General features: G+C 38.5%; 1 protein-coding gene across 2 annotated transcripts; it reads left to right on the top strand.

Annotated features, from left to right (window-relative positions):
• The first annotated feature begins 36,236 nt into the window (after positions 1–36,236).
• Znf507 (zinc finger protein 507) lies at positions 36,237–71,673 on the top strand. Of its 2 annotated transcripts, XM_026391237.2 has the most exons (7): positions 36,237–36,378; positions 37,793–37,886; positions 43,318–45,455; positions 46,875–46,992; positions 50,666–50,780; positions 67,601–67,735; positions 67,855–71,673. In XM_026391237.2, the coding sequence occupies exons 3-7, from the start codon at positions 43,320–43,322 to the stop codon at positions 68,219–68,221; spliced, it is 2,871 nt and encodes a 956-aa protein (XP_026247022.1). In that variant the 5' UTR covers positions 36,237–36,378; positions 37,793–37,886; positions 43,318–43,319; the 3' UTR covers positions 68,222–71,673. The 2 variants fall into 2 exon arrangements, with proteins under 2 accessions (XP_026247022.1, XP_026247023.1); XM_026391238.2 differs by lacking the exon at positions 37,793–37,886.
• The last annotated feature ends 416 nt before the right edge of the window (positions 71,674–72,089 follow it).

Here is a 72,089-nt window from a genome sequence, read left to right as displayed (position 1 = left end):
AGGCCTACACAAGGTAATGTAGTCAATTCTGTCCTGAAGGTCAACGGGAGTGACGGATTTAGGCTCCGACCAGAGAGAAAAGAAGTTTCCTGAACAGCACTCCAGCAACGCCAGTCAAGGTGATTCTGATCTATTATAAGGAAGCCGTGGATTATGTTTTCTTGCTGGTTGAGTATACTAGGTTTGATTGAAGGTCCATCTACTAAATGCCTCATCCTGGGTTATATGATAAATGTTAGGAGATGGCATTCCCAAGCCTTTCCCGAGTTAAGCAGAACCCAAATATCATCGAAAATTAGAAACCCTAACTCAAAAACTCATGCCAAGGAAATCAGGGGACTTTGGGTTGATGTAAAATATTACAGATTCATTAAGTCATTCAAAAAAATATCATTAGAGTCAGAGTTGCTTCTCATGTGGTAGAACACATGCTTAGCATGCAAAAGGCCCCCGCTTCAATCCCCACACTCAAAAAAAATTTTAGAAATAAAAAATAGATCTATATGAAAATTATCCAAGATTCCATGACACTAGAATCCAAGGTGTGGGCTTGGGGAGCATCCAATACAAGAATGATCTAAACTGCCCAATTCACCTGCTTATCCAGAAAGAAGGCTGGAAGAAGAAAGTTCTGTTGATTCAACCACTGGTCTCCAGAATTGCTCTTAGTATTGTTCCAGAACTCCATGTTTAGTTTGGATCTTAACTCTTTCTAGGTCCTAGTTTTTAGGTCCAAATCTGCCTCTGATTCTGAGTTGGACCCCTAGTGCAACCCTTCCAAGCAGGATTTTGGTCTACCTGCAGTCCTCTGACCATTTCCTGGGTCAAAGGCAAACAGAACAAAACAGGGTGAGATGAGGAAAGGGCATACAGAGTCTCTGTCGCCAAGCCAGGAATGTCAGTTCTCTAAGCCTGGTTTTTCTTAATTTCTCTCTTACTGCAAAACAAAGAACCCATCCCACCCAGTCTTTGCATGAGTCAGGAGCTATGGGCTGGAATCTAGATCTGCGAGTGAAGGAATTGATGTGGTCACCTCTAATTTGCTCTTGTCCTATGCCTACCTTGCTGATTACATCCAGCAATGCTGTTAGACACATGGGCTCTGGGCCAGGCACTTGGAGATTGGAGAGGCAAAAGTCTTAGACACCAGCCTGACAATGAGGAGGCTGTCAGGGGCTCTGGCTAGGAACTTGCCTTGTGAGGGATGCATAAATAAACAACCAAACCAAGTCCACAGGCAACCCTGGATGCACAGGGCAGGAGGGCTGGCTTCTGTTGCTAAGGAGGACAGTGGAGTAGGCATATTAAAAAGGGCCCCAATCAAACAGGGAAGAAGGAAGGTATCTGAGGGCAAGGGAAGTTTGTGGGCAAGGACAGGAATGTCCAGGGCATGTTGAGGAGCAATAGCAGGAAGCTCATTTTAAACACCCTCCTGGAAACCCTCTTGGACCTCCCTGTTTCACGGATTTAATTTCCTCCTTCAGTGTCTTTCCTCACTTGGTCAATCATCGTCTGACAGCAGTAAGTGCAGAAGGTTCCCCCTTGCATCCGGCCTGCAGGATGCTCTCTCTGGGTCTCCTGTAGCATCCCATCCCCTCTGCAAGGGCTGACACCGCTTTTCTCAGAGGCAGTCCCTCTGGGACGGAAGGGGTGTGATTTCATTTTTCTTCTTGGTGTAACAAACCACCCCCAGATATTTTTCCTTCCACTCCTCATGAACGAGTCCAAAAGGTCCAAAGACAGATGCTTCACCCACCCACGTGAAAAGGAAGAAGTCCCACAATTGAACAGTCATTGCAAGTGGCTGCAGCTTGGAGATTGTGAAACTGATGAGGGAAAATACCAATGCCTGTTTTCTTAAAGTTTTTCATGCAAACACAACAATGAACTCTCAGGCTAGAAGGGGGCCCTAGACACCCACACAGGAGCCCAGAGGACACTCACGCTGAGGCTGTCCAGGGTCAGATGCTGCAATGTGCCTGTGAACACTTCCTTAAGTCTGATCTTCTTGGAGGAGACACAATTTTGTTCGTGCCCAGCTAATGCCTGCTTTAAGAAGATGGCTCTCCAATTAGGGATCTTTAGAAACATCAAGCAACTGCCCTGTGCCAGGCACACAGAAATCCCACCACCTACTAGCTACTTTTCCCCCCCAACTTTATTGAGGTATGATTGACAAAGAAAAAATTGCATCTATTTAAGGTATGCAACATAATGATTTGATATGCATATATCAAAGTGGCATAGTATTTGAAGATAATCTATGCACATCCTCTTGTATACTTTAAACCATCTCTCATAATACCTAATACACAGGAAATAGTTGCTAGACTGTATTGTTTAGGGAATGAAAAGAAAAAAAAATCTACACATGTTAGGTACAAATACATTTTTTTCTATTCTTTGTTGGTTGAATCCAAGGACATAGAAACCACGATTACAGGGGCTGACTGTATATCATAAAATGATTATCACAACCAAGTTAATTAATATATCTGGTACCTTACCTAGTATAGTTACCGGTGCATGTGTGTGTGATGAGAACACTTAAGATTGTAGCAAATTTCAAGTCTATGAGACATTATTACTGACTATAATCACAATGTCATACATTAGATCTCCAGAATTTAACTCCTCCTGCATAAATTAAACTTTGTACCCTTTGGCCAACATCTCCTTATTACTCCCACCACCCAGCACCTAATAGTACTAATCTACTCTCTGTTTCTATGTGATTAATGTTTTAAATGCTACGTATAAGTGAGACCATGCAATATTTGTCTTTGTGTGTCTGGCTTATTTCATTTAGCATACTGTCCTCTAGATTCATCCATATTGTGGTAAATGGAAGGATCACTTTTTTAAGGCTGAATAATATTCCTCTGTGTGTGTGTGTGTGTGTGTGTGTGTGTGTCCTTCCCTGATGATTAGTGACGTGAGGCACCTTTTCATATGACTAGTAGCCATTTTTAATTTTTCTTTGGAGAAATGTCTACTCGGGTTGTTTGCCCATTTTTCAATCAGGTTATGTGCTTTTCTACTATAGAGTTGTTGTGTGAGTTCTTTATATATTTTGGATATTAACTCCTTATTAGATATATGGTTTGCCAATATTTTCTCCCAAGGCATAGGCTACCTTTTCATGTTGTCATTTCCTTTACTGTGCAGAACTTTTTATATAGTCACAATTATTTTGTCATATCCTAAAATAATAATTACAAGGATCAACACCTAAGAGATTTTCCCCTATGTTTTTTTTCCAGGAGTTTTCAGGTTTCAGGTCTCAAGTTTTTCGTACATTTTTCTTTTTTGCTTTTACTTTTACTTTTGCAAGAATCCATTATCATTCTTTCACATGCAGATGTCCAGTTTTCCTATACCAATTGAAGAGATTATCCTATTGTGTATTCTTGTCACCTTTGTCAAAGATTAATTAATTAAAGTACATTTGTGCTTTTATTTCTGGACTCTATTCTCTTCCAATGGTTTATGTTTATGTTTTTATGCCACTACCATTCTGTTTTGATTACTACAGGTTTTTAAATATAATTTGAAATTAGAAAGTGTGATACTTCCAACTCTACTCTTCTTTCTCAAGATGGCTTTAGCTATCTGGGGTCTTTTGTGATTCCTACAAGTTTTAGGATTACTTTTTCTATTTCAATTTTTAAAAAGCCATTTAAATTTTGATAGGGATTGCATTGAAACTGTATATCACTTTGAATAGTATGACGGCTTTAACAATACTAATTCTCCCAATCCATGAACGTAAGATAACTTTCCATTTATTGGTATCTTCAGTTTCTTCCATCAGTGCTTTATAATTTTCAGGGTATAAACCTTTGGCCTCAATGGTTAAATTATTTCTAAGTATTTTATTCACTCTGATGCTACTGAAAATGGGATTGTTCTCTTAATTTCTTTTTTGGATAATTTGTTGATAGAGGATAGAAATACAACTGATATTTGTATGTTGATATTTTTTTATCCTTCAGCTGTACTGAATTTATTAGTTCTGATATATTTTTTTTGGTGGAGTCCTTAGGCTGGTCTATTTTTTAAAAATCATGTTATCTGCAAACAGCGACAATTTTACTTCTCCCTTTCTGATTTGAATGTCTTTTATATCTTTTCATTGCCTAATTTCTCTATCCAGGACTCCAGTATTGTGCTGAATAGAAGTGGCTAGAGTACTCACCTTGTCTTCACCTTATCTTAGAGGAAAAGCTTCATTTTTTGTTATTGAATATGATCTTAGCTGTGGGTTTGTCACATATGACCTTTATTGCATTGAGGGACATTCCTTATATTCCTAACTTGTTGAGAGTTTTACCATGAAAACAATGCTGAATTTTGTCAACCACTCCTTCTTCATCTACTGAGATGAACTTTTTTATCCTTCATTCTGTTAAAGTTAAAATCTCTTTTATTTATCTGCCTATATTGAGCCATTCTGGAATCCCAGGGATAAATCCCATTATTTTAATGTGCTGTTGAATTCAGTTTGCTAGTATTTTGTGGAGAATTTTGTCATCTATGTCCATCATGGATATTGGCCAGCAATTTTTTTTTTCTTACAGTGTCTTTGGCTTCTGTATCATTGTCTGGCTTTCATATCAGGGTAATGCTGACCTTAAAAAATGAATTTGGGAAAGTGTTCCCTCCTCTTCTATTTTTTTTTCTAAAAATTTGAGAATGATTGATATAATTTTTCTTTAAATGTTTGGTAGAATTCACCAGTGAAACCCTGTGGTCCTAAGCTTTTCCTTGTTGGAGGATTTTCAATGACCAATTCAATGTATGTATTCATTGTCGGTCAGTTCAGGTTATCTATTTCTTCTCAGTCTTGGTACATTGTATCTTAGGAAATTATCTGTTTCTAGATTATCCAACTTTTTGCACATAATTGTTCACAGCAGTCTCTCATGATCCTTTGTATTTCTATACTTATTTTTCCAATGTCTCGTCTTTCATTTCTGATTTTGAGTCCTCTCTCTTTTTTCCCCCAGTCCAGGTAAAAGTTGTCTATGTCATTTACCTTTTCAAAAACAATTAGTTGTCAATTTCATTGATCTTTTCTAGTCACTAAATCATTTATTTCTGCTCTGACCTTTATTGCTTTTTCTGTTTGTTCTTCTTTTGTCTAGTTCTTTGAGATAAAAAGCTAGGTTGTCTGAGATCTTTCTTTTTTTCTTAATGTAAGTATGTCAATATAAATTTCTCTATTAAGCTGTTTCTCCTAGATCCCATAAAGTTTTGATATATTCAGTTTCCACTTTTATCCATAACAAATAATTTTTTAAATTCCCTTGTGATTTCTTCTGTGCCCGATTTGTTGTTGCTACAGTCTGAATGTTTGTCACCCCCTTGACGTCCTGACTCTTAATTCCTAACACCTTAACACCTAGGGTAATGCTGTCAGACCTTTGGAAAGTGATTAGGTCATGAGGGTACAGTCCACATGACTGGGACTAATGCCCTTATAAGAATACAGAGCAAGCTATCCCCTTCCTCCACGTGAGGTTACTGTGAGAAGACATCAGTCTACAAAGAAATGAAGGCCCTCACCAGACACCCAAACTGTCAGTGCCTTGATCTTGAACTTGTCAACCTCCAGAACTCTGAGAAATAAATGTTTATTGTTTATAAACTTCCCAGTTAATGCTATTTTCCTATAAAAGCCTGAATCGTCTAAGACAGTTGTTCAGGAATGTGTTGTTTCCTTTCTGCATATTTGCAGTTTTTCCAGTTTTCCTTCTGTTATTGATTTCTAGTTTCATACTATTGCTGCCAGAAAAGTTACTTGATATGATTTCAATTTTTTTAAATATATTGATTTGTTTTGTGGCCTAATTAATCCTAGAGAATGTCCCACATGTGCTTGAGAAGAATGTATATTCAGTTGCTGTTGAGCAGAATGTCTTGTATATGCCTGTTAGATTCATTTGGTCTAAAGGATGGATGGTTTATTTACTTATTTATTTGTTTGTTTTTACTTTTTAAAATTTTTTTAAAAATAAATGACAGCAGAATGCATTTCAATTCTTGTTACATGTATACAGCACAATTTTTCATCTCTCTGGTTGTATATAAAGTATGTTGACACCAATTCATGTCTTCATACAGTACTTTGGATGATGATGTCTATTATTGATCCTCTACCTGGATAATCTACCAATTGTTGAAATGGGGTACTAAAGTACTCTATTACTATCATGTTAGTGTCTATTTCTCCCTTAAAATTTGTTAATATCTGCTTTTATATATTTAGGTGCTCCAACATTGGGTGCATACATATTTACGACTTGATAAATTGACTCCTTAATTATCGTATATTATTTTCTTTGTTTCTTGTGACAGTTTTGACTTAAATTCTATTTGATCTGATACATATATAAGCACCCCTGCTCTCTTTTGGTTACTATTTTCCTGGAATATCTTTTTCCTTCTTTTAACTTTCAGTCTGTTCTTTAAACTAAAAAGACTCTCCATAAGCGGCATATATCAGGGATTGTTTTTCTTTGTTTCATATTCAATTTACATTGAGCAGCTCAATGTCTTTTTTTTGGGGGGGGGCGAGGTACCAGGGATTGAACTCAGGAGCACTTGACCACTGAGCCACATCCCCAGCCCTATTTTTGTATTTTATTTAGAGACAGGGTCTCACTGAGTTGCTTAGCACTTCCCTGTTGCTGAAGCTGGCTTTCAATTTGTGATCCTCCTATCTCAGCCTCCTGAGCCATTGGGATTAGAGGTGTGAGCCACCGCACCTGGTTCAATGTCTTTTGATTGTAGAATTTGATTCATTTACATTAAACCTGTTACTGGTAAATAAGGACTTACTATTGCCATTTGTCCACTGTATTATGATTTTGAAGTTCTTCTGTTCTTTTCTTCCTTGATTTTTATTGCTTTGCAGTTTGAAGATTTTTCATAGTGGTATGGAATCTACTGTAGGTCTTTGCTTTGCAGTTGCCATGGGGCTTATATAAAACATCTTACAGTTATGACCATCTATTTTAAGGGTAAGTAACAACTTATCTTTGATCACATACAAAGAGTTCGTGTTTTTACTTCTCCTACCACCATATTTTATGCTTTTAATGTCACAATTTATTTTTATATTGTATATCCATTAACAAATAATTGTAGCTATAGCTATTTTAATTCTTACTTTTAACCTATATAAAGTTAAACCTATATAACCTATATGAAATTAAAATTAATTTACATACCACTATTACAGTAATAGAGTATTCTGAATTGGGCTATGTACTTACTTTACCATTCAGTTTCATTATTTTATATATTATAACTGGATATCATATATCTCCCAATATCGGGACATTTTCAATCATTATATTTTTAGATATGTTTTCATTTCTTTTCTTTTCTCTGAGAGGTGTACACTATTTCTCTTTGTGACGTTTCATAAATTCTATGATTTTTTTCTCATTCCTTTTTATTCTTTTTTCCCCTCTTTCTCTCTGTCCCTCTCTCTTTTTTTCTCCCTCCTCTAACTGGATAATTTCAAAATACCTGTCTTTAAATTCACAGATTCTTTAGTCTGCATGATCAAGTCAGCTGTCGAAACTCTTTATTGCATTTTTCATTTCATTCATTGTTTTATTCAGCTTCAGAATTTCTATTTGGCTTTTTTTAAAATGATTTCTGTCTCCATTGAACTTTTCATTTTGTTCATGCATTCTTTCCTGATATCATTGAGTTGTCCTTCTGAAATCTCTTGAGGCTACCTGAGCTTCTTTAAAACAATGATTTTGAATACTTTGTCAAACAATTTTCATACTTCTCTACTTCTTTGAGATCAATTACTAGAAAATAGTTATGTTCCTTTGGAGATTTTTTTTCCTATTCATATGCCTTGAAGTCTTGCATTACTATCTTCACATTTAAATAAACAGTCATTTCCTCCAGCATTCACTGATTAGCTTTAGGAGAGAAAGACTTTTACTAGCCTCCCTTGTTTGGGATTCTGAGCCCCTCTCAGACCACTTATTTGGAAAGGCCTGTTCTACCCCATCTTGTTCTATTTTAGGGGGAAATTTTTAAGTGTACATACCCTCTCTTAATTCTACAAAGCCAGACCAGGTGATGAGAACCTCCCTTTTGTTTTCCCTAGGGGTGGTATCCTGACAGGATCAAGTTTGTGTGCCCTTTCTCAATACTGGAAAAAGTATTAGGACTATTGGCTGACTAGGCATGCTTTTTAGCCATCTGAAAAGGTTCACACTCACTGTCCAAAGCACACATAAGGAACTGGCCGTAAGGAAGGAGAGGTGAGGTGCAAAGAGCACTGAATCAGATGGGAGTATCCCCCAAAATGAGGCATCCTGAGCCTCTGATGGGAATGCCTCCTGGTGGAGTCCAAAAACTCAATTAATAGGATTTCAGTACTTTGTTGAGTTCTGAACCCTGAATCCTTTGAATCCTCACCTCCCTTCTGTGCTTCCAGCCTCTCCCAGCTACTCCACTGTGGTGATACCCTCAGTATTCTAAGTGTGCAAGGAAAAGGTGGGCCTCTTGGATAGCATTCACACAGCTGCAGAAGCCAGACACCCTCACTTCCCCCCATGGGAGGAATGGCATGCTGAAGGAGTATCTCCTAGCACTGAACTGTGACCTATCAAGGAAGGAGAATGTGAGTAAAGCAAAACTGTTTTTACCCTCTGTAATGAATCTATTCCCAGGTTTTATGATTCTATTCTATGCTGGAACTTCACCAGACTCCTTAATTCCCATAGAGTTACTCTGATCCAAATCAGTATGCTATGGGGGAGATGATGATAGAAAGGTCTTATTCTGCCATTTTGCTGATATCATTCTCCTCCATTTCCTTTTCTTTCTAAAATTTTCTATGTCCTCCCAGGTGACATTCAAGGTCACCTACCCCATGCCATCAGTGCCTTCTCCGAACTTGCCACAATTGAGGGGTTTCCTTAGGTTCACCCATAAAATAATATTGTAACCCAGTCCCCTGAATGAATAAATGAATGAACTATTGCATGAGATCATTTTGTTTCCCTAGGATAGTGTTTGTGCTCTCAGAGCAGAAGAGCTACATGAATAATATAAATATAAAATTTAAGCCCAGGATTTGGGACCTCTTTAGTAGCTTTCAGATCTTCCAGTTTAAGAAAGCTAATTATTCACACCCACTCTACCATGAAACAGCAACAAAAAGAAGTGTTGCTGCTCAAAAAGAAGTGAGCAGCTCATCTCCAAAGATGTGTAAGCAGAAACAGGAACTATCTTGTAGAACCAGGGATATTCCAGTCTTGTGCTACTACCAATATGGTCCATGGACCACCTGCATTTTCCTCACCTGGGACACATTAGAATTGCAGAATCTTGTTAGAAATGTTCTGCCCCAGAACTACTGAATTATAATCTGTACTTTATCAAGATCCCTAAATAATTTATGGCCAACATGATTTCCATTCTAGTCACATATGGAATCACCTGGACAATTTTAGCTTTTAATTACTAATTCTCAGGCCCCATACACAATCAAGTGAATCAGAACTTCTGCTAGTAAGACCCAGACATCTTTATTTTAAATGTGCCCAGCAATTCTAATGCAGTATGAGTGAGAACTTCCCTTGAAGGTTCCTATACTTCAGACCCAGCCAGATTTGAGAAATTTTCCTTCTTTTCCTTATTGTTGTTTGTTCCCATAGTTAATTGTATTAGTCAGCTTTTCAGAACTGTGACAAAATACCTAGGAAAATCAACTTAAAAGAGGAAAGATTTATTTCAGCTTACCATCCATGGCCACTTGGCTCTGTTGCTTTGGGCCTAAGGCAAGAAACATCATGGTAGGGGGTGCCTTATAGAGAAAAGCTGCTCAAATCATGGAGACAGAGGGAGAGAGAAAGAAGCCAAAGACAAGACAGAGCACGACTAGACCTTATTTCCTGTTACAGTTTAACTTCCCCAGAAGTTCATGTGTGAGACAATGCAAGACAGTTTAGAGGTGAAATGATTGGGTTGTGAGAGCCTTCATCTAATCAGTGCATTATCCTCTGATTGGGATGAATGAGTGGCAATGTAGGTAGGTAGGCTGCCGCTGGAGGAGACAAGTCCCTGGGCGTATGCCTTTGGGCATTTATTTTGTAAACTGAGCTTAGTCTCTTTCTGCTTCCTGATGCCAAGTCCTGATCTGCTTTCTCTGTCACATACTTCCACCAAGATGTTCTGCCTCACCTCAGGCCCCAAGGAATGGAGCTGGCTGTCTATCAACTGAGACTTCTGAAACCATGAGCCCCACATACACTTTTCCTCCTAAAAATTGTCCTTGTCAGGTTTTTGGTGATAGTGAAAAAAAAGCTGACCAAAACATCTCCTGATTTTCACCAGCAGCCCCTTCAATTATGAAATGATCAGTGGATTAATTCATTAATGAGGTTTTAGAACCCTCATGATCCAATCACCTTCCATGTCCTACCCCTGAATACTGCTGCATTGGGAACCAAGTCTTCAACACCTAAGTTTGGGGAAACATTTCAGATCAAACCATAACAGGAATGCATGAATATCACTTTTAAAAGTCAAAAGATATAAACTAATGTACACTGAGAAGCAAGTTTCCCTCATTCTTAACCTTCAATATCCCAATCCCTCTCCAAAGGCAAGAAATGTTAATTGTTTTTATATCTTTCCAGAGCTTTTACATACATGGTCAAACACACCCTGCATATACACCATTCTTCTTTATATTTGCCTATACATGCTATTCTTCATCTTGCTATTTCACTTAACAGTATACCTTGGACATTGCTCCATTGCAGAAATCATAATTCTGCCTCATTTTGTGACAGCTGCATACTCATATTCTATTGTACAAATGTAACATAATTTATGAACCAGTTTCCAAAAGGTTGTTTCCAATTTTTTGCTCCTACAAACTATCCACAATGGATGATGATACATAAAATAGAAGACACTTCAGTCATTCTTTCCCTTTTTTCCTGGATTTTTAAGTAGCATTTATTACTAACTCCAGGTGACTGCATTGTTATCATGCAGATTAGGATATTTCTAAGAACAGAAGGGGGCTCTAACAGTTATTTGAGGACATAAATATGACTACATAAGGCAACTGGGACACAGGCCATCCTATCTGACATATTGTGTATTCCTTGTGTGTTTATCATCTACCTCCCTACAATGTAATCTCCTAGAGGGCAAGAACTATTCTGTTTTGTTCACTGCTGTTTCTCCCGTACCCTGAGTGATAGCAGGAATATGGCAGAATCTCATTAAATATTTGATGAATGAATAACTTAACTTAAATTGAATTAAAATTAATGTATCTGAATATCATCACTGGCACATATATGAAAATATCTTTAGGATAAATTCTTAGAAGTCAAAGGGCATCCAAGTGTACATACGTTTTATAATTTGGTAGATATGGCTATATCATATTCCTTAGGATGTGTACTTATTAACATTCCCACCAACAAGGAGAGTGGGACTTCATTGCCTGTGTGTGTGCATGAGTGCACAGACATCCATACTCAATATGTTACACGCAGAGACCTTGCTGCCACAGCACTACCCAGAGTGAGCATTGAAGTTTATGACTTCCAGAGGCACACATTTTGTTACCTGAGGAGGTAAGGAGAGAACCTCCCCATACCCACTGATGAGGGTGTTTGGTGCATCCTTTCTTCTCCCAGTACTCCTTGCAGGCAAGGTCAACATTTGCAAATTACCTTCCAGAGCCCTGACTATCAGACACAGCGAGGCAGCACCTAGTACAGGCCTGGCTCAATAAATGTTTAATTAATTAATCAATCAAGTCAAATCAAAGATTAGGTTGATTATCTAGATTTTTTTTATCTATATAGCACTAGGCAACTTGTTAATTGCTTTTTCTTTTCTTTTAAAGTTTTGTACTGAAATGATAATATGTTTTGGATTTATGTAGATATAGCCTCAGAGGTCAAAAATCTGATAAGTATGAAATATTACCAGGGTGTCCTCCAGAGCAGATTGCTGCAAAAGCAATAGTCATTATCCTAGAAGTCAATGCCTTAATGTTACCATAATGCTGAGGTACAAAATACTTTAGCTTATGATGAGATAACTGAAATCCACAAATATGGTTCTGCAAAAATAGAAAGCCAAACTCAGAGAACCTCCATCAGCACTATTTTCTCCCCACTGTGGATGTCCACTCTGAGGCTGATCATAAGGACAAAGGAATGTGTTTTTGCATAATATTCTTAACTGTAACCCTCCCAGTGGGATTCCATTGGAATCTAAGCATGCCATAGCTGTGTAAGAAAATATTATGTTGGGTAATATGTAGGAAAGTGAAAAACCTGATAATCAAATAATCACAGTGAAGAGAAATGCTATATGATTCCTGTGCTTAATAAACTTCCCATAGATAATGGGGATCTCTAGGAAATCCTACCCAATAACCTCAAGGAGCGCCATGTTGGTTTTATAAGTGTCTTCACATATTAACGTAAGAGTCATGAATTATTTTTCTTAGTTTCATTTACATATCACAATAGGCTGAGATTTTTGTGCTATTTATTCCTAGCTATATGTACTAGACTTGACCTTAATTAATCTGGTTGTAATGGTGCTCTTGGTACAATTGGGACAGTAATGGCATCCTTAGGGCCTTCTCTGAGCAAGCCACAAGCAGGCCTCCAAGAGTAGATACATCCAGAACCTGCCACGGTTCTGAGACTGGCAGAAGCTCTGCCCACACAGGCCCTGGACTTCAGGAAGGTGCAGTATAGAGAGCAGGAAACCCTAACAGGTTCAATCCAATTGGAAATTTCCAGTAGCTTCCAGAAGCTGAAAAAAAAAATTCACAAAAGCATTTGCCCCTTACTTTCTAAAGATTTGCCTTTGATTTTTAAAAAGCTCTTTTGGGTTGAGTTAGAGCACTCACTCACACATTCGTCTGGGAGGCGGTGATCTGGCAGCAGCCCATGGCTCAGAGACTGCCAGGAGGACTCCAGCAACTCAACGAGGCCTCAGATTCCTCGCAGTCTGAGCCTGAGCACAGCGACGCGTGATCCCGACCATAAGCGCTGCCTTCACAGGCTGTCGGGGAGTGTGAACCCGGGACAGCAGAGCTGGCTGGCAGCCGTGCACTAGCCACTTCCTCCTCTACCCGCAGCGATGCAAACACTCAGAAAGATCAATGCTGTTGCTTCAGAATTTCCCTCTTTCCAACATTGTCAACACACGTTCAGCCACACATAGTGTGTATATAAGTCCACAAATACACATGCCAACACACACATTTATCACATGTCGATCTTCATGGTCAACTCCTCTAAGTGGTGCTACACCCTCCAAACGAGTGGCCAACTCAGGCCTGGCTGAGGACTGCTTCCCACTGGCTCTCAAGAGATCTGTAATTTAATCAAGGTCAAAGAGGCCTTGGAGACTGTAATCTGGGGGCCTTGCAGCCATACAGGGACATTTGTGCCTTCTTCAAGCCTGGACATGCCTCCAGGACCTGAAAAAATACATCATTAATCAGAAAGTACACCAGTAGTGTCCCAAAGGGGCAGAGACTTGAAGTATGGACCCAGAGCTGGCGTTGGTTCTCCTGGGAGAAGCATTTCACCCATGATTCGTCTTCCATCAAGTGTCATGTTATGACCTCTTAACAGATGGAGGCTCTGGAACAACTAGGTTCCAAATCACCTGTGTCTGTTGTAAAAAGAAGAAATGACACTGTCTTTTCCAGGGACTCTCATCAAAGCCACCCAAGTGCTATGGAAAGAACACAACTTTGGTAATAGGTAGACTTGGGTTCAACTCTAGATCTTCCATAAATAGCTGAGTGACCTTTGACAGCTTTCAGAACCTTGATTTCTTATACTTTAAAATGGAGCAACAGTATTCACTCCCTCAGTTTGTTGTATGAGGCATAAAAGATAATGTGTCTTAAACAGCACCCCAAAGAAGTGTGACACGAGAAGAGAGAGAAGGAGCTCAATAGTTAACCCACTGAGAAGAAAAAAAAAAAAAAACAACTCAGCCTCCCTGTGGTCTTTCTTCCAAGAATAGGGAAACCCTTGGAAGCAGAGATCAGACCAATGTGCTTCTGTAAAAAGATCAGAGCTTTGGAATTGACCACAGAAAAGGAGAGTGAGTTGGGGACACTTGGAGTGAGTCTAGGTGATAGAGTGGTATGTGAAGAGGAAGCAGAGAAGGTGTGGATTGAGAACAAGAGGAAAACCCTGTGCTGACTGTGTCCTTCCCACACTTCCACCTGGAAGAGAGAGAAATTGAGGGAGGGTACTGAGGCACGTAGAAGCCTGACAAGTCAGTGTCCTCAACAGCAGATCTCCATGCCTCTGATCTTCATGTCCACTTTGTTGACCTTCAGGAGCAGATTCCTCTACACACACACACACACACACACACACACACACACACACCAATCCACTAGGAAGCTGAAGACTGGTCCTGTGCAGGTCCCCAGTTAGCTCCCCTGAAATAACTCCCTACAGTATCTTCTAAGGCTATAGTCAAGCCAGTGGGGATCCCTGGAGACCTAGTAAGGTCATGGTGAAGAGCTTCATCCATGCATAGAGATGAACCAAGAGGACTTGGCACTCCTAGCTGGAGGGATTACATCCATCCCATAGACAGTTGAGGATGTCACCTATGTTATCACTGCTCTAGCCCAGGAGGTCAGCTTTGAACACATAAGAGGGAAGCAGTCAAGCAGTTCCCGTAAGAAGAAAAGCAGAGATTGGAAAATGCCCCTGGGCAGCTAATTTAGGGAATCTACATAATGTGACAGGAATGGGGCAAGAGGGAGAAATTTCATTTCAGACTTCTTCCTGGAGAAAAACCATGTCTGTTTAGAGAAAGTGCTTCAATAATCTGTGCGGGGTATGGGGTACAAGAGCATGTTCAAGTACTAAAGATGGCAAAGAAACTTCCCACTTAAGAGCATCCTTCAACTGGAGGGTGCTTTGTTTCATGTGTTTGGCTTTGTGAGTTTGAGCATAGGGCTAAGGAGGCACTGAAATTTTGTCATGGAGAAGACAAAATCTTTGTACCCTGACATAATGAAGAGCCAGATGGCTGGTTGGGCAGCTTCTAGAAAGCAGCTGGGAATGACCAACAGTGGTCGTTGGTAGCCAGCAATTTCTATTGAGGATGCCATGAGGTCTTTGAGCTATGACCCTAAAAGGAAATTCTTTTCTGTACTCACATATCTGACACTAATGTGTGGGTTTTCCACACCACACAGTTTTCTCTGCAGACACCAACTGGGTATCCAATGATTCAACTCCGTTCTGACACTAACCATCCAGAAACTTCAGCAGACACCACATCAGAACACCAATTGCAAATAGGACCCAAGGTTACCCACACTCCTATCCAACTCGGCTAAAATTAGGGGTTCTCAGGTGCAATAATTTTCCATATTGACTCACAGCAGGGGGATGATTTGCTTACTATCAATGACTTAATTAATAATATCAATGAGCAATTAATGGTACCAATGAGGAGCCAGATGACAAAATACATAGGATGAGGTCTAGAAGGGCCAGGAGTCCTGAAGGAGCCTCTGTCCCCACGGAATTTGGTGTGCCACCCTTCTGGCATGTGGATATGTTCACCAATCCAACAACTTATCAAATCTCATTGTTTAAGAGTTTTTAGAGCTTAATCTCCTGTTCCCCTCATCTTCCAGAGGTCATTGCATGCAGCTGAAAGTTCCAAACCTCTAATCACTTGCTCCTTCTAGTGAACAGCATTCTAAGCGCCCCAACCTAAGTCACTCATCAGCATACACTCAGGTATGCCTAAAGGGGGCTGATTCTAAATAACACAGGATGCTCCTCTCACTCAGGAAATTCAAAGGTATTTTAAAGTTCTGTGCCAAGAACTGAGGACTAAGAATGAATATATTTCTTATTATATCACAGACCCTCTCTACCATTTCAGTGATCAGTAATGGTTTGTGGATAAGGATTTTAGAGGGTACCAGAGCAACATCTAGATTGACATGTGATCAAAACACATACATCAAGCCTAGACACAGGAGTCAGGAAACGAGGGCATGCACTGGAAAAAGAACACAAAATAGCAGACAGAGACTTAGATGCAGACCCACTCTGTGGCTAATGATTTCTGCGAGTCTGGAAAAATTCCTTCCGCTGTCTAGGTTTTGTTACTTAAACCTAAAGTAGACTCATGGCCTCAGATTCTAGGACTCTAGTTATAGTGCAGCACTCTCCACTGTGCAGCTTGAAGTGGTGGTGGCAATTAGCAGAGCATTTGTGCATTTATATGGAGTGTGCTTGCTGCCCCAATATAATGGATTTTCTCACAAATTACAAGTGCAAAGAACTGCTCAGGTTGAACTTTAAGATCACTTCAGATGCACTATTGATTTTCATTATTTTAGTTTTCTCCATCCCTGAGTTCCTTGCAATGATCCCCCAATTTGATTTTATCCAGCAGAATAATCTCTGCCTTCTCCTTCTGGGAATCAGTTCATAAAACCTCAGAACTTGGAAATCTATGGAAGTAGGCTGGTTTGAATACAATGTTTATTCTTCCAAAGGAATGATAGTTTCTGACCTTCTGAAACCAGTAGAGACTTCTCTGGTGTCCTTCAATGGCAATGTGGATAACTAGTCATGCATGTACACACTACTCTTATACAGTAAAGCAAGCAACTTTTATAATGAGAAAAATATCCCTCCAATGCAAAAATTCTTTATGCTCCTACTGTGGCTGCCCATTAGAGAACACTGAGCAGCTCTTCTGCATGGGGGCTCTTCCAGTGCCCATGTTCCCACCTCTTTTGCCCTTCTCACCCTGTTTCCTTGCAGTGCTGGGCCATACAGCTTTCAGGCAGAACCAATTCCCCAAAGGAGAAAGTAAGTAGAATTAAGCCCTTTCCTACCCTTTTTAGATAAGAAATACAATTTTGGCAGAGAAAGGATGTTTACACTCATGCCAACATTTGCTTCTAACCTCTGCTTGGCATTTGTTTTCCTGGAGAAGTAGGTTAAGCACCATCATATGCAAACAAAGCTAAAATATTTCTGAGGTTATAGAATTGAGCACCAACCATCACTTATATTTCTAAAGAATTGACTCCTAAGCTCCAAAAAAAGGAGGGGTGTGGGGGTTGTTAGGGATCCAGACTTACAATTTAACCCAGTGGATCTTGAAGCTAACTTAATAGGGAACAGAGTGTCCTTGATTAGAATTCGAGTGTGTTTGATGGAGGTAAGTGGCAAAAAAGCAAACTGAGGGTGCAAAGCAGGGATGAGATTTTAGAAGAGGAGAATATTGAGGAAGAGAAACTGCAAACAGTTTAGTGAGGATCAATTGGCTGCTTAGCAGCAAATATCACTTGTGTGCTTCCTTTATGGAATCACACAACTATTTCCAAGTGTTTTTGATTGCTGTATGCATGGTCTCAATACGGCACAGTTTCTAGCCAATTGGATTTCACGTTCCTCTGTGCCAGCTTGGTGATGCTTCGCATTAAACTCTTCAGCCTGTTAACCTCCTGGGTAACTATTCTGGGTGGGCAATCAGACTCCCTCATAGCACTTTACCTTTTTCTCTTTAAGAGAGAAAGTTGTTGTTGGTTGTGTTGTTGGTGGTAGTGGTAACAGTGGTGGTGGTGATGATGAATAAGAGAAAGAGTCCAGTCAGGTCCCCATCTTGAAAATTGAACTCATCCATTTAAAAGAACCCAGATAATGGGCCTTTTAAAAAATCTTTTCTGGATCATTACTAGAAAGAGCTTAGTCCTCAGCCTCTCTCTCTCTCTCTCTCTCTCTCTCTCTCTCTCTCTCTCTCTCTCTCTTTCTCTCTCTCTCTTTCCCCTGCTCTTTGGGGGAGGACCAGGCCTCTTCATATTTGTTCTTTTAGAATCAAGATAACTTAGAGCCCTGATGTGAGCAGGACACTTAAGAAGTTTGGTCCTGGACAAACAGAACCTGGGGGAGAAGGACTAAGAATTTAGAAACAATGGAATCAGACTTCATTAATCTCAATAGTAAATATGTAAATCCTCCTGTGTCTAACACCAGCAGAAAATATTTTCTTCTTCAGGGGACATAGAAAGAATCCTCCCAGCAGAAGACATTTGCCCGTGGACTCTCTTGTTGGTCCAAATGAACTTAAAACCTTGGGTAGAGCCAAGAATTGAATCCCTGAGCATGCTCACTGGAACTCCAATACAGCCTTTCATTTACCTTGAAAAATCTACAGTCCCTCTCCCCATGTTCCTCCTACCTCTTTCCAGAAAAGGAAAGGAGCACATTAGCTTTGACACTAGGAAGCATTCAATATTGTGTCACTGCTCCTTCCATAATGGGACACTTGTTGGGTAAGAATGGCTCACTTTCAAATCTCCTTCCCATAAAGTCAAGGCAAGGCACAGGTGAACTATCTCTGTGGACTGTCTGGTTTACTGAGTTTCAGCTGTAACTTCTACTTCAATGAGAGATGCACAGAGCTCATCAGTACCAATGGGCTACTGGAATAAGGTGATGAAAGCCATATTCCACCAACATATAAAATTTCAGTGACAATAATAAAGGGTTTGGGTGGCAATTATAACAAATGCCTTTGACTTACAATGAAATAGAAAGACCTCTCAGCTTAGAGAAATCAAGAACAAATGTGTTTGTGGGTGTTGTGTGCATCAATGTACATAAGTGCATGTGTGCCTTTCAAAGTACCAGAAGCAAAACTGTCCACTGATTTTCTGACAACTTGAATGGAGGCCCTTTCAAATACCAAAAACAGAAAGATGACCATGAGCAGATGAATACTGTTAGGAAATTCAGGAAGAGAACACAAGGAAGTCTTGAATACTTGCTATGACTCAGCATTGGCAATTGATCCCAGTGAAGCATCTGCACCAAGCATGCTCATGACAATCCTTCAGGCACTGTAGACCCTGAGGTCAAGCCCAGAAGTTGCTGGGCTCATTGGTTTTACACCCACATGTGCTGACTGAGAAGTGATACCCTGGAGAGCTATGAATTGTTTTATGTATTTTGTCATCTAACGCTCTTTAAAAATTTCAGGCAAATACAATCAATTTCCAAAAGAGGATATTTCCCCTTATGCCTTTTTCAATGAACCCAGTATTAGAAAGTCACTTGGGTCTTATTTTTTGTTCAGTGATGCCTCTATGAGATAGTTCCATAACTCAGAAAATAACTTTATCAAGGCAATGTGTGGTTTTGTAAATATTAACAGGAAAATAAGAGCTGCTAGAGAGTCCAGTACAGTCAGAGAAGTGGGTCATGGCCAGACTCCAAGCTCCAAAAAGGTGATACAATCAGCACACCAAGGAGAAGCCAGAGACAGGTCAATTCTGAAATATATAAATACATGCTGTTGTTAGTACAATTCAAAGAGCCTGTCTTGTTAGACCATTTTATACAGATATTTCCAAATGTATTCAATCAGCTCCCTCAAATTGACACTGTCACCAAAATTAAATCAATACTTTGTGAGAGAAGAATAAGTATTTTATCTAATAATCAATTTATTTGAGATGTGCAATGGTGGTTGCTAGTAGCAAAGGCACTTCTCAATTATATACATTTAACTCTACTTTGATCTTTGTATCTGTTGCATTCAGATAAGATGTGAGCTTCTAATTTAATTTTGTTTTTGATTTCCATGACATATCTATTTATGCCAATTGTCCAGGAAGAGAAGGCCATCAGTAATAATAAGAGTTATAGAAAACACTTATAAAGCACTTTTAATATGACAGGCTCTAGGCCTGAGCTATTGCTGGGCAAGTGTATGAGGAAGACACAAATTGGTGTCCCCTTTTATGGATGATGAACTAGAGTTGAGACGTTGTCTTATCCCTGAGATTTGACCCAGGCAGCCTGACTCTAGAACCCTGCTCCCAATTACCGCCTGGTTCCACTTCTCAGTGGCATAAGTAACTACCAAAGGAAATTTTTGAAGATTATTTCCCACTTTTGAGTCAGCAAATAACTCAAAACCATGAGAATTAGTTCTAGCATGTACCTAACAGGTGGCCCCATCCATGAATAAAGTCAAAGTCACTTCTGTTTACTGTTCTCTGTGCTTCCTTTGGTTTCTTTCTATCTAAGATGTTTTTCCCTTTCATTAGAAGCATCATATAAGAGATGGAACAGCAGTCAAGTACATCCTTCATGCAAGGTGTTTTGTTTTGTTTTGTTTTTGCAGAACTGGGTATTGAACCCAGGCCTTCATGCATGCTTGGCAGGCACTTTGCCACTGAGTATATCCCCAGCCCCAGGCAAGGGGTATTTTCTGCTATAGAATTTTAAAAAAATGATCAAACAATGTTATATGCATGCAAAATTATGTCAAAATGAATCCCACTATTATATATAACTATAATACACTAATAAAGCATGTTTTAAAAAGAATGAAAGAGAAAGAGAGGAATGTGTGGATATGGTTTGGCATGAAACCAAGAATGTCTGTGTAAAAATCTCAGTTTGTCATCTATTAACTTTGTGTTCCTGAGTAAGGATAAATCCTCTATATCTCAGTTTCTTCATCCGTATTATGGGGGTGCAACATGGGGTCAGGGAGAGTGTTGTAAGAAACAGCTCCTGGAAAGCTCTTACCAATTGCCAGGTACAGGGAAAATGCTCAGTTCTCAGTTATATGAGTCCTGATCACCCACCGGGATCCCTCTAGCACCACACCCTGTGTGATGCCTGCTATGGGGCTTTGTTTCTTCCTTCCCTACCCCACTGTCAACCACTCCCAGGCCTGGGTTCTGCCTCATTTCATCTCAGGATCTTCAGCCTCTAACACAGTTCCTTACCCATAGTTGGCATTCATGAACATCTGCTGATTGAATGATCACATACATCATTCAAGATTATAGATAAAGAGTAGTTCTATATAAAGATTATATCAAGGCTATATACTTCCATCCCAGACACTGTGCAGATGAGGTAATTGAAGCTAAAAGAGGCCAAGTCTTTAACAGAGGCCACAGAACTGTATGGTAGCAGAGCTGGAAGGGGTATCTAAGCCACTGACTTCCAGTCCAGTGTATGCATATCACCACAGAATGCCTCAAGTTTGCATTTTCTTAAAAATATTTTGCCAAAGGCCAAGAGTGATAACATCATTAATATTAGCAAACTAGGACACATTCAGAATCTATTTTTCCAACTTCTTGTAACTTACATGTCAGCAATCCATCACTTAAAATTAAAAAAAAAAAACTTGCAAAAATACGGACCTAAACAATTTTAGTGTCGTCTTGCATCTTAAGTAATTACACAGTAATACCATGATAATCTAATAGCAATTGACAAGATAAAAATGCATAGTAATCATGTATTATACCTGATATAAGCAATATTACATTACCTAATACTCTGCCTTTTACACAACTATTTCATTACTTGGAAGCTCCCTGGTAATGAATATGCTATTAAGCAGGGTTTTTTTAATTTGCATGTTTCTCTCATAGTGATTCTTCAATAAATTTTTCTGACTTCCTTCATAAATAAGTTTCATTATTCCTCATTATTAAAAAAAACATTCTCCTTTCCTGAAAGAATGTCATATATTAGATGACCTTCCTATATGAAATCATAAATGAAAAAGGGCCAGACAATAAGAAAATAAGTAATCAGACAATAGGGTACTAAATACAGTTGGGCAGACATAAGGCAGTATGGTATAGTTAAACGTCTGAAAAAAGAATATTTTACAACACAAAAAACAAAAGGGAATTTAATTTTGCCTACAGCGTGAGACAAGTCCCAGCTTTTGTACAATTTATCACTGATTTCTTCATTTTGTTGTTTTAAACGTGCTTTTAAGACATACTGGATAACTAGTAAAAATTGTATACAATTCAAATGACATTTCAGATAAGTTTTATTGACTTAATGCTCTGATAATAAAATTATAACAATCAGTATTATTCTGATTTATTGCAATTTTTACTTTCACTTTGTAATGGACTTGGTGCATCACAGAATTGAACGTAATGTTGCTGCCACCTCAAGGTCACTCACTGGAAATGAGATGGCTCACTTCAGTCTAATGCACTAAAGCAAGTAAATAACTGAGGGCTTTATGGATGAAAATACCACTTTGTGGTCACGTCACAGTAAATCTAAACTTTTATTTGCAATGAAACAATGGGTTTTATATGCAATTTCCAATGAAAACATTCTCTGGTGATGCTGGGTAAGGCTGGTATGGCATTGTGAGTATTAGGTCTGCAAGAAAAGAGCCTTTTATATCACAGTCCAGGGGAAGAAATGTCAATTCATCAAACCAAAGAACCATCTGTGCATAACTAGAATATTGGCATGGCATAATCCAGATACAGTGGTTCCTTAAATTTAAATTAAAAAATTGTCCTTGAGTTTATTTTTCTTCCATAAAACTTACCTGGCTCTTTTCCTCTCTCTCTTCCAATCTTTTCCAGTTGGTGACCTCGATGAACCTGACCCTCTTCCGTCTGGATTTATCAAAATTACCCTTAATGTGAACAAACAGTTCCCAGGAAATACCAATGAGCCGAATCACTCAAGGAGATCGATGTTTTGCCTAACAGATTGTCAAAGATCAACTTTTCATAACACTGGTTTGGCAAGGTAGAACTGTAAATCAGAAAAGAGGAAAACGTGTCGATATTTTTCAAATTTTAAAATTCATATACCTTCTGACCAGAATCTCATTTCTAAAAATTTATTTTTCAAGAATAGCCACACATGGGCACAAAAATGTGTGTGTGCAAGGAAATTAATAACAGCAAAAGGTTGGAAACGAACTAAATGTCCATCAACAGAAGACTTGTAAATTATGGCGAATCCATAAAATGGAATATGATGCAGTCTCCGGAATCAACAAGGCAGCCCTATACATATCAATATGGCACAATTTCCTCGATCATATGGTTATGTGGGGGAAAAAAAAGCAATGTGCAAAACAGTGTGTATAGTATGCTTAGTGTGTATGTATTTGCATAGAATCTCTTTGGAAAAAATACAATAAACCATTAGCAACGGTTCCTTTGTAGAGGAACTGGGGGCTGATAACAGGGATGGGGGAACCTGATTTTCACTGTATGCCCATTTTTTCTTAATTTCTATACTGTACAAATGTATTAACAGCTTGAAATGTATAAATCATAAAAAAAATTTGAAAAACTGCTTTGGTTTGTAATTCAGAGACAAAGTCAATAACTATGAGGGCAAAAAGACACAACAGGACTGGAGGGGAGGAGGGAACAAGAGAGAGACACGGCGAGGGAGGTAAAGGCCAGGCTGCCACTGGGGGCTTGCTGGAGGCCCTGCCTTCCTCTTGAGGGTTCCTCTGCTCTAATCCAGCCTGAACCCACATCTCTCCTCTGGGCTTCTCGTTTTCTCTCTTCTCTGACTTTGCATTCATTCTTCTTTCATTTCTATCCATTCTCCTCCTAGTCATCAATTCTCATTTCAATTTCTCTGATCCCTTGTATTCTGCCTGCCTCTAAGTCCCCTACATGAGGAGGCCCAGAGCCAGCCCTCCAGTTCCTGGTGCCAGTATGTGGCCGGGCTTGCCAGGTACGTGCACGCTGTGTGCACCCCGGATGTACAGAGTGTGAAGAAGCAGCATTGCGGTTAACAGCCCCATCTGCCATCCGCCCTCTACTAGAACTCAGAGGATTCGTCAGAATTGTCTGTGTTTTGCTTCTTTTTTAAGCCCAAATACCACAATGATGAACAAATTATCTGCCCATGGAACAGCACTGGCCAGCATGCAGAAGAAATGAGGTTTAAAAATCTGGAGATATGCCTTGAATTAGGAAGAAGGCAATGGGTGGGGAGTCCACCAAAAATCTCTCAGAAATGGAACCAGGGTCAGGCAGAAGAAATTGGATATCTGTGTCGAATATCGCCCAGAGGAGATGAGGAGCATCAGACACAGAGGAGGAGGCTGGGCATGGTGGAACACGACTATAATCCCAGCAACTCCGGAGGCTGAGGCAGGAGGATCGCAGGTTCAAACCTAGCCTCAGCAACTTCTTGAGGTTCTAAGCAACCTAGTGAGATCCTATCTCAAAATAGAAAATAAGAAAAGGGCTGGGGATGTGGCCCAGTGGTTAAGTACCCTTGGATTCAATCCCTAGTACCACCACCACCACTACCACCAACAACAACAACCACAAAAAAAAAAAAAAAAAAACCAACCGTGGAAAGGAGAGGGAGGCTAAGAAAAGAAGTGAGTATACCTATTGCTTGGCTTAATGTGTTTGTTAGGTTTAATTTGCCTTTCCCATTTTTCTTTTATTAAAACAAATCTCTTGCTATTTTTACAACTCCTTTCAATGACACATCTTTAACAGTGAAGCCCAAATTCTATTTGACAAAGCTTAAGAACCTAAATTCTGTCAAACATCTTTCAAAATACTTTTACAAGTCACCAATGTGCAGTATTTTATAAGCATACACATTTCCCCTCTCCAAACCTCTCCCAGACGGGTTGGTTTTCTCTTGGTATTATTTTGAAATGCTACAGTTCAGAAGATTAGGAGTATTCCCACACCAAGTCAGGGAGTTTATAAACTTTGTCCACTTTGAAAATAGACCCATCATTTTGATCATCTGTAGAGGTTATTGAAAAGGTTAAAAATAAACCCACAAACAGTTTATTTGGTCTTAAAAGATGCCTTGGCAGATTTCTGGGATGTAGAAATCTTTCTCCGCTTTTCTTTCAGAGACTCTCAAAGAAAAGGCAAAACTGCTAAGCTCTGCCACCACCTGTGAGAGACATTTCCAGAAAAGAAGGTGATACAGAAACTGGGCCTCCCATCGCCAAGCTCAAGCCTCTTCTCTGTGCAGGGGACCCCAGCCGCACCTCCTCACTGCTCGGCCCATCTCTGAGAACCTTACAACTCTAAAATCCTACTACACTAATTCTGAGATAAACCATAAACGAACAGGAAAGCAAACATGAAGGACAATAAAAAGAAGAGTTCAGAAAGCTTAAGTCAAGCTGGGGCCCAGTCGGAGACAGAAAATGATCACCCTCTCCCTTTTTTTTTTTTTTTTTTTAGGGATTTTACATAGGTAGGAATTAAGAGAGACCTGCCTCAGGTCCCTTCTTCCACCTTCTGTGTTAATCACCTGCAATCATCTCCCACATATAAATAGACACATTTAAAAAATACCCCCACCTCATCAGATGCTTCAAACTCTGTTTTGAGATGGCATTCTGGAAATCTGAGAGCACCTGAGATGAGAAAGGGGGAAAGGGAGCAGATGAGGTCCCTAAATCATGACTGCAGCTGCAAGGAATTGACCCCAGAAGCCAACAACAAGCATGGTGGCTGCAGAATGATGGCCCATGGGACAGCCAAAAGGTGGGACTAAAGAGACAGAAGAGTTCCTTCGGACAGTACTTGTGGGTCAGGGAAGGAATTCTCTAGAAGGTAAGAATCGAAGAAAACAACTTTTTGATGAGGCATTGGCCTCCTCAGCCTAGACTCAGAGATGAGGCCTGCAGTGATTAACACCCGCAGTGGCCAATCCTAGGTGAGTGCCCCCTGTTGACTACATCCCAGCAGGCTACAAAGGTGGGTTGGGCTGAATTACTACAACCATGGAGGCTACTGGGTTTTCAAAGATTTTTATTCCACATTTAAGAGATTTACAGGAAATCTCCAGGCAGTTAAGCTGAGGGGCTGAGCTTGTCTTTCAGCTGGCTGAAAGCCAATCACGTGGAGGGTAGCTTTAATTCCTGGGATATGGAGTCATACAGTCAGGAAGCAGCCCTGACCCCAGTAAGGTCAGTGTCATGGCCAACTACCCTGTGCTCAATTTAGAGACATAACTATGGCAACGACTGTGCCCAATCGGTTATTAGAGGAGATTTATTGACGGATATGCTTGAATAGCAGAGCCATTAATTGCAATTACCAGACAGGACACTTTGTTCATCTCGGGGAACTGAATGCCAAAATGCCCTAACAACTTTAAAATCCCATTTGCTCTTGGGCTTTCTGCTGGCCTCACTGCACCTGCTTCAGCTTCCCAGTCCTGGGAGGGAGAGGAGAAGGGGCTGAGCTTGACATGGCACCAGCTGGAGAAAACAGTAAGGGCTGGGCACTGGGGCACAAGTTATAGGAACCCCCTGCAACTCCCAGAAGACCCCTCACAAAGGCAAGGGAGACACAAGCAGTCCCAATCCCCCCTGCCCTTTCGGTGGGTTCCATCAACAGAGTAGCAAAACACCTCCTGCCTTCAATCTGCCAGTTTACGCTGGTAACTTTCTCCAAGACGTTCTGGGTCCCCACTTAGCCATCCTGTGCTGGATGTTGCTCACTGCAGATTCTGTTCACTTTATGGTCCCACAAGCCCAGCAAAATCATCCCTGAATTTCGTCCTCCTGGTCTTTCTCAGGGCACATTCCCCTGATCACCCCATTTCTTTAAAACAGAAATTCCCATTTCTTCCCTGCACCTTCGATTCCCTCACTCTGTTCTTCCTAGGAGAGGAATTGCACCATGTATGGTCGGTCTGTTTACCTGCTTCTCTCTCTCTCTCTCTCTCTCTCTCTCTCTCTCTCTCTCTCTCTCTCTCTCTCTCTCACTAAATTCTGAGGTCCACAAGAGCCAATTTGGCCTGCCCTTTCTCCCAGTGTATTCCTAGTGCCTGGTATAGCACCCAGCACACAGTAAGTACTCAAGAAATATTTGTGGAATGAATGAGTGACTTCAGTTCACTCTTCAGTTATTGCTTACCCAAAACTAACTCATAAATGTCCCCAAAGCAGAGATTCTTCAGACGCTTGTTTTTATCATCAGCACTACACATACGATATGTGTTTTAAGACTTAAACAAGAGAATGAGAAAGATCATGAACTGAAAACCTATTGATACTTCTGAATAAGTAAAAGGACACATCCCACGACTTTTCAAGGAATAGTAATACCTAACTCTTCAATTTTGGTTTCTATAGGGGCACTGAACACATGCTCTCCAGGGTATTCATTCCTAAAACTGACATGACACCCCATGAGATGGGGGATGTTATTCTCTGTAAGTTAGAGGTGAGCATTTTGGGTTACACAGCTAGAAGTGATAGCGACAGAGCCACAAAACACAACCAGGCAGTCCAGACCCAGAATCTGTGCCTCTGTGCTATGCTATTGCTCTTCACTTTGAAAACTAGGATAACTATAAAAACAATTAGCTACCCCAAAGAGAGTACTTTGAGTATTATGCTCCCTTGAGTTTACTTTTTTAAAAATATTTTGTTGTTGTTGTAGATGGACACAATATATTTATTTATTTATTTATTTACTTGGTGCTGAGGATTGAACCCAGTGCCTCACACATGCTGGGCAAGCGCTCTACCACTGAGTCACAACCCCAGCCCCTTGAGTTTACTTTTTATCTTTTCATTTAAAGTAGATACAAATTACAAATCTTTGACCCAAATTAAGAAGAGCTGAGTACCTGGTGTACAATAATAACAATAGTAATCCCAGTTACTCAGGAAGCTGAGGCAGGAAGATCACAAGTTTAAAATCAGCCTGGGCAATATAGCAAGATCCTATCTCCAAATATATAATTTCAGTGTTAATAGGCAGGAAGACTTTTGATTAATGACCTAACTCAAGTAACTGAAAATTTTCATACACAACACTAATGCCCACTTGTGTTAAGTATTAAAATTTAAGGAACAATTTCCTCAGTGGGTCCTAAAACCCACATAAATATAACCCATATTGCCTACCATTGGTTCTATAATTTACACAATTAAATGGAGTGATTTTGCCAGGCACAGTGATGCATGCCTGTAATTCTAGAGGTTCAGGAAGTGGAGACAGGAGGATCTCAACTTCAAGACCAGCCTCAGCAACTTAGGAAGGTCCTAAGCAACTTAGTGAGGCCCTGTCTCAAAATAAAAAAAACAAAAGGGCCAAGAAGTAGTTCAGTCATAAAGCACCCAGAATTAAATCTCTAGAACCAAAAAACAAAAAGATTGATTTGGCATTGGGTTGATTACTCTGAAGCACTGCAAGAATCTCAGTCACTTATGACAAATTTTATTATAGTGTCATTTATCCATTCATTACTGTTTGTTTATTGATCGGCATCTATTAGTTCTAGACACTATGGTGGCAAAATATAGTGTATGACCTCCCAAAATTCACAGTTGCAGTGCAGGGAGGAGGTTGACCTTGATCCAATAAGAATAAAGATAAACTACAAAGGGCAAAGGCATTAGGAGGTAAAGGGATTTAACCTGGCCACAGAGGTCAGGGAAGGCTATCCTGAGAAAACAGTTAAGACCTGAAGAAAGATAAAGAAATGACCATGTGAAGGGGAGTGGGAAGAGGTGGCGTTTAGTGCAGCTGCAAAACCAAAATACACTTTAGGGAAGATGGGCAGGTGTGATGGGGATGAGGCTGGAGCAGCAGCCCAGGACATCAGGATGATCTTGAAGGATGGATAAAGGATGGTCTCTTTTAGAAGCCATTGGAAGATTTTTAGGCTCCTTCACAAAAGGAAAGCTTCAAAGACTATTGCTGTGGTTGGGATAAGTGCCCCCTAAATGGCCCATGTGTTAAAGGCTTGGTCACCCTATGACACTCTGGGGAGGTGGTGGAACCTTCACAAGGTGGGGCCCAGAGGAAGATAGTCATGTCTTTCGGGTGTGGCCTTGACGGTAATATTGAGACTCCAGTCCCTACTGTCTCTCCCCGCTTCTTGGTTAACCATGGAGTGAACAAGCCTCCTCCAGCACACCTCTGCCACCACAGGGACAAAGCAATAGGGCAGAGCAATCGTAGACTGAACCTCTGAGACACTAAGCCCAGATTCACCTTTCCTCTTTTCCAAGCTAATCTCATATGTCCCTGATAATAACAGAAAGCAAAAAGCACAGGGGTCTAACACAACTATTTAGCAGGTGAAATTAGCAGCCTTGTATATTTCAGTTCTGTGCGCTCTACTTGCCTTAGCAGGAAACTGGAAAAATGAACTAAAGAGAGAAAGGGAGGTCAACAGCAGGGGTTGAAATGCAAAGGATTTCCCAGCCCATCTTAAGATAATCAGAAATTTAGATGACAAGAGTGTGCATCCTGCAAGCCATACAGTCAGGCCAGGCTTCACTACCCTCAGCTAACTCTGCACAGTTCTGCAAATGGCCCGAAAACAAACCTCTGAGTTTAATAGCACCAAGGGTCAACTCACAGCCACCTACGGAGATGGGTTCTATTTTACATTGCCTTTACTAAAACAGTTAAAAAAAAAACTATAAGGTAGCTATTATTCTTGTGCTGACACCAACATTATTATGCATCAGTATAGCAGGGTACTAATTTTAATCTGCACAAAAATCACAGAATTTTCATGCTGAGAGGAAACCTTAAACATCATCTGAATATTTGTGCATTTTTTGCAGTATGTTCATAGATGCTTTCATGAATAGTTTATTTCTCGTTAATATGCATGTTGGGGAAGCTCTAAATAAACTGTGTGTTTTTCATGGGCTACACCCACGTGCATTATCTTTCAAGTCCTCATTATTACCACCGAAACCCCAGCAGGAAGGACACACACACACACACACAAAAAAAAAAAAAAAAAAACTGTACCCAGATGATGCTAAGTCAATGCTATCACTTGATTGACTTTCAGACAGTAGATAACAACTGCCTCTGAGTATGATGGTCAGAACCATAAAGCTGAGAGATTGATTTCATGGAATGTGCTAAAAACATAGGGTAAAGATGAAGTACAATGCCAAAATTTAGAGCACTGATCCCCAAAAGAATTGTGGGGAATGAAAACCAGAAGGAGGGCTGGAGATACATCTCAGTTAGAAGAGTGCTTGTCTCAATGCACAAGGCTCTGGGTTCAATCACCAGCACCACACACTAAAAAAAAGAAAAAAAATGTAAGGAGCTAGAACCTGATACTGAGCCCATCTGCATGCTGGCAAGGCAGACCTGGCATCCAGGGGCCAAAAGAACTAGGGTCAAATGGGAAAGTCAAGAAGGATATCACATAGTTGGCTGAAAGGTCAGGAGAAAAATGAGTGGATTAAGCAAACTGCAAGGTGTTGCCATGTCAGAAGGAAAGTAAAAGATGACAGCTAGAGCCACTTCCAGCTCCTTCCTTCCTTTGATCCATCAGTGTTGCCCTGGCCACCCACCAAGTTCACATGGTCCAAACAGACATTCTGGAATGCATCAGCCTGTTAGCACTCTTATTTCTCAAAATGCGGAGGATATATATCTAAGATTAAACCTGTAGAAACCAACCCCTAGATGTCATTGTTGCTGCTGAAATATCAAATCTTGAGTCTTTGAATTTTTAAATCTGAAGAGATAGCAGTGTTAATCTGAATAAGCCATTTAAATAATGCAAATTTGATTCACTTTCAATGTTTCATAGCCAAGTCCAAAGTCTTCTGGACTTCTTAACCAAAATGTAACTAAATCTTAGGGTGTTAGCATACATTCAGTTGCCAACAAAATCCGCATTTAAGAAAAATAGGCTGAAAACCCACGTAGTCATATGTGACATTACTAACCAGCTCACATCAAATTCCACGACTTCTAAGCTGATTATAGAGTAGCTTCGTAATGCTGTCCCTCTTCTCCTTTTCTGTGTGTCCTCTGACTTCTGTGCTGGCCTCTGTCAATGGTGCATTGATGTCTGGAGCCTTGCAAATGACAGCTTCAGTCAAGGGCGTGCTGAATGAGCCGAGGTGCTTACTGGCCCTCGACGTCACACCCTATTTCCAAATGCTCCATATTCTTTGTTCCAGTCTCCCTCATCTCCATCTTTTCCTTCTACTCCACATCACACCTGTCTCAATCTTTGCAAATATAATAGTGTTGCAATATATATAATCACATTGTATACTCTGAGTCAGGTACCTCAGTGCTTCATGTACATGGCATCCTTTAAACTTTCAACAGCCTGCAAGAGTATCACTATTCCCATTTTACAGATGAAGTGAGGCACAGAAAGGTTAAGTAACTAAGTCGCACAGCTAGTGAGTGCTAATAGATTTTGAAGTTCAGAGTGAACCAGTCAACAGGCTGGATTCTTGGGCCCTCTCTCAGGCCAACTCCCTGGTCCCTTACTGGCTGTCATTTTTTATTCTTTTTCCCAAGCCCCCAGGCCTCCATGTGATACGCTATCTTTCCAAAAGACTGCTCTTGAGTAGATTCCCCAATTAAATACCTACCTGGGAGCTTGTCTGCTAAATGAAATCACTTTTTCATTCACTCACCAAGTATTTACTGAATGTAGCTGCATTCTGGACCCTGTTCTAGGCCAAGGGGAATATCAATGAGTAAGACTGACAAGCTCCCTGGGCCTACTGGGAAGATGTTAATGCAGTGATTGCACTGGTAATTAATGACAGCAGAGCTAAGTGCACCAAGATGTGTGAAATAATGCACGTAGGGCCCCTAGCACAGGGCCCTCCACGGAGCTCACTGCCTGTCTCTGCCTGGTCCAGTCACAGCTCCAACATACCACTCCAAGCCTTCCAGAAGGGTCTCCACTATGAAGATAGATGCCCTATGTCCACTCTCACTTCACACCTTCATTCTTATTGGTCCGTTTTCTTCCAAGCTGACCCATTCTTGAGCATTTCTCAGGCTTCTTCCTACCACTGGCTGACCATACGTGTCTCCCTGCATGTGACCCAAAGGCGTGAGATGAAAGAGAAGGGTACAAGTGGGGTAGATGACACAGGAGCCTAATCACCTGCCCATAAAGGTTCCTTGCGCCCCACAGCCCTACTCATACCTGACACTGAAATGCCACTTCCAGCAGGGTCCTCTGGCCTTGTAGCTTGATGGAGCTTATAATGAGGTCCCAAAGGGCATGAATATTGCAGTGAGGACTTTCTGTAGGTACTACATGCATCTCACCTTCTTTTTCTCTTTCTCATTCATGTTTCTTTATCAGTAAAAAAAAAAAAAAAAAAAGAATCCCAAGAGGTCAAGAACTATACAATGTTCCCTGTGCTCGGTCTCCCATGGTATCTGAGAAACTCAAAGATGGAAGACCATAGAAGGTCCTCTACCTTCCAAGAGTATTTGCTATCTCTTGTTATCTATCCATTTCCTGATACCTTTAAAAGCAAGAAGTGGTACTCTAGTCCCACTGACGATGATTTAAGTGGCTCCTCCTAGTCTATCACCTAAAGACGAGATGTCAAAATAACAAATGACATATTTTTAAGCCACGTGGTTACCCTTTAGGTAGGCTCTCTGGGTTTGATTAGCAGTTACTTCTGCTCTTAGTGTCTTTCTTCATCATCTTCTTCTTCTTTTCATTTTCTTCCTTGGACCTTCTCATCAATAAAGGTCACTGCTTTAAGGAAACTGCTTCTTCTCTGGGGAGAATTTAACAGTATCCTATTACAATCAGATTGTCTTTTTCAGAAGCAGGGGGTATTACCTGTCAACAGGGTTTGGGGCATAGCAAATAGCTACCACCCATCTCAGCTGAGCTACTACCTGGATCCTGGGCAGATAAAGTGGCAAAAGAAGAGAGCCCTTTGGAGGCCTCCGAATCTCATTTTCATTCCCCTTGCAGAGAAGAGACTGGTTTTATTGACAAAGACGACTGAAAATTGCCTGAGCGTTCCAATAACCAGTCTGCGTTGAAGCAGAGAGACAGTCTGGCGGAGGCAAGCTCCCTGCTCCATCGCGCAGCTCCGCTGAGCCACGCTTGCTGCAGCACAAGTCTGTGGCATATGCAGACTAGACTGAAAGGAGCCTCCTGTCGTCCCCAAAAGCAGCCCTTCTCCACCTCCACTCCCAGCCTGCTGCTGCATTTCCTGGATCTCAACCATAAATCAACATGCATTCAGGGAATCTCTGCCAGAAACCAAACTCAGACTGATTCAGGGACCTCGGGGTCACGCCTGGGTTAGCTGGACAAGGCAAATGTCCCACTTCCCACTGGAATGCTTGCGGTTTGACTGCACATTCCAGATATGCCACTAGATGTCACCACCGTTGATTCTTGTCCTCATGCCCAGGTCCTGAGCATAAGGCAGAGCCCCAAGGCTAGGAGAATTTCAGACTGAATTCCACCCGTGACCTTGATTGCAGGGCTGTCCAAGCTCCTTTGTGGGCTTTTTCCAAACCAGTTAGTATCTCAGACCCAAAACAACAGGGCTGAAATTTACACAAGCTGATATCTGTTCGAGCAAACCCCAATTCTCACAATCGAGTTTTATGCTCTTTATCCTCTTATTCCTTGTCCTAGAGGGTTGGTGTGTTGCTGTGTATTCTTCTGGTTTATCCGGGCCTTCAATAAGAAATAAATTTGTATGTGTGCCTCGTAGCACTAGAGATTTTAGATGTCAATATGCTGCTAGGTCTGTGGCTTTTAGCAGGGAATGAATGACAGATGGATAATTTATGATGATTCTTGAGACCTGAACTATAATTATGAAGTATTTCTAGGTGTATATTCAGGATGCAAAGTGTACAGAATCCAGAGTTAATGTTAATTTATTGCTGACAGCTGTATATATAATAATATATCATGTCTTTTAATCTTACATTCCTTCTGACTTATATCAAGCAATCTTTTCATTCATTAATAAAATCAGGTCTTGCTATTATTTTTAATAACTAAGTCCCATTTTGAATCCAGAGAACTCCTATAATTAAACTCTGTACTTCTGTATACAAGATAGTTGATGCTTTTAAAAAAAAAGGATAAATGGTACTTCTTGTTTTACAAGCAAGGTGAAAACATCAGAAAGATGGAATCCACCTGCTCACAGTCCCCACGGGAGCTAAATAGCAAAGTCTGGAATAATTTTTGAGTTTATTTTTGCAGCTCACACTACTATGTCCTTTTCTCTTTTAGCAGCCTACCTGTCTCCTCTAACCCTTCCTCCATCTTTCCTTTTTTTTTTTTAAGGCAGTATATTTTTTAAAGGTCATGATAAAAATTACTGCTAAAAGAAATACAGGCTACATGTCTCATCCAATTTTCTGTGCTATGCCAAAGACTTACATGATTAATCTCTTCAAAGGAATCTCATCTAATCTTCTTACACTGAAGACAAGGTGTCCTTCATAAGTATGAGGGCTGGAAACAGGTAGCTCTCCCTTAAGTTTCAACTGGTTTAGTGACCCATTCGGTTTATGGCCAGTTATCACCTTGCAACTTACTGTGCTGTCCTTCGTGTTCCCAAAATTTAAACAGAGCTCTGGTTTAAGTTGTAAAGCAATATGTATTATCAGACTGTCTGGCTACTTTAGGAGATACAGACCCATGATACTTGTAGAAGAAGTGAAACCTTTAACCTTATCAACTAATTAATGGCCCCAAAGTAGAATAATGAGGTGTGTGGAGACAGGGATTCAGTTATCTGGGTCATCTCTGATCTGGAAACAGAATCAGATTCCACTGAATAGGTAATAGATAACCAAGTAAGCAAGTTTCCTATCTGTAACATTAAATCTTACTATGATTGGTTAATTAAATCATGATAAATAACGTCCTGTGGCAGATGGAAGAGTTTAGATGAGACGTCCACAAGTTCAATTGAACTACACCTGAATGTCTCTTCATTCCTCTGACTTAAAAAATGTTTACGGTGATTTTTTTTTTTTTGGGGGGGGAGAGTTCTTTTGCCGGAAAAAAAACATACTGAGGCTTTTAAAAATTGTCCAGGTTTTTCTATCAGATTCTGCTTCTTATACCTTGTCTCCTAATTCTTCTGTTAACATTCCTTTCTGCCTGTAATGCTCTGCCTTTTCCAGTTACTTCCCTGGAGTGGAGAATGCTAGCAATAGCTGTGCCATGCTGCTGTAACAAACAGTGACTTGCTTACCCAAGGTAGCTTATCATTGATCAGCTGGGAGTTCAGCTCATCACCATCATTCTAAGAAAGTCTGACAGAGTGACACTGTCAATTTCCAAACCAGATAGAAAGGAGTACACCAATTAAAAAAAAAAAAAAAAGCTCCAGTATGGGGGTGATGCCCCTCACTTCCACATACAGTTCATTAGCCCATACCAGTCACAGGTCACACCCTCAAAATACAAGAGGAACAGAAAGTTCAACTCGGCACGTACAGAAAGAGAAACAAAGGAAAACAGCCGGTGTATACCAGAAATGATCCCTGGAACTTCAGACAAAGACATATTTACTTTCTTTCATTTGTGGGTTTCCCAACACCCAAATTCAGGTGTATTTGTATCCCGAGATTCAGTAAGTTAAATTATTGACCTATGTAAACAATGACTGTAAATTTTATTATTTTGTGTATTTGGGGTCTTCTCCCTATGTACTCACTTGACAGCCCATCCTGCTCATAAAGGCCTCTAAATATATCAGGAAGTATTCAAAAGACATCTCAACAAACAAGTCCAGTCCATTGCTGTGAGCAGAACCTTCAGTTGACTCCCCTCCCTGTGTCTGTGACCCAAGAATTCAGCCTGTGTAACTCCTAATCCACCAAAACCGCCCAGTACCCTTGGTGAAGTTGGGTGGAATGCTTCTCTCTTGTTATCATGTGAGCAGGGGACCCCAACAACACTGTTTACACCATGGTTTTTCTTGAAACAGATCCAAATGACAAACGCTATCATGCCCTCAGAAAGCTAAGGTTGTGTTACCAGGTCAGAGATTATCAATTCCGATCCTACAACCCTGGAACATTCTCTGAAGCAAATAGATTTCCCCGGGCTTGTCCCTCAGCAGGCACACCTGAATTAAAGTCTCAGACCTAGCCAGGACCTCTATATTTTAGCCAAGAACATCTCAATAAGTACAGCCCAACCAGAAGAAACAACACAAATCCACGGTCACAGGGGTGAAAAGAATGTCAATGCCCAGGGTTGAATGCGAATTAAGGGGAGGGTGGGGTGATAAAGTTAGCCCACAGTAGATCTAGGCCACGTGGGAAGGCTCCGAAGTGTATAGGCATCGACTTCTAGACCTAGAGAGCTTCAGATAGAGGAGGGCAGGGGGCCGGAGAACAGGACAACGCCGGCGGAACCCGCCGCGGTTCCGGAGGCAGCAGAGAACCAGGCGGATACCTTCTTTGCGCTCGGATAACCTGGTTGGCCCTTGCGGCCCTGGGCGGCAGAGGGCGGGGCCTGGCCGTTGCCCCGCCCCTTCGCCCGCCACTCGGGTCACCTGACCTGCCCGCGGCTCACGTGATCTGGCTTCAGCGCCGCCATCTTGGAGCTCCGGATGAGGAGGGGGAAAGTGGGGGAAAAGAGGGAAAAGAGCCGGGAGAGAGGTGGGCGAGGACGCGGGCAAGGGCACGGCAGGGCCCTGGCCGGCCAAAAGAGGCTCGCGGAAGCAGCAGCCGCCGCCCGACCGCAGGTACGGCGCCCCGGGGCCGCCCCTCCGCTCGCTGTTAGCACCGCCGCTGGCCATGTGCATCCTCCCCTCAGGCCTCTACCGGCGTCCGCTTCCTCCTCAGCCGGCTGACACCCTCCCGGTGCTTGCCACATGGCTCAAGTTCCATGTCCCCTTTCTGTCCTCTGTGCCGTCCACAGGAAGGCCTGCGGAGACCCCGGCCTTGCTCTGCAGCTGGGGGTGGGGGAACCTGCCGCTGCCCGCATACTGTCTCCAGCTTGGCGCCCCCAGGCAGGCCTATCTGAGGCGTTGCTTCCTTCCCTGTGCAAATGTAATATCGCCTAAGCCAGCCAGGATGGAGCTAACTACTGTTCTTGCCGCATCTCTTGATTACTTTTCTCAGCCCCAATCGCCTCAGCCCTTTGGGCACTGCATGGTGTAATAACAGCCTAGTACAGAAACAGCAGTTCTGGCCTTTCGCACTTATCATCTCCAGATCATTGGGGAAAGTGTCCACCTTTTTAAGACCTGGGGGCTTCGGAGTGCATGGTTTGTGTGGAAGGCCTGGACGATTAATTGGGCAGAGTGGACCCTCCCAACCCGAAGGCTGTCTTTTTAGTTCCTGCTGTGCGCTGTAAATTCGCTATTCATCTACAATGCTCTTATCAGGCAATTACCAGATTTATCACCTCCTTGAGTTTGTACTTTCTTAAGTACTCCACTCTGACTCAGTGAATGGGTTGTGTTTGATTAAAGGAGAAAGTCTGGCCCTTCATTTTTTTATCATAGTAACTCGTTAAAAATTAACTTCAGAGGAGGCCTGAAAACATGTTTTCTCCCCAGCAGTGAACTATTTTATTTAAGTATAATCAATAAATTAGTCGCTTTTTAGATGAAACCCAAAATCATTCTTTGACCCTTAGGTTCATACCAGCTAGCATAAGAAACAATAGCAAAGAAATGTAGGACCAGGGCAGGAAATGACATTAGAAAGACCTATATAGGTCAAGCCGTTGTGTCATATCTTTTCATGCTGCCATTCTGCCCTCTGTGCTTGTAAAATTTGCGTACTCATCCTTTAGATTGTATTTTTTGGTTAAGGTTAAAATAGCAATATGAAACTTATTATCCCATATTGATGTCAGTAAGACCAGCAGTGTGTTGAAGTCAATTACATACAGTCTGAGGTAAAAGGAAATATATAATTAATTGGGAGAAGTTTCCAGAGCTATTTTTTTTCAAACTTCTGAAAAATCCTCAAGTCTACTTGTTGAATTATGTAAATTTGCATCACATAATCAGATTGCATGAATATTATTCTAAATTTCTTTTTTGACATGGAGTATTGGAAAATTTTTCACTGCCCAAATTAATCATTACTTTGTTTCACCAAAAAAGAGAAATGTTTGATACTGTATACTTTCATTCTTGGCCACAGCTGGATTTTGAAGATTGATCCAAGGGACTGTATTAATTTCAGAAATTGATTTGAAAGACACTGGCTCTGCCACTTAACAACCATGTAACCTTGGGTAAGTCACTTAAACCTCACTGAGTTTCCATATTTATAAAATTGTATAACACCACCTAGCTTGTCCCAAAGAGTTAGGAGGATCAAATACATTAACATGTTTGCAGCCTAACTGTGAGCGGCTGTTACTCTTCAGTATGAATAACTTTATGCATTTATGTTCTCACTGAAAGTTGAGAGGAAACTTGTATTAGGGAAAGCATAGTTTTAGAATAAGATTGTCTTGCCTGGATTCCAGATCTTTCTTTCTTTTTCTTTCTTTCTTTCTTTGTTTTTGGGGAGAGAAGGAGTGGTACCAGGGATTGAATCCAGATGTACTTAACCACTGAGCCACATCCCCAGCTCTTTTTTAAAATACATATGCTTTTTATTTTGAGACACGGGTCTCGTTAAGTTGCTAAGACTGGCTTTGAACTTGCAATCCTCCTGCCTCAGCCTCCCTTGCTGTTGGAATTACAGGCATGTACTGCCATACTCAGCTGTATTCCAGTTCTTCCAGTTCTTAAACCGTTTGTTACTTTATATCTGTGAGCCTCAGATGTATTACTTTACATCTTTGAAGTTCTTCATCTGCAAAAAAAAAAAAAAAGGCTAATATTACCAGGAATTACATGAGTATCACAGAAAAATCTACATAGGCACTACTCCCTGAACTTGTACCTTAAGGACAAGAATTTCCTCTTAATCATTTTTATAATAGTCTGCAGCGCTATGCTTGGCACAATATAGGTACTCAACAAATCATAGTAAATCTGAATGTTGGTTAATATTAGTTAGACCTTATGTCTTAATTGCAGCTGCCAAATTAGAATATTCTCTCAGGCTAACTGCCAGCTAAGAATTCTAGACTATGAAATTCATGTACTTGTGATATTTATACTCAGTTTTTTTTCAAAGTGGCAATTAATAATTACATTGTGTTAAGGAGATTTTAAGTCATATAAATTATAGCTGACATTAGTAAGGTAAACCTATAAAGTTTAAGCAGTTTCCCAGTAACTCTTTATAAGCAGTTTATAGTTCAGGGACCGGAAAGTCTCTCCAGTTCCACCCTCTTTGTTTTATATCTGAATAATCTAAAACCCACAGAGATAGTGTCTTGCCTAAGGGCACTATAGAGAAGGGACACATGAGTTTTTGTCCCCTATTTCCTTTTGTCTGGAGCAAAACAAATGTTTTATATTTTTAAATTATGAGACTCTGAAAAAAAATGGGGAATTGGCTTTTATTTCTGTTGCACAATGTTTTCTCTAGTTGGAAAAGAACAAATTCTGAGTGTGAAAGAGAAGACTCTATATCATATTGTACTGTTTTTATATATACACAGAAAATTACAGCCTTTTCTCCAGGCCCACATGAATTGTTCAACTTGATTTGACTTGTGATAACTGTACTACTATAACTAAAAGGAACTAATTAGAAACACAAATAAACCAAACAGCAAATTATAAGGAAATAATTTAGCTCTTAACTTTTCTTGGGTAAGACATTAATTCTAAGCTTCTGCCTGAGAATTACTGTTGTCAAAGAAAGATTTAAGAGACTCCTCGGAAAAGGTTATAGAACTTTTCTGGTGTGGGATGCAATTTTTGTTTATTTGTAACAGTTTGATATATTTGATCTAATGTCATTTCTAATGATTTCAAACAAGCAATGGGTTTTGCTTATGCCTCTGGTATTCTGTCCTCAGAGTGAACCTTCCTATCCAGCCATTTTGATCTTTTTGCTAACCCTTAGATAGCATGCTTATTCTCACTTCTAAAAATATAATAATGTTATGGCTGCCTTTCTTGTCAATCTTATCCTTGTATCAGAAGTATTCCAAGGAAGAAAATGGCAAATTCAAATTAGATTAATGCAAGAAGGGTATATTTACAAAGATACTATTAATAAATGTGTTGGAATTATGTAGGCAGAGCACAGGGATAGAACAGTTATTGGGAGCCTAGCTGCATCAGGAGAAGGGAGAGACCCCCGAACCAGAAGCAGAATCTTATAGAGCAGCCTATCTGGAGAGAAGTGGCTATTTTGAGGAACACAGTCCGACAGGGCAACTTAGAGGCAGGGATCTAGGACAGTGAATATCCTGTTCTCATTCTTCTGTATCCCTTAGGTCTGTAAGACTCTCCATTGGCAGAATTCAACCAGAAACTAGAGGTCAGGGAAGACTAATGATTGAATCTCTCCTGGGCGAAATGCAGATTGGAGAGGGGGATACAGGGCAAATGGATGATGTCTTGCACAGTGTCCATCCTTTGGGATCCAGTGTACCTCTTACCTCTTCAAAAAGCCTTTTGCATACCTTCCTAGCCCAGGGGAGCTCTTCTGTCTCTCTTAGGATTTAGCTGTTAACTGTTGCCCTCTGTCAGTTTTACTGACATCATTCAAAAGCTGTTACTTAATTCTTTTTAACTTTTCAGTGTCTTATGCACTCAGTTTGGTTTAAAACTGTGAGTACTATGAATTTCAAATGTTTCCATTTTTCCTGCTACTTTGTGTTGGGCTTTGCACATAACTTTTTTTTTAATAACTTTATATTATGAAAAATGGAGATATTCACCCAAGTGGAAAGAATAGTATATTGAACTTCTGGGCACTCATCACACAACTTCACTCACAGATGTTGTCATTTTTATTTTGTCCCCACCTTCCCCACCCCTCCACTATCCAGGTAATTTTTTTATGTTGTGTTTAGTCCATCTCTTAGAGTTCACGGATAGTATTCAGGTGATCCATATTATAGTCATTGTTTTCACTGGGATTATACATATACTCCTTATTTTCATCTCTTTTATTCCAATAAATTTTACTTTGTTTGATGTGTTCTATATATAGATGGGTAGATATAGATGTGATTGCATGAGTGGTCTAAGTAAAATTTTTGTCAAAATTTGGAGGGTCAGCTTTAAGGTAATGTCCCCTCTGTATATACTTTATTATGAGCTGTTTTGCCTTTTTTTTTTTTTAACAACTTTTGTCTTGATGAGTTTTGACTTGTGTATTAATTTTGCATGTGGACCCAAACTGGTTTCTCAGGTGTTTCCTGATGTATTTTATGTTGTCATATCTGTTTTATAGCTGCCATTACTGTACTTTTCCCCAAATGTATGCAGCATCTAAAATGAGATACTTACATAAATGTTCAGGGAAAATTGGAGCATCTGCTGCAAATTTCCATTAGCTCCTAATGCCTGAGCAGACATAGCTTTAAAAATGTAAGTGTTTTGTCAGATTCTTTTGTATTAGACTTGAGATTAGATGAACTCCTCCTCCTCTTTATTTTCCTTTTTTTTTTTTTTCCCAAGGATCACACTGAAATATCCATGGGGAACAATTTGCATTGCTCTGTATCCTTCCTATTATGTCATTAAGTAGAAGTGTAGTAACTGAGTCACCTTTGTAACTGTGGGTGTGCCAAGTCTATTGAGCAAACATTCACTTTTAACCTCCGATTATCAATCAGCCTCTGTGGATGTTACATTTCAAGGGAGGAGACCTTTGGTCTACAGTGGTGAGCCATATCTTGTCCAAGATACTGAATGTTTGGGGATTCCTATTATTAAACATACTGTGTAACTGCATGAAACCATTGAACTGAAAAAAATATAGCCTTAAGTTAATGGTCCAAAAAATAAATCAGTGGTCACATGAAGAGCCAAAATTCCCCTTGGCCTAAAAATGTGCATTTCTAAGGCAGTAAAGTGATTTAGGAAGTGGCAAAGGGTTTTTCCAAAGAAACTATTTTTCCCCCATTGGTCTCCTCTTCAGTGACTTAAGGTTGAGTAGAAATCTAAAAAGACTTGTTTTTTCTACCTGAGAAAGATAAAAAGAAACTTATTCTTTTGAGAGGTGGTTTGGGGAGAGAGTAGCTGAAGGCCCATTGGCCTTTGGGAAGGGGATCACTGTCAGTGTTACCCTTGGTGAAATGCACTCCCTGCTGTGAGGCAGATTAGAAGCAATCCCTGAAAAGAAGAAAGCTGATTTCATAGGGCAGAGTATTAGCAAGGAAAGAAGAAGGAATACTAAAGAAGCCAAGAGTAAAATGTTTGCATTTTTGCCTGATGTGGACCTAGATATAGAAAACTGGTATGCCAGAAAGAACAGAAAATAAGAGGGAAAGCTGCAATTGCTGCTAAAGTGGATATGGGCAAACTAGTACTGAAGCTGGTTAGAGGTCTAGAAGGATGGGTTAGGTATGATCCTGGCAAGGGGCTGAAAGACCTTTATATGTTGATTCAGCCATGTGGGGAAGAAGAGCCATGATTCACTACCTAAAATAAGAACTCAAAGTCTGTACTAAAGTTTAAGAATAGCATGGTCTTTGGTCTATAGCTAGTGCCACTAAAAATTTTGCTGGCATTTGTTGTATGTTGTGAGTAAGATTCCAGAATGCACCTAAATGTGGAAAAACAAAACTTGTTGCTGGAAAAAAGCCTAAACTTAAAAATGTGATCCAAGTCAACAAATTAGTCTCACTTTAAGCCAAAGGAAATGTTTGAAATGAAAGTGCTGCCAGGAAATATAAAGAGTATTTGAGTCTTAGGCAGAAAAATTTATGAGCATCTTATGTTTAGAGGCTTCCAAGGTCATAGTGCATTATTAAGACCTACAGATAAGCTCTTTGAAGGACTCTGTTCATTTCTGGACCTGAAGCACAACTGGAATATCAACTTTTTCCTTCTCTGATGGCCCTTTCCCTTTCAGGAAAAAGAACATGCATGTGGGTATGAGTAATAGTTGGCCACTAATATAACCTCTAGAAAAAAAACCACAGCATAGTTTGTGGTTTATCTTCAGGATGCTAAATCAAAGGAAGTAAAAGAAGGAACTGGGTTATTGCTTTTATTTAGTTTCATTTGCATAGTACTTCTCAAAATTCACTGTGTCTTTTATTACATGATGCTTTTTTTTAATAATTTCAAAGATTTAGGAGGGGAAAAATTATGATTTTAGTAAAAAAGTCTATAGCTACATTTTGATTTAAGAAATAGTTTCTCAGGAAACATATGACTTAAAAGAGTGACATTTCATAGTAACTTGAGGTGGTTCCACAGGTTCTGAGAATGGCTGTGTTATTTTTGTTTTTGGCATTGTACATAAAGGGACAGAGAACTGATTGGGTCCAACTTGATGTCGAAGGCAAACATGATGAAGAAAAAAGGAAATAAAGGTTATTAAAGTTATTTCCAGAGAAATATGTAAAGGATGGCAAGATCTTCATCATCAAGTTTGGTGAGAGGTTACATTCCAAAGTGGAATTCTAAGCATTTCAACTCTTGTGTTAGAGACAGCTAGTTACATTGATGTGGAACTCCCAGCTTAGAAAATATTTAGATTACCTTAGACACCAAAATTGGCATGTATCTCCTGAATTACATACCTGTAATTATCCTGTACCTGGTATTTCTTACTCTTGTATGTTATCCTTCTAGATATGGAAGACAGAAGCAGTATTGCCATGTTGGTGCCAGATACAGGGGAACAAGAAACTATATTGACGGCTGAAGGTATCATCACTCCTTCATTAGAAATCGATGAGCAAAGAAAAGCTAAAGCAGATCCATTAATTCATGTTATACAGAAGTTAAGCAAGATAGTGGAGCATGAAAAGTCACAAAAATGTCTTCTGATTGGGAAAAAACGCTCACGTTCAAATACTACAGCACGCTGTCTTGAAACCCAAGAACTTTGTGAGATTCCAGCAAAAGTAACCCAGTCACCTGCTGCTGACATTAGAAAGGCTGAGATGTCACAAGCAAATTTCACACCTGACTCTCTTGCCCAGAATGATGGGAAGGCAATGTCTTACCAGTGTAGCCTTTGTAAGTTTCTGTCATCCTCTTTTTCTGTGTTAAAAGACCATATCAAGCAGCATGGTCAGCAGAATGAAGTGATATTAATGTGCTCAGAGTGCCATATTACATCTAAAAGCCAAGAGGAGCTTGAAGCTCACGTGGTAAATGACCATGAAAATGAAGCCAATAGTCACATCCAGTCTAAAGCCCAACAGTGCATAAGCCCCTCCAACTCCTCATGTCCAAGAACCACTGAAAGAAATAATGAAACCATTCCTGACATCCCAATAAATGTGGATAGTTCGCAAACTCATACTGTACAAACTTCATCCGTGACTGAAATGGGTAGGAGGAAATGGTATGCATATGAACAATATGGCATGTATCGATGCTTGTTTTGTAGTTATACTTGTGGCCAGCAGAGAATGTTGAAAACACATGCTTGGAAACATGCAGGGGAAGTTGACTGTTCCTATCCAATCTTTGAAAATGAAAATGAGCCTCTCGGCTTGCTGGATTCTTCAGTATCTGCTGCACCAGGTGGGGTTGATGCAGTAGTCATTGCTATTGGAGACAGTGAACTGAGTATCCACAATGGACCATCGGTACAAGTGCAAATTTGCAGCACAGAACCGTTGTCATCATCTTCATCTCCTTTGGAACATAGTGCAGAAGGGGGCGTAGACCTGAGTCAGTCAGTTACCCTTGACCCTAATGAGGAAGAAATGCTAGAGGTGATCTCTGATTCAGAGGAGAATCTGATTGCTGATAGCCTACTTTCGTCGGCACAGAAAATCATCAGCAGTAGCCCAAATAAGAAAGGTCATGTTAATGTGATAGTGGAGCGTTTACCAAGTGCAGAAGAAACACTTTCACAGAAACATTTCCTCATGAATACTGAAATTGAAGAAGGGAAAAACTTGAACCCAACAGAAACCCAGACTGGCTGTGGAGAAACTGATGACATTTATCATGCTGACAAATGTACTGTTGACATTGGGGGGTTGATCATAGGCTGGAGCAATCCAGAAAAGAAAGACAATGAGTTAATAAGTAAAGGCTTAACTACTGATGAAAATGCCCCACCTGGCCGAAGAAGGACAAATTCTGAGTCCCTTAGACTACATTCATTAGCTGCAGAAGCCCTTGTCACAATGCCTATACGAGCTGTAGAACTAACAAGAGCCAATCTTGGACATTATGGGGATATAAATCTCTTAGATCCAGATACTGGACAAAAGCAAGTAGATAATCCATTGGCAGCATATTCAAAAATGATGTCACCACTTAAAAACTCTTCAGATGGCTTATCTAGTTTTAACCAAAGCAACTCTACCTTGGTAGCACTTCCAGAGGGTAGACAGGAATTGTCAGATGGACAAGTTAAGACAGGCATCAGCATGTCCCTACTTACTGTAATTGAAAAATTGAGAGAAAGGACAGATCAAAATGCTTCAGATGATGACATTTTGAAAGAGTTGCAGGACAATGCCCAGTGCCAACCCAACAGTGATACAAGTTTGTTGGGAACCAATGTGGTAGAATATATCCCTAATGCTGAACGGCCTTACCGTTGTCGCCTATGTCACTATACAAGTGGTAACAAGGGTTACATCAAGCAGCATCTACGAGTTCATCGACAGAGACAGCCATATCAGTGTCCTATTTGTGAGCACATAGCTGACAACAGCAAAGATTTGGAGAGCCACATGATCAACCACTGTAAAACAAGAATATACCAATGTAAACAATGTGAAGAATCCTTTCATTATAAGGTAAGCCTTGGTTAGTGAAATCTTTCAGAGGATTTTAGAATTTTAGAGTGAGGAAGGAACTTTCTTAATTTAGTCCAGCCACCTCATCTTATAGAAAAGGAAAATGAGTTCTAGAAAAGTTTAATAATTTGCCCCGGAGATCCCAGCTAAATATTATTAAAGTTGGGTCTGAAATCCAGGCCTTTATAGTTTCCACTCCAGAATTCATTCCCCATTTTACTACCTGCTTAGTATTTATATTTACTACTTCATTGTTTTAATGTGCATATCTTTTTAAAGTGTTGATTTTCATTTGCAAGGGAATGTATATACAGTGGATTGACATTACGTACACATTTGACTTACTTAACCCCAGAAAAATGTGTATTTCTCATCTTACATGGCCCCCAAATGCAAGTCAGTCATATTAGCTGCTATACAATGAACAATGATTTATATCATTGCAAAAGGGAAAATGGACTGTATTAGACTTATTAAAAGAGAGTCTGGTAGAAATAAAGTCACATACTCTATGTTTAATGGGCAGTTTAAGGAACTTTCAAGGGTTATTTATACTGCCTGATTTTCATCTTATTGTTGACCTTAAATGAAACAGCTAGTATGAAATGCTCCTCATTCTTTTGTAAAGAAAACGTGCATCCATTGAATCAATCATTGGTTTAGAACTTCTTCAATCTCTGAAAATTTGGTAAAAATTAAAAATATATCTTAATTGGCTAACTGAAGGTATACTTTTCCTGTCAGATCACCCAGAGTTGGTGGTTAAAAGAAAGGTAATCAAAAATAAAAATGTTGAGAGATCCAGCTGCTTGAATTACCCTTATGAAATTTCAAGGAGAATATCCAAGTAGACTATAAAGGCAAGTTCTGGAAGTTTTTTTGTTTTGCTTTGTTTTTTGTTTTGTTTTGTTTTGTTTTTTGCTGCTGCTGTACTCTTGATTTGTGGAGTAGAAATAGAAAAGGATATCATTGGAGGAGCAGTTCTAATTAGGTCCTCTCATGCATCTGCTTGATGTTTAAAGACAGAAATTAGCATAAAGTTTAGTGGTTACTGATTGAATTAATTTTTGTAGAAGTGTTGCATTATCCTGAGCACTCTGCTCCTGCCAGCTCTGGGCCTACCAGTATATGTATATGTTATACATAAACACCTCTTAAGAAGTGGTAACTTCCTTTCAGAGAGTATAAAAAGAGGAGCTGCCTTTGTGATGAGATTGTGACCCTTCTGATGAATTTCTTTCTATAAATTGTGAAATGTGTCAATCAAATGGTCTTTTAGCAGATTTTATTTAAAAATATTGGTAATATGTTCTCAGTAGGAGGCCATGAAAGCAATTAGCTGCTTCTTCCACAGCCTCCTAGTAATTGGATGTGTATTTTTATTGAAAACTTACATATTAATTTCTCTCAACTTTTTAGAGTCAGCTGAGGAATCATGAGAGAGAACAGCACAGCCTTCCAGACACCTTGTCAATAGCAGCTTCTAATGAGCCAAGAATTTCCAGTGATACAACTGATGGAAAATGTGTTCAGGAAGGTATCTGTGCATTTTTTAAATACAGGCTGTAATGACTAGTATATGCAGTAAAAAATATCCTTACTTGTCACATAGGTTATTTTCAGGACTAAAGCATATATTATCCTCTATTTTTATACTGTGGATGTGAGTGATTGTTACCTTTGCTCCTAAGAAAATTTCATGCACTAAATGCAGTAAATTATTACTGGATCCTGGATAAGTAGGGCTAGATTAGTAAGGACTCAACTTAAACTGTGCAGGTAGATATTTCAATTAAAATTTATGCTCTCCAGTAAAAGTCAAGCTATAGCATAGACCCTCAGAAGGTGACATCAGCAAGCCAGAGAAACTGCAGCATAGAAAGAAGCCTCCCCCTCTCCCAGCACCAGTTGACTTACAGCAAACATAACTTTTGCAGATGGTAGGCCCCCACCTCAAACTTTTAACTGAGGCTTCCTGCTGTGATCTTATTCTTCTCTAAGTATACTGCCAGATTTCATCTGCATTATTTAAAAACACACACAAACGTTATGTACTAGTTAGGTACCAGTCAGCCAAGTTTCTGGTAATAGGAATATTAGAATCAAAAGATTTAATTAGAGTTCCATGAAAAGGCGGATGCCACATCCGGAAAATTAGGGATAAAGTGTAATAAGCTATACTTCCTTGCATCCGCTCACTTAAATTGATATACTTTAAATGTCTCAAGTGTGGTACATAGTGTTTATGGGAAATAAAACATATTGGGGTGACTTTCCTTTTTAGATTTCCTAAGAATTAAAGTTAGAAACAACTGCAGAGTGAAATGTTTTACCATAATGTTTCATTAAATTATACCCCAGAAAGCATAACTGATTCTACAATGTTTCTGAAAGAACTGATTTTGACACCACTGTAGTACCAAAATTCTCTTGTCAAACAGATGTCATCCCTGTAAAACTCTCCAAAACAAAAGGAGTTTATGACATGGCATCTGTTTCTGCAATAGATGGCTGAGCTAAAACAGTTTTGTTTCCTTTTTATAAAATAGCCCTAAATGCCTCCTTTTATTTTAATTCATTATGTTTCCATATCGCCTATAAAGGAGACATTAAAACATTTAGAAATGATTGGACCATAAATCCCTAATGAAGAAATGACTCAGTAGCGTCACCTGCAGTTAAATACCAGTGCTAGAATACATATTCCAGCAACAAAAATTTAAATCTGAATGGGTACATAGATTAAAGTCACTATTTTAATAAAAAAGATAAAACATTGGTTCAAAATTAAAATAACCGTAAGTTTACAGTATTAGCATCTGCCCACCATATTCCATCTCACAATTTCTTTTCTTTGTGGGTTATACTTTTTCTTAGAGTTAAATGTATCAATTTTTAATTGCTTACCATTCTTTCCTACCCCTGCAAACTTCCTTGCCTATTCTTTGTCATAGTAGTATAAAACAGTGCAGGTTGCCAATAGCTTCCTGCATACTTCCACCTGGATAGGTACTTTATTAATTCAATATTAGCTATTTTGAAATCTGGTTGACAGATGACAGAACAACTTTTCAAGTCATATTTTGTTAAAACTTCTTTAACCACTTAGTCAACTTATTAAACAAGAGAGGAGATGTATGTCTCCTTTGATCCCCAGTCTGCCCATTATTATACCACCGATACCTCTGGACATAACTTTCAACACATAGGTCCAGTGTAATTGTACTTCAGGCATTCCTTCATCCAGAAGGCATGGCATGCCCCTCTAGAGTAGTGCCAGGTGCTGGATATACAATGACGGGCATCTTTGCCCTTGAGGAATCCAGCCCAGTGAAGAAGTCAGAACTGGACTGATGGGTATATCTTCAAAATCCATCAGTGGCCCTGTGAAGCAAAGCACTTTGGCATGGTGTTTATTCTTGAAATTCAGTTAAATTGACCTTTCTCAGAAACCCACAATTTGCCAATCCTTAGGGATTCAGTGCAAACCAAACGGGTAGATCCTTACCCTCAAAGAATCTACAGCTCAGTAACAAGGCAGATACTACCCAGAGAAGCAAGTAAATGTACATACTTTGGTGAAGAAAAAATACATGACTTACTAAACCATGCATGAGATTCTAGTATTTCTGTTTTGTGATAAGAAAACTTGAGACCTCAAGAGGTGAAATAATTTACCTATAATCATACTGGTAGTAAGTGGCAGAGCAAGGACTAAGCCCAAGTTTTTGAACTTTAAATCCAATCTTCTTTTTCATTGGAAACATTTGCTTGAAGTAGCACAGGCTCTCATTCTGTGCTATATTAAGTTTTTCCATCTGTCAGTTTTATTAGTTGTCATTGATCTGTAATATTTTTCACACAAAACCATTATCCAATATTTCACACTTCATTTTTTCAGGTTTTTTTTAAACTATATTTGGAACAGTGCCATTTATAATCAAGTCCAAGTTTTTAACCTGCCAATTAAGAGCAATACTTAGATTATAATTATGATTAGTACATGTATTAATGTTATAGATTTATACCAGGAAATTAGGATATTTTGTCTGCCTGGCAGTATTTATTAGGCAAAGAAAATTTTAATTTTAAAGAGTTTAAATATAACAAGGATTTTTTTTGTTAAAATTTCAGTGCAAGTTTTCTTTTGTACCACTAAGTTTGCTCTTACACCCTGTTACTTGTGTTTTACCTAAGCTTTCTTCCTGCCAGGGGACACATAGCTCTTCCTGCTCTGCCTGATTCTTGAGCTTAAATGCTTGCTTTGTTCCTGAATATAAAGCATTCTGAGTAGGAATAGCCTGTGGATTTTATGCTGACAGTGAATAAATAAAGCATCAGATATCTTAAGGAAACAGTTTCATTTGATCAAGTTATTCAACTTGTATTTTCACACTTAATTACTCAGCCCTATTGTTGCAGAATGAGTTAGTAATATGGTCTGTTTCCATTGGATCCATATTTCCTGCATTTCAGAGAACTTGTGTATTTATAGTCTTTGTCCCTGTAAAGTGTCAGTTTATTAAATGTAATTATTCTACGTTAATAGAGCCCCTCAAAATATGCAGTTGCTTTTCTTCTTATGTTGAATTGATAGCTGACAGCTGTAACCTGTAAATGCACAGGGTGAGAAAACTTATATAGTCCTGGCTAGCCCCAAACTTTCATTCCTCTCCTGCCTTAGCCTCTCAAGTAGCTGGGATTATAGGCTTGCGCCACCACACCCAGCTTAGGCTTTTTATATTGAATTTACTATATATGACTTGTGGTTAAAGTTTGTAATATTGGATTATAATAAATTACAGCTGATTTTCAAACCAGTGTTTCCTTAGGATACTGTATCCAATGCTGATTAGACTTAACACCTTTCTGATCAAAGTGGATCTCTGATTAATATAACTGCTATACAGCCAGCAGGGCAGCTGGAAGCAAATTCAGTATACTTTAGAAATTTTTATAAGGTTTTGCAGAAACCAGCCCAGCCTTATCTATGTGTACAGATCAGATGATGATCAGTTTATATCTGCTGATAGTCTAGGTACAGCACAATCTATAAAGCCACTTCAAACTTGTTAAACAGTAAGAAAACCTTGATTAAAATGATAGTACTCTCTGGTGTATAAATATTCATTTACAACGGAATGAATGTAAATGCTGTCATTTGAATCTTATTAAAACCTATCTTTGAAACTCTGAAATACCTTGTCTAGGGAGTAAGTCTTCAACCCAGAAACAGTATAGATGTGATGTGTGCGATTATACAAGTACAACATATGTTGGTGTCAGAAACCACAGACGAATTCATAACTCTGACAAGCCATACAGGTAAGTGTGATGATCCTGGAATTTCAATATTTATATTAAAATTTTGTATAGTAAATAAGTAAAATAGAAATAATTAATCCTTAATATTTAAAAGTAAAATTCACTGCAAAAGAGTAATTTAACTGTCCTATATAATAATTTAATTTTATTACTTGATTTTTCATAAAAACTAATTACACCTTGTATTTAGAGAAAATATAAGCATTCTCAGTCAGGATTCTGATAAACAGAAATCATTATTTCTTAAATAAACTTTGCTTTTTGAGAATAAACTGTTGTTTGCATATAATAAACGCACAGGCGTGGGCTAGAAGTATAGCTCCGTGGTTGAGTGCTTGCCTAGCATGTACAAGGCTCTGGGTTCAATACTCAGTACTGCAAAATAAATATGTGAAGATACAGATGTTTTACAGAGTTTCTCCAAGTGTCCAAATGTGGTTTGTTTTACCTGAAGCTACAGTGTAACGTAAGATTCCTACATCAGAACTTAACCAAATTCTGTGACTGATAGTTCTAGGCCATAGTTTAACCACTCATCAAAACATTTTTTCAGGTTTCAACTCTTTTCCCAAGTTTAATAGATATGACACAAATGAGTGTGGAAAAGTTGCTCTGTTAATCTACTTGAAAACCTGACACACTATGCCATAAAATGTCATTATTTGGGCCTATAGCAAGGAGTTCTCTATATATATGGTGGGTTTTTTTTGTTGTTGTTGTTGTTTTTGGTTGTTTTGATACTGGGGTGCTCTGCCACTGAGCCCCTTTAATTTTTTTTTTTTTTTTTTGAATACCAGAGATTGAACCCAGAATCCCAGGGACACTTAACCATTGAGCCACATCCCCAGTTCTTTTTATTTTTTATTTTGAGAAAGGGTCTTACTAAGTTGCTTAGTGGAAGGTATTTGATCTTGACCTCAGCATCTTTGTTTTCATTTGTAGTATTTTCAAAATTACAGTTCCTAAGAAAGATTTTTTTTCCAGAGCATAATGAAGGCCATTATTAATGGTAACTCAGTGTCCTAAATTCTATGTAAGGTATGATAAGTGGAAGTGAACATATTTCATTTATGATTCATACTGGGAGAACATCACAGAAACTGGAGATACTAGTATTTTCTGATATAAGGAGAAAGCTCTGCCTTAATGTTTTGTGTCTTTGTTCTCAAATGCAATGATGTACCATGCCAAATTCACATGATTTGGGCAGAGATAGTTTCTGGGTCTAGAATTAGACTGTTCATTTATTCACTCAGAAACATTGAACAAATATTTTGTTCCAGGAACTGTGCTAGGCTCTGAGACTGTATTCATAAGAGAAGAGACATCATCTTTTTATCATGGAGCTTGTAGACAAACACTTCTCTCAAGTACAGGTTAATCCAAAAGTCCAGGGCTGGGAGTAAAGCTCATTGGAAGAGCACATGCCTAGCACCACACACAAAAAAAGATCTAAAACTTTTTGAGTGCTAACATGATGCCACAAGTAGAAATTCCACACGTGACCACATACAATGAATTAAAGCCAAAACACAGGTGCACAAAGAAGAGTATGGGGTAAAGTTACCTTCTGGCTATATGTATAATGTATATATGAAACAGATAAATTTTTTGATTAGAAATGGATCTCATCTCCAAGATACCTCGTTATCATATGCAAATATTCTAAAACTGAAAGAATATGCAATCTGAAAGACTTCTAGTCACAAGCATTTCAAGTAAGGTACACTCAACCTGTATATAATGATAAATTTTTTTTTCAGTTGGTTCCTTATTGGGAACTTACGGATTTTAATGATAAATTTACAAAAGAGACTCATAATAATTGATTTCTGATTCTATGCAGTATTTTGTGTTGACCTAAATTGATGAGTCTTATAAGACTCATTTTGGTAGCTATTGGTGTCTTAGGGATGTTTTCTTATGTTCTTAAAATAGTCATAGGCTCATTGGATTGGTTGCAGTTATCCTTAGATCTTCCTACCAGTGGACAACATCCTATGAGAACCTTCTTCATGTAGCATCTCATTATCTATAACCTTGTGACTCCTTTTAACCTCCTTTAAATTCTTTAAATATGTATCCTCCTCTGTCGTAATGGGATTTGTAGTCTGCAGAGCATTATAAATTAACGTGTTCTATTCCAGTATGTTTCTAGAACTTTCTTTTCACTTTCATATAGTTTGCCACGAGCTGAGCCTTAATCTAAAGGTCACAGTAGTTTTCCTATCTTATTTCCCACCTACTTCATTCAGTTTTGTTGCCTGGTTCACTTATGATCAGAGTTTGGGTCGGTTTTCTCAGAATCCATACTCTAAGCATTTCTGGTTCCTACATTTTGTTAAGAAACATGCTCATAAGAAGCAGTGGTGAATTTCTTACACAGCAAAATGTCTTGTTGCACAACTATTCTTTTTCCAGGGCACAAAAGCTTCTTCATGTATTGATATGTGCCCATTGTGTAATAGATATCTGCAGTGGCAACACCTGTTTCTTCCTCTTGCCTTGCTTTTTATTTTGCCTTTCTAGTCCTTCACTCAATCTTTTTGTATAATCTGGACAATACAGCTTTATGTGTGAAGAGTCCTGGCTGTGGGGACAGAGAGTCCCGGGTGAGCAAGCTCACTTAGGGGATCTGTAACCTTGAGCAAACTGTGTCCCCTCTCTTTGCTTGGTTTTGTCATTTATAAAATGAAGATAATTGAGGTGGTGAAGAGTCTATGAAATGCCATAATAAGTGCCAGCACATAATAAGCAGCCAGGAAACAGTACTTGCCTAATAGTCACTGGCCCAGGTTTGTCTTTATCCCTTCCCAGTGATTCATTGGTTAACTAAAAAAGAAAGAAAATGCTGACTTGTCTTATCATTTGGGAAACAAAGAATCCTTTTCCTGGGTAGTCAGGCATAGCTTATTTTAAAAGAGAAATGTTATGCCCAGGTGGAAACACTGTCACTGCTGAGGTCCCCATGCTGTCTGACTGCTTCAGAGACAATCCAGTGTCATGGGAAGTACTGATGCTTAAAAGACCCAGGCCTGAACCACAAACTTCCTGTGCCCTCCCAGTGACCTTGGGGATGTTATTTCAGTCTTATGTCCCATATGAAACTGGGGAGAATACTTCTTGGCTCATAAGGCTTTGCAAGGATTGAATGAGATTATATTCATGAAGCCCCAGAATGTTTTCTGTTATGTTGAAGGGACTGGTTCTTCCTGCTCATGAAGTCATGAGATCATCTCAAACCATTCTGTGTAAGGACCGGGAGAGATTAAAATGACATCATCCTATCCCAATCTTTGCAAGACTCAGCTAACTTTGTGTTTATTCTATGTTAACCACACACCAATTGTAGTTATACCTGATATAACAGTGGCCCCCAAATTTTTCTGAAAGAAAATTTCAGAATTTTCAAACAGTAGATTGTTTTTGGTTTAATGTTGCAGAACTAGAATCCCCTGCTTTCCATTTACATTCCCTAATACTGCCTTTGTGGAGAATAAAATCTTTTCCTGTGGTCACCAAGTTGTTTTCTAACCATATACCATTTAACCCATTTTCCTTTAGCAACATAATTATATTGATATTTAGGTTCCAAAACACTGTTCGGGGTAAAACTTGACATAGAGGGTGGACTTTGCACTAAATCATTCAACATACTGCCTCGCACATAATAGTTACTCAGTAAATGCTTGCTGATATGTGCCTCAGGTTATCTCATGTATAAAATGGCTTTGGTTCTATAAACTTACTGTAAAATTTATTATTGAAAATAAATATTTCATGGTATAAAAGAGTTGCCCAAATATACACATACACACATACACAGAGATACATACATATATATATGTCAAATCATTTTGGTTTTGTTACATTTTGGTACCAGGGATTGAACCCAGAGGTACTTTACCACTGAGCCATATCTCTACCCCTATTTGTTTTTTGTTTTGAGACAGAGTCTCACTAAGTTACTTAGGGCCTCCCTACATTACAGAGGCTGGCCTCAAAATTGTGGTCCTACTGCCTCAGCCTCCCAAGTTGCTAGATTATAGGCAGGTACCACCACTTCCAGCTCAAATTATTTTAATACAGGTCCAATTTTGATACACGGTCCAAAAATACCCAATTTCCCCTAAATGTTTATTTGTTTATATTAGGAGCCTAACAAAGTCCAAACACCAAGTTTGGTTGCCAAATCTCTTAACAGTGTCTGTCTGTCTCTCTGTCTCTTTCTCTCTCTCTCTCTCTCTCTGCATAGAAAATAAATTGAGTGTAATAAGACAAACCCTGTTGCAAGATTTCTTTTGAAATCTTTGTGTGTATGTTCATATCCTATGAGTTGCCCCATACTTGTAAAACACTCACTCAACTTCTTTTTTCTTTGATACCCCTCACAGCAACTGTTCCTAATTTGACCAGATCTAGAGACTCACCAATTAAAGTCCCAGGCTTGGGAAATAGGATTATTTTAACCAGCATCCTGGAGTCTGGGGACTTACTAGCAATGGAGGAAAGCCTGTAGAAAAATTCAGACCCAAGTTTTTTACCCAAGTTGTAAGAAATCTAGTTATGGTTTAGATATTAGGTAACCCCCAAAAGCTCATGTGTGAGACAATGCATGAGGCTTAGAGACGAAATGATTGGGTTATGAAAGCATTAACCCTATCAGTGAATTAATCCTCTGATAGGGATTAATTGAGTTGTGACTGAATGTAGAGTGTGGCTGGAGAGGGTGTGTCCCTGGGGGAGTGCTGTTGGAGTATATATTTTATATCTGGTGAGTGGAGTCTCTCTATTGCTTCTTGGTGGCCATGTCCTGGCTGACCTGCTTTCTTCTGCCACACTATTCAGCCTTTATATTCTGTCTCACTTCAAGCCCCAAGGAATGGAGCCCGCTATCTATGGCCTAAGACCGCTGAAACTGTGAGCCCCCAAATAAACTTTTTCTCTAATTTTTCTTGTCAGGTCTTTTGGTCACAGCAATGAAAAAGCTGATTAAAACAAACCTTGACTTTCTACATTGGCTTTCTTTTAGCTGCCAAAATACAGTTTTTCTGCATGGGGAAGAGATCATCTTTATACAGATGGTTGGAATATTATTGATTAACATGGAAATTCTGTTGGTTCTGGCATTCCAAAGCTTTGCTCCAGCAATGGCCTTATTGACAGGCTACCAGGACTGCCGAGCTAAGCTGCCAGGGTGTTCTTTCTTCTTCTCATGTCAGATATCTGACTTTGCCTTGATAGACTAGAATAATTAAGTACCAAATGGCTCTATCAGGAGCATTTGGCAGCTCTACCAAAGGATCAAAACAAAATTGTGACAGGTGATATCATAGTAAATGTAACCATGCTGCTGCTTACTTTTGATGATTTTGTTTTACTTTGGGTTTCCCCACACACACAGTGCACAGGGTGGGCTAGGAAAAAGTAAGTTATCTAAATGGAAATGTGGATGTTGCTGGGCTGTTGGACACAGTGGTTAGAAATGGTTTATTAGACATAGTTTCTTTTTTAAAACATGTTTTCTGTCATTTTTCCTTTCCCTGGGTACTACATGTATTTTGGTCACAATGGAATAGAGTCAGCTCTTCCCTTTCCAACTCAGTAAAACACATGATTGTGAAATTTGCATCTTCATGAAAGAAGGTAGACAATAAGGAGAATTTCAGAAAACAAGTATGGTGAAGTATATAAGCCAGGATGATGATGTAATAATGGTTTTCTCTAATTTTTTTATGCTAATAAAATTTGGGTTGCTCCCTGGAATTGTATAGGAGAAGTGAGAAGGGAATGGAAAATAAGAAAATTTAACTAAAGGAAGCATATTCTTAAAAGAGGAGGATCGCAGCTGGGCATGGTGGCACATGCTTATAATCTCAGCAACTTGAGAGGCTAAGACAGGGGGAATCAAAAGTCCCAGACCAGCCCCAGCAATTTAGCAGGGTCCTCAGCAACTTAATGAGACCCTGTCTCAAAATAAAAAAAATTAAAAGAACTGGGGATGTGGCTCACTGGTTAAGCCCCTCTGGATTCAAAAAAATAAAATGGTTAAAAGGGAGTATAAATGAATTTAGGCCACCTTATGCAACTTTGAAGTTGAGGTTCTCCTGTAATATCCTTTCTTATTTAATCAGTTGAAAATCACTTTAGTGATTAATGTTATCAGTTGATTCTCAATTTTCCTTCCATACTTAGATTAGATCCAGACATGAATGTTCACCATTGTTAGTGTTCCTTCAGAATAGCCTTCTTTTTTTTTTTTTTTAATTTTAAAATACTTTTTTAGTTGTAGGTGGACCCAATACCTTTATTTTACTTACTTATTTTTTATGTGGTCCTAAGGATCGAACCCAGTGTCTCACATGTGCTAGGCAAGCACTCTACCACTGAGCCACAACCCAGCCCCCAGAATAGCCTGAAAGGAAGGTATTCATGAAATTAGGGCTTATTTGTCAAGCACACACTTTATCCCTTTCTTCTCCCTTTAAAAAAGATTTTAAGGACTTATTCATATTAAAGGATATTGATTAGTCACATCAGCAACATTTAACCACGTCACAAAAGAGCATTTCTGGTAGTGAATTTTAACTATTCTCAAAATCTTGAAGAACGCTGTACTTGTTCTTCACAAACTTCTAAAAGAAACTTGAGCATTTACTGCTAAAATGTGTGGCTCACTGCTTACATAAATATCCATTATTAATTAAATATACATATTTCATTATACCTGGTTTCTCCCTGACATAGTAAATGCTAACAAATACAAGGCTTAAAAAGTCTGTCCAGCAGTCCAGGAATGCGGAGGCCATCAAGGTTTGGGGCACATAGGGAGTCTCAAAAGTACATTGGTAATGTTCTGTTTCTTAACTGTGAGTGTGCACTTCTTTGTTTTCTTTTCAAGAATTTTATGAGAGAAATAGACTTTATTCTAAAGAATAATCAACAATGTTTTTAGTTTGATGTACAAGGTATTTGTTATAGTATTATTTATAATGCAAAAACGATTTTTAAAATTCTAGCTATATAATGAGTAAAATGGATAATTTATGATGCTTTAGGATGGAACATTATATTCCCATTGAAAATGCATAATTTTAATGAGAAAATACTCAGCATTAGCAAAACAGGATTGAAAATCTATAGTGTAATCCCACTTTTACATCAGATCTACATTAAAAAAGATAAGGAAATTATACAAGTAGTATTTTAGAATTTATCTTTGTACTTGCCTGTATATTTCATTTGAGTATAAGGGATATAGGTCATATCATCAGAAAAGGTTTTAAATAAACACAGCATTTGCTGACCAGTTGAGCAGGACAAAAATTGACTCAGCAATTTAAACTAATAAACAGAGAGCTCCCATTTCAGACAGCAGACTAGATAACCTCAAGCTCGCCATACAAAGATAACCACAATGCTAGATGAATATTAAAAACCTTTTCACATTCTAATACGGAGATTGAGAGACTGCACAAGTAAAAATTAAAAGAAAAGCAGGTTCTCTGTAAGCCTGTTAACTTGGTTGAATCTCAAAAATACTGAGCTAAGCAGGTCACCAAAGAATACATAAAATATTCTCTTTACACTCAAAGACATGAAAACAAATAGGAGTTCAGAGATACAGAGAGGTAAAACTGAGAGAAGACAAGCAAATCATAAAATTAAAAATTCAGAAAGTCAGTGCCTCGATTGGGGAAGAAGGTTTATGAGATCTTGGGGGAAACACATAAAGAACTCCTGCAGTGGTGGTAATGTTCCCCTTTAGCAGGTGTTGTGTATAGTATTTATTATTTTCTGAACTGCATATACACCTTAAACCACTCTTTTTACAATGTGTTTCATAATAAAACATTTTTTTCAATTGTGTATTCAAATTAAACCAAACTCTATGGGAGAAGTAAAGAAGTGGAGTTAAGTATGAAGATTTTGTAGGTAATTCACTTTCTTGTTATTTTGAATGAGTGATAAATGCATGCAAATATGAACTTCAGAATGAGCTTGCCTAGTCTCTTAAAATTAGTATTGTAATGTTAAGGTTCTGTATTAATTTAGGAAGAATTAAGAACTTTACCCAATTATGGGCTTTTTCATCTCTCAAGTTATGTATTCTGTACCTAAGTAGTGTTTTGAGGCTTTCTTTATGTATACTATCTTATAAATTTCTTGTTTTGTCTGAGTATATGTATATACACACATATATGTATAGTTTATACAATAGTGTGAGACCATAAATATGACCACGCAAGTTGAAACCATGCAAAGTAATTCTAATAATTAATAGGGAAATTATAATTGTTCTGTGACCTTTTTTCTTGTTGTCAATTATTATAAATATAGTGTGAAATATATTTTAATACATTGTACCTTAGTCCATTCAGGCTGCTGTAACAAAATACCTTAGACCCTGTAATTTATAAATGAAAATTTATTTCTTATGTTCTGAATTCTGGGAAATCCAAGATCAAGGGACCAGCCTATTTGATGTCTGGTAAGGGATTGTGCTCTTCTTCAGAGATGGTGCCTTACTGAATCCTCACATGGTGTAATGGGGCCACAAAAGCTCCCTCAGCCTCTTTTATAAAGGCACTACTCTCATAACAAGGGCTCCACTCTCATAACCTCGTCACTTCCCAGAGGCCTCATCTCTTTAATATCATCACCTTGACAGTTTAGGTTTCAAAATGTGAATTTGGGGGACCATATAGATGTAGTCCATAGCATACTATAATTTAAAATTTAGATTTATTCAGAAGGTTTTTTTTTTTTTTAATCTCTTTGTAAAAAAAAACTTGCCAAGGCTGGTGTGGTGGTGCATACATGTATGTAATCCCAGCAGCTAGGGAAGCTGAGGCAGGAGGATTGCAAGTTCAAAACCAGCCTCATCAACTTAGCAAGGCTCTAAAGCAACTTAGTAAAACCCTGTCTCAAAATTTTAAAATTAAAAGGACTGGAAATGTGGCCAGTAGTTAAGCACCCCTGGATTCAATTCTCAGTACAAAAAAAAACTTACCAAGAATAGTTTGAACTGGGCTTGCATTCTTCCTTAATACAGGGAAGTGAGCATCTTTTCTATTCTGTGGCAGATTGTCAGTTGTCCTTTGTAAGTTTGGATCCACTTTAGACATTTTATCCTTTGCTCTTCAGTATCTTAAAACTTCTCCAAGAGCTTCTTCCATGTGGAATATCTTGACAACATCACTTCCTCTGGCAACCATATTCTTTATTTGTGCCATTAAGGTCACCTTCTATTTTATCCTCTTGCTGTACATCCAGGGTTTCTTCCATGGCCACAGTGTCAGCCTTCCTATTGGTCAATTATTTGTTCTATCATTCCATTGACATTTCTTTCTAATTTTGCTTCCAGCATTATTCTTTCAGGTTTTTTTCCTGCACTTCCATTTTTTTTCCACCAATTCCCTCTTTTTGAGTATCCATTTTTTAAAAGTGGGTATATCACTGAGAGACAAGGACGCAACACAAACTGTATGTTTTGCTGACTGTGAGGGAACTGACTAGAAACATAGTGACCAATTTGGACAGACTTTGAAAGGAACAAATTGACTGTTCACTGACGATGCTACAGTTGTGTTGAAGTCATGAACTGAAAGCTACCAATGAACTTACTACTGTACAGTTAGTCATTTAGCATATCTGTACCAGTTAGTAACTGAAATTTGAACAATGCTGGTGGGGGACTGGTAACATTTAACTAAACCGTAGTAACTGTTTTTTGCTTGAAACAATAGAGACTTGGTGGATAGAATTCTGTCAGTTCCACTCAATGATAGGATACAAGGCATCTGTTAAATATGTTATTATGGAAAGTTTAAGTCATACTAGGGAATGGAATATTAATAAAACAGTAGGCTTGCATGATTCCGATTTTATAAAAATTCTATATGTATTTTAAGATATTAGAAAATATGTTAAAAGATAATATTGGTTTTTTATCTATTGATAAAATTGTGACTTTTATTTTCTGTGTTTTTTCCTGGATATTTCTAATTTTCTACAATCATTTTTTTGGGGGGGGGGTTGCGTAACGGGGATTTAACTCAGGAGCACTTGACACCTAGCCCTATTTTTTGTATTTTATTTAGAGACAGGGTCTCATTGAGTTGCTTAGCACCTTGCTTTTGCTCAGGCTGGCTTCAAACTCAATGATTCTCCTGTCTCAGCCTCATAAGCAGCTGGGATTATAGGCATGCACCACCACACCCGGCTTCTATGATAAATTTTTGAAATCAGAAAAAAAAATATCAGGTCCTTGGCCCATTTGTTGATTGGGTTATTTGTTATCTTATTGTCTAATTTTTTGAGTTCTTTGTATACTCTGGATATTAGGGTTCTATCTGAAGTGTGAGGAGTAAAAATTTGTTCCCAGGATGTAGGCTCCCTATTTACCTCTCTTATTGTTTCTCTTGCTGAGAAAAAACTTTTTAGTTTAAGTAAGTCCCATTTGTTGATTCTTGTTATTAACTCTTGTGCTGTGGGTGTCCTATTAAGGAATTTGGAGCCCGACCCCACAGTATGTAGATCGGAGCCAACTTTTTCTTCTATCAGACGCAGAGTCTCTGATTTGATATCAAGCTCCTTGATCCATTTTGAGTTAACTTTTGTGCATGGCGAGAGAAAGGGATTCAGTTTCATTTTGTTGCATATGGATTTCCAATTTTCCCAATCATCAAATGGGCCAAGGACCTGAACAGACACTTCTCAGAGGAGGATATACAATCAGTCAACAAATACATGAAAAAATGTTCACCATCTCTAGCAGTCAGAGAAATGCAAATCAAAACCACCCTAAGATACCATCTCACTCCAGTAAGATTGGCAGCCACTATGAAATCAAACAACAACAAGTGCTGGCGAGGATGTGGAGAAAAGGGTACTCTTGTACATTGCTGGTGGGACTGCAAATTGGTGCGGCCAATTTGGAAAGCAGTTTGGAGATTCCTGGGAAAGCTGGGAATGGAACCACCATTTGACCCTGCTATTGCCCTTCTCGGACTATTCCCTGAAGACCTTAAAAGAGCATGCTACAGGGATGCTGCCACATCGATGTTCATAGCAGCACAATTCACAATAGCTAGACTGTGGAACCAACCCAGATGCCCTTCAATAGATGAATGGATAAAAAAAAATGTGGCATCTATACACAATGGAGTACTATGCAGCAATAAAAAATGACAAAATCATAGAATTTGCAGGGAAATGGATGGCACTAGAGCAGATTATGCTTAGTGAAGCTAGTCAATCCCTAAAAAACAAATACCAAATGTCTTCTTTGATATAATGAGAGCAACTATGAACAGAGCAGGGAGGAAGAGCAGGAAGAAAAGATTAACATTTAACAGAGACATGAGATGGGAGGGAAAGGGAGAGAAAAGGGAAATTGCATGGAAATGAAGGGAGACCCTCATTGCTATACAAAATTACATATAAGAGGTTGTGAGGGGAATGGGATAATAAACAAGGAGAGAAATGAATTACAGTAGATGGGGTAGAGAGAGAAGATGGGAGGGGAGGGGAGGGGGGATAGTAGGGGATAAGAAAGGTAGCAGAATACAACAATTACTAATTGGGCATTATGTAAAATTGTGGATTTGTAACCGACGTGATTCTGCAGTCTGCATTTGGGGTAAAATTGGGAGTTCATAACCCACTCCAATCTAATGTATGAAATATGATATATCAATAGCTTTGTAATGTTGTGAACAACCAATAAAAAAAATAAAATTAAAAAAAAAGAAAATAAAACAAAAAAGAAAAAAAATATCACTACAAAATGAAAGTAGTTCACTGGCCCCCAAGTCTAGGTTTCTAATATCATTCACTAGTTAAAAACTAAAGAAATGATAATCCTGTGCATCTCGTAGCACCAGCAAGTAACAAAGTACTGAACCAACAAAATGACAAAATCAACAGGACAGAGGGACCAATGGAAAGTGATCAAAGCTGGAATGATGTTAGCAATGAACTGAATTCTGTCCAACAGTGTAAGTAGTTATTCATGTGCCAATATCGATAGAAATAATGATTGAACAAATAAATAAGTGGGTGAGAAGAGACAAATCACTAGTGCAGGAGAATTCCAAATAATTTTTATAGATACTCTGTCCTCAGAGAGGCGGCTAATACTCCCACTCCTAAAGTAAGGGCTTCAAATGGTCACTTCCTTCCAAAGTGTACAGTGTGGAAAGAGTCACTTACTGAGAAACCTGACCTCGGCCAGGTGATTGAGGTCAGCATCCACAATGATAAATCACATTGATAGTATGAGTTGATGACAGTGGCACTTCACCACTCTGGTGCTTCTCCCAAGAACCCATAACCCCAGGTTCACTGAAAAAACATTAGACAACCCCAAATGAGAGGCAATTTAAAAAATGACTGGTGTTCCTCATATCTGTCAAGGTCAATTGAAACTAGGCAAGTCTGAGGAGAACTGTTCCAGTCTAGAAGGTCCTAAAGAGACAGGATGACTCAATGTGAAATACTGGGTGGGATTCTGGAGCAGAAAAAGGATATTTAGGTAAAAGTTCAGGAAATCTGAATAAAGTATGGATGTCAGTTAATACTATATCACACTGTTCCTTACGAATGTAACATGTTAACAATAGGGGGAACTCAGTATTCCTGTAAATCTGTAACTATTCTAAAATTAGAAGTTTATTTCTAAGAAAAGTTACTTAAATACCTCATCCTTATTTTTTAAATAAGTTTTGGTAACATTAGAGATGTTCTATAAGATAAATTTTTAATATTTTTTGACCCAGTTTTCTCAAAGTATGAAATTCTGGTTGTATAAGTCTGACTTTTCACTCAGGAGATCCTTTGCTATACACAGAATTCTGTGGCTCATTATGGATAAAAGTTTTCTGCTGAGGTTTCTGGGCAGTAGTCTGAGGACACAAGTAATCCTAAAAAACAAGATTTCATGTCTATTTCCCTTTTGTATAACAAAACAAAAAGGGGGCTGGGGATGTGGCTCAAGTGGTAGCGTGTTCGCCTGGCATGTGCGGAGCACTGGGTTCGATCCTCAGCACCACATAAAAATAAAATAAAGATGTTGTGTCCACCGAAAACTAAAAAATAAATATTAAAAAATTCTAAAAAAAAAACATAACAAAAAGGTATTTTTATATTATAAGTTGCCGCATTCAATATGTATCGAAGCATTGTAGTTAGTGGAGATACTAGCTGGAAATACATAGCATCTCTTGCCCATTGTCACCTGGGTGCCAAGCCCCAGTGGCTCAGGGCAGTCACTCTTTTCAAGGGACTGATCCGGAGCCACTTAAGTGGGAGATTGTGAGCACATGGTAGTACACACTACAGTGTGACAGTAAAACAATAGACAGACGCAATATTCAGTGGTTGAACAGTGGAGGTGATACCATGGCAGCTCTTTTATAAACATATTAGTAAAAACAGATTAGCTGGGCTTTGTTAAAATATGATGCATCTAATTAGGTTTACTTTTTTTGTGTGTAGCCAGTGATGCTAGCTATAGAATCTTATTTTTTTTTAGCTGTAAAATCTTAAAGGCTTAGAATACAAACTATAAATTTTTAAAGAGAATAGGCTAATGATTTTTTAAAGTATTTTTGAAAAGGAACATTTTAAAACATTTTACTACATTTTGAAGAAATAAAACATTGTAGATAAAACTAAGACCTTGCTGGGCACGGTGGCACATATCTGTAATCCCAGTGGCTTTGGAGGCTAAGTTCAGCCTCAGCAACTTACTGAGGCTCTTAAGCAACTTAGCAAGACCCTGTCTCTAAATAAAATATAAAATGGGCTTTGATGTGGCTCAGGGGTTGAGTGTCTCTGGGTTCAATTTCAATCCCCACTACCAAAAAATAAAAATCTCGTTTTCTTTCTTCTTCATCTATTCTTTTCTTCACCTCTTCTTTCCTAGGGTAACCCATTTTCCTGATGTTGATATGTGTCATTTCTGGGCATTTTTAAATAACTGTGTGTGTATGTGTGTGTGTGTATGTGTTTGTGTGTGTGTGTGTGTGTTCAGCATATAAACATGTATATACATAAACTTACAGGTTATACATACATACTGGGTTTTTTTTAACAATATATTTGAATTGTGCACCACACAAAATTTTTTTTCTCTTCACTGATTATTACTGGCATTGGTTCATGGTGAAAAGTATAAATCTCGTTCTTTTGACTTTAACGACTTTCTAATGTTGCATTATATGAAGAAAAACCAATTGATTTCTGTGGCCCTGTGCAGGAACTGATTATGGGTTATGTCCATTTTTCCCGCGCTGTTCACAGCTACAGTAGTCATTCTTGTACGTGTATCCTTGTAAACAGGTGCAAGAATGTCTTTAGGGTAGATAACTAAGAATTTATGGGGTTACAGGTATGTCGTTCTCTTGATCAATTGTGCATTTCCACATCTATGAAGAATCTTATCAGACTTACTCATCTTTGCCAGTTCCTCACTAATAGGGAAATTGCATTACTGTTTTTTTTTTTTTTCTTTAGAGATTGAACCCAGGGGTGCTTACCACTGAGCTACATCCCCAGCCTTTTTATTTTTTAATTTTCTGACAGGGTCTCAGTATGTTGGCCAGACTATCCTCAAATTTGCAATCCTTCTGGCTTAGACTCCCAAATTGCTGGGATTATAGGCATGTGCCACCACATCCAGCTGAAAGGTCTGTCAAGAATTAACCTAGGGCTGTGGTTGTGGCTCAGTGGCAGAGCGCTTACCTAGCATGTGTGAGGCACTGGGTTCAATCCTTAGCACCACATAAAAATGAACAGATAAAATAAAGGCATTCTGTGAATCTACAACTACCAAAAAAAAAAAAAAAAAAAAACTTAGAGTGGTATTTTGTAAAGTCAAAGTCTGTTGACCTTGAATCCAATTCTCAGAACATGTTAATAAAGAAATATTGCTGCATTCCATCATAAAGTTAAATTAGAGGTGATGGGTTAGAAGAAGATTATATTCCTTCCCCATATTTAATGGTTTTATTTTACTCTTATGCCTTTAGATTTGTTGACCGTGTGTCTTATTGGTTTAGGGAGGAGTTCAAATGAGTTATCTGATTTGATTTTCTAATTATATTTTAAGAGAAATGTTTCTGAAAAACTACATTTGTGGTTAAAAAGATAAACAGTTTTGCCAGGCACAGGCTGAGGCAGGAGGATCTCAAGTTTAAAGCCAGCCTCAGCAAAAATTAAGGTGCTAAGCAAGTCAGTGAGACCCTGTCTCTAAATAAAATACAAAATAGGGCTAGGGATGTGGCTCAGTGGTTGAGTGCCCTTGAGTTTAAGCCCTAATACCCCCACCCCCCCAAAAAAAATAAGCAGTGTTATAATACAGTCCTGCAATTAAGCCCTCAGGTATTTACCCATATGATGAAAACTTTTATCCACATAAAACCTGCATATGAATGTTCATAACAGTTTTCATAATTGCAAAAAATTAGAAGCAACTAAGATGTCTTTCAGGAGGTGGATGAATAAGGAAACTATGGTACATCCAAATAATATCTGTTATTATCAATAAACAAGGACTACCAATCCACTACAAGATGTGAAAAACATTAATTGCATATTGCTATGATTCCAATTATATGGTATTATGGAAAAGGCAGAACTGTGGAGACAATAAAAAGATCAGTGGTTGCCTATAATTGAGGGCAGGAAGGATAGCTCAGTGTCTATAGAACATGAGGATTTCAAGGACAGTGGAACTAGCATAACACTGTCATGGTGTCAAAACAGAATTATACAGTACAAACTGTAAACCCTAGTATAAACTGTGAATTAGATCTAATAAAAATGTGTTGATATTGGTTCATCAATTTTAACAAATATACCACATTACTAATGCAAGATATTAAGACAATTATATTTATGAAATGTAAATTGTTGAAACTTTTTCATGACTACTTCCATTTTCTGTGGATCTGCAAAGTTCATGTTGTAAGTCATTTGGTTTCCTTTTGGCTTTCTTGATTAAGAAATAGAGTGGTATAGCCAGGTACAGTGGCACATGCTCATAATCCTAGCAACTTGGGAGGCTGAGGAGGAAGTTTGAAGACAACATAGTCAACTTAGCAAGATCCTGTGTCAAGATTAAAAAAAAAAAAAATTTTTTTTTTTTTTTCCCCCTGAAAGGACTGGGGTAAGCCAGGCATTGTGGCACACACCTGTAATCCTAGCAGCTCGGGAGGCTGAGGCAGGAGGATTGAGAATTCTGAGCCAGCTTTAGCAAAAATGAGGTGCTAAGTAGCTCAGTGAGTCCCTGTCTCTAAATAAAATACAAAATAGGGCTTGGGGATGTGGCTCAGTAATCAAGTACCCTAGAGTTCAATCCCCCACTACAAAAAAAAAAAAAAAAAAGGACTGAGGATATAGCTCAGTGGTAAAGTGTCCCTGGGTTCAACCCCCTGTATCACGCCCACATACACACAAAGTAGTAATATAGTGGTATAAAATGTTAATTTTGTTTCTTTATGTATGTTATTAAATAATATAGAGTCAAGATTTTATATGTTACTGTTAGAAATATTTTCAAGATCATATAATACCTGAAATAATCCAAGATGTCATGATTCCTGTAAGTTCTCTATAAAATGCCTCTTTCATTTATTGACTCATTCTTAAGACATGACTGAATCCCATATCTCTTAGAATCAGTCATCTGAGATTCCATGAAATATGAAATATCTAGTAAAACTGCAGAAGGATTATAATCATTATTACAGATCATTCTAAATTTTAAATAACGTCATGGGAGTGTTCTGATTTTTCTCTTATCTGTCTTTCAGATGTTCTCTATGTGGGTATGTGTGCAGCCATCCTCCGTCTTTGAAGTCTCATATGTGGAAGCATGCAAGTGACCAAAATTACAACTACGAACAAGTAAACAAGGCTATTAATGATGCAATTTCACAAAGTGGCAGGTATTTGATTCTACCCCCTCCCTTTATTACTATATATAAATAAAGTTAGAATTAAAACTACTAGTCCTACAGTATAGGTAGCTCACTCAAGGTCTGGTGTGTTTTGTTTTGTTTTGAAGAGTTCTGGGAAAATCCTCTGGAAAAACTCTATTAAACAGCAGTGAAGAGAGAGCCGATCCTGTCACTGGAAGTTCAGAAAATTTGGTGTCATCCTCCGAGCTGATTTCCCAAGCACCCAGTGAAGTCATAGATCCCAATGAGAATGAGAAACTGAGCCCTACAAATAATACCTCATATAGTTTAGAAAAGAACTCCAGTCTAGCCCCTCCTGGAATGGAGTATTGTGTTTTGCTCTTCTGTTGTTGCATTTGTGGTTTTGAATCAACCAGCAAAGAAAATCTCTTGGATCATATGAAAGAGCATGAGGGTGAAATTGTAAACATCATCCTAAATAAAGACCACAGCACAGCTGTAAACACAAATTAGCTGGAATAGTTAACCACAGTTTCACCTTTGTGCTGTCAGATAACTAACCTACTAGATGCAGAAAAACTAGTTGGTGTGAGAGGAAATGACAGGTGTGACTTTGGAACCAAACTTGTGATGTAATAAAATTAATTCCAAATGGATAAACAGTAATATTTAAATATTCTGAGTGAGGGAAAGTAGGTTGAGGAGGAACAAAGATGTGATCGGTATTAATCCTCTATCACCCCTTCTTAGTGTTGAGTGTATTTATTATTAAAAGCTTATTATAGTTTAGACATACATGCAAGCAAAAGTTAAGAAAGGGCTTTTCAGGAACTCTTCTAAAACTTGTTATAAAAGTGTCACAGTCTTAGCAGAGCATAACTTTCTTGTGTTTACTTTTGACATGCCAGCTCTGGAATCGCTGGGTCTCTTGTGAGAATGGCACATACCTTCTAGAGGGTTGTTTTTTTTTTTTTTTTCAGAGTCTACAAGGAAGCAGATAGAGGGCTTTGAAATGATCCACTTGTATCTTCCCCTGAATTTATCATATACTCAATAAGAATTTATCATATACTCAATCTGGGATGTTCCTTTATTCCCAAAAACAAAAGAAAGACCTCTAAACCAAATCTGGATTATAAATAGACATATAAGAAGTAAATTGTTGTCTTAAATTTACAGTGAGTTTTTGGTAGGAATAGGAAGAAATGGGTTCATTCCAACCAGACTCAAATCAATCTCAAGTTCACAGAATTGGTGACTAGTTGAGCACAGCAGGGCACTTCTCACAGGTTCCTTTCAGAGTGTCTGGAAGAACACAGCACACTTTAGATAGTTAAATAGGCTTTCTGATCCTCAGTGCTAAGTGAGGATTCCTTGTTATTTGAATGAGTCTCTTAAAGCAGCAACAGAGTATGAAAAATTACATCAGGCCTTAGCAATAGTTTGAACACTAAGATAAAAATGAAGTTGAGGGAGAAAATTCAGAGGACTCTTAAACGTAGTACTGCTGTTGAGATTTTCCTTTCTGAAGTTTTATTTAGTTACATTTTTAGCAGAAGAGAAATAACCAAATGTGACCAAAATATAGTAAAAATTCAAGTTGTTTGTAAAAATTTTAATTAGCAAACAGAATTTGGCAATTCTATAGGATTTCTTTCTAAGAAATTCTGTTTTAGAGTGTGATGTGGAAAACTAAGTAAACGTGCTGTCGCAGTAAAACTTGCCGTCAAATACACATAAGTTTCTCGTTAATTACATATTTTGTATTATAATTGTTTCAGTGGGTGAAAAAAAAACAGGGTGTTTTGTTTTTGTAGTTCTGATCACTTATTTATACATTATTTTTTTGTTAAATTCTGCCTCCAGTCAAAAGGCAGGTGCACCATTCAGTGCGCCATCTTCATGGTGCTATTTCAGATGAACATTCTGAATATCCATTTCTAACATTTAGAGTTGAGGTTGTGACTCTGATAAACTTAGAACACCAAAAGCAAGAGTTTCATGAATGGAATACTATATAGGCAAAGTTTTCAGAAAGAATTTTGCTCCCAAAGTCCAGGTATAAATAAAATGAATTAATATTTTTAAGATAGCATTAGGAACTATGTAAGTGGGGCCAGCCATCTTGAAACACTGTCTAATTTGTTTTTATTTTTCTCATTTTGATGATGATATTTAAACATACAGTTGGCTGTAACTTTGCAGCTCTTTGATTTAGGTAGCTTTAATTTATTTGTGAAAGTTAATTCATTTCTGATATATGCTTTTTGAAAAGATAAAATGAATTTATATATACTAAACTATATTTCCCAAATCCACTATACATGGATTTAAATAAATGCATTTTCTCCTATTTCAGAATTGAACCATTTATATTTAATTTTGAATTCAAATAAAATCCTTTAAAGGTTCCTTTTCATCATTGTTGTTGCCACTCTATGTACATTAATTTTTCATTTCTGGTGACTGACTATGACTCAATGTTTCTTTATAGAGTTTTGTTATTCTGAAAAGAAACAATCTTAGAAGAATTTTCCTTGGTTTTACTTTTCCATAATCCTTTGGAAAATACTAATAACGCCCCCCCCCCAAAAAAATCCCAAAATTTCAAGTGTGACTTTTTAAATTGCCTCTCTTTATTTTCTTAAACCACTTCCTTTGATTGTTACTTAAATATTCCATTTGAAATCATGAATTTAATTCCCTACCCCTTAGGGAAAAGTTAACCCAGAAGTTCAACCCCCTTAAACTTTCACCTGATTCTGGCTTTCAATTGTCCATAAAAACTTTCTCTTGGCCTACAGGAGGAAATATGTACCAAGAATATTTTAAATCTTCCCATTATTATTTTGTGGCAAGGCTTAAATGTGTTTCTGCCAAGAACAATTGAGTTTTCTAAAAGTAATAATGAAGATTAAATATGAAATTATAATTGTAGAAAAGAGTTATTAAAATAATGAATAGGGAATCCCTTTATAGGAATAATTATTTATTGCTACTAGACCTTTTGTCATATAGAGTTCATACTGTTTGTTTTCTGCTCTGAACACTTATACAGTACTAAGATTTGATAGTGAAAATAGTTTTAAAATAAACTAAATTCAGCAAAGGTGAGAATCAGGGAGATAATGCATTCTGATCATTATAAATAACACTTTTCAGGGCTCTGATGTTTTCTCCCTTTCTTTAATAATCCAGAATGTGGTTGGTGTCCCCAGTGTTCCAACAGTACTGTGCTTATATTCCTCTTGATCTGTAGACTTAAGTTCTGTGGCCAGACAGTGCGTGTGTGACACTGACTGAAGCCTTTGATTTAGATGTTTCATCTTCTTCAGGGTAGCTGTTGATGGCTTTATAATGATTTTCTGTTTTTTTTTCTCACAAAGCAAATGGTGGGCATCCATGTTTACATTGTATCTTCCTGTAGTGTACTTGGCTTGGCAAAGACAAGCAGGCTTCTCTATGAGACTTATATTTTTAGTTTTCATAGACACTTATTTAATCTTTTTTTATTGTACAGCAAGGTGCTCTAAGTAATATTCTATAAAATATATTTAATAGAAATTTGAGTTTGATATTCATGGATATGAATACATGTATTTTTTTAAGAAATAAGTATTGTGTAACACTAAGGCATTGCTTCTATAGCCAAAGTATAAAAGTTTCTGGAACACTGACATGTAAAGACTACAGTTAATTCTGACACTGTATCTTATTAAAAATAGGATGATTTGCATTTTGTAAAATTATCCTGCACATTGAGCTGCATGCCTTAAAGCTGAAACTCTAGGATTGTGTTCATGGTAGAACAGTTTATCTGTTCAGAACAGTGAAGCAAGGTCTATAGCGCTTCTTCAACTACCTTTGGAAATACTGTACAATGTTAGAATAATTTATTTTGCTTTACAGGAGTTTGTCATGTATTGACTTTAATATTGTATTTTGGTAATAAATTTTTTGTTAAAAACACTTGCCTTTAAGTTTTATTAACTATACATATGTCTGTTCTTAGAAATGTTGATTTGATTAGATAGCTATATTTAAATAATTAAAAGATTCCCAAAGGTAAGGCTTATGATCACCCTCTAGTAATGTTTTAAACTATTGCTGACTTGTATTAAACTGTTAAACAAAAATAATTGAAAAAGCATTTGGCTTCTGAAATCATTTTTAAAATTCAGTCTAAGTTTGGAGCTTTTCCCCTTGCTAAGTAGGTCTTAATTTTGTCTTCCAAATCACACACTTATGTTTTCAATTCTGCTGTGGTCAAAGTTCTGAAGACTAGTCATACTTAGGATGGTTGGCATTGTTTACTGAAAGCCAGAGATTACAGCAATGAGTTCTCACTTGTCATTATTCCATGGTCTAATGTCTCATGTCT

Source organism: Urocitellus parryii, chromosome 15 (assembly GCF_045843805.1).
Source record: "Urocitellus parryii isolate mUroPar1 chromosome 15, mUroPar1.hap1, whole genome shotgun sequence".
Lineage (NCBI taxonomy): Eukaryota > Metazoa > Chordata > Mammalia > Rodentia > Sciuridae > Urocitellus > Urocitellus parryii.
The sequence above is the reverse complement of the archived record's forward strand: the minus strand, read 5'-3'. Positions and strand labels throughout refer to the sequence as shown.

Bases quoted from the DNA above. Each gene is read 5' to 3' on its own strand.
- Znf507 (XM_026391238.2), top strand. From the start codon at position 43,320: ATGGAAGACAGAAGCAGTATTGCCATGTTGGTGCCAGATACAGGGGAA. The intron at 46,993-50,665 runs GTATCTGTGCAT...TACCTTGTCTAG, and splicing joins TGGAAAATGTGTTCAGGAAG to GGAGTAAGTCTTCAACCCAG. The intron at 50,781-67,600 runs GTAAGTGTGATG...TCTGTCTTTCAG, and splicing joins AACTCTGACAAGCCATACAG to ATGTTCTCTATGTGGGTATG.